At 45.7% G+C, this 72,089-nt stretch overlaps 1 protein-coding gene across 1 annotated transcript; it reads right to left on the reverse strand.

Annotated features, from left to right (window-relative positions):
- Window positions 1-8,673: 8,673 nt before the first annotated feature.
- Window positions 8,674-42,656, reverse strand: LOC147668258 (uncharacterized). Its single transcript, XM_086948660.1, has 2 exons — window positions 42,520-42,656; window positions 8,674-11,042 (listed from the first exon to the last, which is right to left on the reverse strand). The coding sequence occupies exon 2, from the start codon at window positions 10,156-10,158 to the stop codon at window positions 8,836-8,838; it is 1,323 nt and encodes a 440-aa protein (XP_086804786.1). The 5' UTR covers window positions 10,159-11,042; window positions 42,520-42,656; the 3' UTR covers window positions 8,674-8,835.
- Window positions 42,657-72,089: the final 29,433 nt, after the last annotated feature.

The following is a 72,089-nucleotide window of genomic DNA, read 5'->3' on the forward strand; positions in this document are numbered from 1 at the left end:
ATACGACATACCCTCTGCTCTGTGGAGCCAACCGAGCAGTAATTGTGAAAGTAGACATTCACTAGCGCTTCAAAAAAGCATCTCAATTATATAAATAGTTTTTTGAAAACCTGCCAAGTACTTTGATGCGACTATCTGTGTGTGCCTCCACAGCAAACTTCTTCAGCCCGGACTGAAGGCAGACACAGACAGACACACACACAGTAAGATAACACAGGGCAACGGAGACGGAAAGCAGAAGGGAGATAAAGATGGAGTCAAACGGCAGGAGGGAAAGAGATATTTGTATACTCGGTCTGCTACCTCAATGTATGAAGGCATGTACTGCACGAACCTGTATACAACCTCATAATCACAAATTTTATTTTATTTTACTCAGCCCCCTCCCCCTCTCACCCCACCCCCACCAGTGCAGCCCGCGGCGACAAACCACACTGTAATTCTGTCGTCTGACAGAAAGTTTATAAATACCTTAAACATTAGCACTTTTTGACGACGGTTTCACATGTGTACTACAGGAACCTGTGTACAACCTCATAGTCACAACTTTCCATCAACTTGTTGAACTCTGCTTTCAGGGTCGGAATGAAAGGCCAAATCGAGATATCAAGCCTCCCTACTCGCTGTGAAACAGTGACAATGTACAGAATTCCAGCCAACATCCTGCAGCAAGCTTCATTATTTAAAAGCAAATAGCTTCCGTTAGCTAATAGTGTGAATGTTGGTACGATAGCTGTCACAGGAATTCCATTCATAATGCAAGCTAAATTCGGAGTCTCCACATTACACGTGTCGTGCAATTAAACATTCTTGCATACGAGTGAATGATCAGGTGTGGAAGTGCACTCCTGCCTTTTTAAGTAAACCTCTTAGCCATCCCTCAGACATCTGTATGAGAAGGGCAGAGACCAAACTTCATGGAGAAAAGCGGTACCAAGTGGTTCATATCTACCCAGGGCATAGTGTTTCATACTTGAACTAAACTTAAACAGAGGAAAATGCAATGTTATTAAACCATGGATGACCCACACAGCTGAATTAGATTCGGCTACAGAAAATGGTAATGGTTCTAATATTTTTATATGCAATAGAGAATATGAGGCATCCTTCATGGACATGAACTGTTGTTTTTCAGTTAAATTAAACGGAAAAAACACTGACAATATAATAATGTAGTCCCAAGGCACTTTCCCAGATTTTAAAGTTTGTAAGGTCCATGCAAACTGCGTGATGGACTGCAATTGATTTTGACCAATTAACAAAACAGAAACATCATCTTGCAAGATATCCACAACAGATGAAACAATATTATTCAAGGTGTAAATCCCGGAAGAGAGTGTGTTAATGCTATTATCAATGACAGCAAACACTTTTTCCAAATTAGCTTGGTCGATTGCTCATAAATGGGAAGCAGCCTCAACCTGCGACAGTTTCCAAACTTCATTGTAAATAGCACATATATATATCTTTTAGATCTTCCACTCACAGGACCCTTAACAAAATCAGTTAAATCAACATTGTCGGTCAACAAAGATAAATGATGTTTAACAGACGAAAGGGTGGAATGTTTCAGCCAATTTTGACATAATTTCCCCACTGACTAGGTGGTAACTGAATGGGAAGTTTCAAAAAGGGATCAGTTCTGCCCTGTGTGAGGCCAGGGGCTAAACCCAGAAAGCCATGTTGACAAGAATCAGAACTTGTTGGCCACAACAGCCAACCCACAGGATCCAGTGACGAAATTCTAAAGGAGGAGTTAGAAATTAAAGATTGTAATTCATCAAGGGACCTATCGGTATGATTGTTTTAATTAGGGTAAGCATGCAGATTAGGAATTTTAGGGGTATTCATGTGTTTTGAAGTGGCCAAGCCAAGACAAGTTGTTTGTGAGATCGTACTATTTAAAAACAACATGTGGCCCGGAATAAGACATGCTTGGTGTAAAGCTTCAGTGCCCTGCACTTGCCAGGGTCTAGAACCCCAAACAGATTTAGGATCTATGGTATCTTTCCATAGCTCGTAGCCATCCACTGCTAACTGATCCATAAAGGATTTGGAATACAACAATTGTGTGTGAGTAAGTCTCACTTTCAAATTTGATTTGTAATTTAATTTAAAATAAAATGAGCTTGGGTTAGACCGATCAAAGTCAGTAAAATATGTGAATTTATTCAAAAGGGTATTTGAGCTGCCTTCTGTGGGAGTAGGACAATGTTCCCATTGGGTGTAATTAACCATATTTCCAAATTTATTAGCCTTATGCAGAAAGTGATGGCCATAGTGTTGGTAACAGAACAAGTCGGCGTAGTTTGTGGAGTCTAAATATAAATCCTCAGCATCAAAGGCAGCATAATATTTCAAATCAGAGAAGAGAGCTTCAATGGCTTGGACATCCCAATCATCAGAACGTATGTTTTGTTTCACAACATCCCCCATTGAAACACGAAGTACATTAGGAACATTAACCACCTCTGTGGGTCCATGAATTTGAAATTTTCCAGCATCTCATACAATAACATCTAGCACGGGCTAGGCTGTGATGTTGACAAAAGTATGGTCTCTTTTCATGATGTGTGATGAGGAGTGTGGGGCCAAAGTCCCATCAATTAATATGATTTTTGATTGTTCAGTTATATAGTGTCCATTTACCAGACGAAAAAATACCATCACAAATCCAACTGACATAAACAAAAAAATGGAGTTGAGAACCAACCAGATGTAAGTCCAAGGTGGAACCAAAACATGTCTTTTAAAACAAGTAACACAAATAGAAAACCTCAATGGTACACTTGATGTTATAGAGTCAGAGTCAAAGGAAAAACATGACTGGTCACCTGGACTTGTCTACACACCAGGCAAAGACACATCCGTGGGATATGTATACTCAGTATCTTCATTTGGATCACCAGCTGGCGGATTTAATAATGGATTAGTGACTGTGGACATCTCTATAGCAAGGTCAGGCCTGTTGGTGTCAGCCAAGGCCAAAACAGAATTTCTCAGCATTGCTGGACAAGAGACAGCAGGAGTCATACTAAGAAGAATCGGCCACTCATTGTAGTTTGAAATTGTCAATGGAGTCGTACCTGTTTCCCTGGAACGGGTACATGATGAGAGGGGCTGAACTCCTTCTTGTTCTAATCTCCACCCTCTCACGGATCAGGTCACCGACTCGGGATAGCCAGCTAACTACCGGAATCTGTAGATCAGCTTCAGCTCCAGATGTGGAGGGCAAGTGTTCCTTTTCAAGACTGTCTCAAGTCTCTTGTAGGTTCTGTAACACAGCAGAATGATTATCTACGTCAAAAGTTACGGCTGTCGCCGCCATGTCTAGACCATCAAGGTCCGGGAAAAACATTTTTATGCCAAAGAGCATTTCGTATGGGGTCTGCCCACCCAGAGATCTTCTAGGAAGATTATTTAGTGCACGTAGTACCTAAGACCCTAGCTGTCCAAGATTGCTTTAAGTCACAGTTCATTCGCTCCACAACAGAATTGCCCTCAGGCCAGTATGGAGACAAAAATTTCACCTGCACCCCCAAAGACCCCATGGCTTCCTTGTACGCCTTAGAGGTGAACGCTGAACCCTGATCAGAATGGAAGGTGCCACATGCAAAAATTCCCACAAAGACAAGCAAATCCCTGATGGCAGTTCGAGCATCAGCACTCCTTTGTGGCCAATTGCAGAGATAACGTGTGCATGAATCCACTGCAACTAAGATATACTTATACGCAGTATCAGCAGAAAAACGTCAGCAGTGTTCTAAATAAACACAACCAAGTGGTCTATTAGATATGTACAGCTGAGTTTGTGGCGGCCGTGCAGCAGTTGAAGGTTTAATCTGCTGACATACTTAACAAGAAAGGACATATTTACAAGTTTATTTATACAATCCATGCCACCAGTAACGCTGCTGTAAGATAGAGACATACGCTGAAACGTCGGCATGAACCGAGGCTATGCCTTTGTGAGAGACTGTTATCAAGGGTAGCCTGCGGTCCGCATCGGGAATCATCCTGTCACCAACGTTGTTAATTCTCACATACGGAACTTTATCAGGAATTAAATGACAAGAGTATTTAGAAGGGAAACCCTGAGGGTAATTATCACCAATCTCTGTAGCAACTATAGCTGCCAAGATGTCATCATCATTCTTACTGTTGGACCTTGTAACTGCTGCTACTACATATGTTGCTACTGCGGTCTTTGCTGCTTCATCAACAAGACTGTTGCCAACAGCGTATACTCCTACACGCTGGTGACCAAGAGTATGAATTACATTTACAAGAAGCAGACGTTCTTTATTTCTGCGACTCAAACCCATTTCATCTTGTGCTTAATTGTGCCCCCTTTGGAATCACGATAGTCATTCTGAGTCCAAAAGAATACATTTTTATTGAAGGACTGAACACAGTAATAAGAGTCACTCACAATTAAAGTAGTCACACGAGGGTCAGCAAACTTCAATGCAAACACTAGAGCACAGTTTGAGAAAGGTGTGTCAGGGCAAGCTTTGTTTTTTATAGTCTATTATGGAAAAATTCCAATCACACGATGGTTCATTTTTTTGTTTTAATGAAGGTGTTACTATATTCGTAATAGTACGTAGGAGAACAGCCAACACTTGTTTCACCCCTTACATGGCCATCTGGCCTGGGGCTTCCTCAGGGTGTTACGAATCAGGTTGAAGAAGTATATCTGGTCGTTTTTTTCTGTGGATAAATAGGGATTCCCTGATTTTGGTGTAATGCCGGAACGAGTCGTCTCGTGCAATTGGAATTTTTCCATAATAGACTATAAAAAACAAAGCTTGCCCTGACACACCTTTCTCAAACTTTGCTATAATAGGGGGTTAGGGGTTTCCCCATGCCGAGGGCAAGCTTGACAGAAAAGAGGGACCATTGCTCAATAAACAGCTAGTAAGGGGTTGGGACATTTTACCCCTCATTCTCACTGACCCAAGCACTAGAGCACATAGCTCTGCCAACTGGGCGGTACAGTCACCTAATGTCTGCAACATCGGACTTGAATTCTCCATTCACCATGGTACCAGCCACGATTGCGCAGGCCACTGAATAAGAATGCTTAGATCCTATTGCCGGTTGCACCGAACTGTCAGTGTTAATGTACAATGGTAATCCTCAAGCGTGCGCATGAACATAGGAGCAGGATTAACAAACTCATACTGTAAGAACTCCTGAGTTTGCAATGAAAGGGCAAAGATAAATGTGACATCTGGAGATGTCAACGAAGTTGCCCATTGTATCCAATTAGGATATAAAACTTTAGAATTTGGTACACTGGCTTTCATCACTGCTTCAAATGCAGTATGAGGTGTAATAACCAACATGTGTTTTCCTTGTGACTGCGCTCTCTCTTTTAGAATCGCCATCTGTACAGCTGTCAAGACTTTCTCGACAGAAGAAAATCGCTTTTCAGCCGAAGCGTACAAGTGTGACTTGTAAGCGATAAGCACTGTGTCTCCTTCATTAAACGTCAAGTACGTGAAACCCGTGGCACCAGGCACAATTCTTATTACCAGGTTAGTGTGGTTATCATGAGTCAATAAGTACTTAGATTCAAGAAGATCAGACTGCAAAAATTGTAGAATAGCTGAATGTCCCGGCAGCCAGCATGACCTGGTAAAAGTTGGTTGTATCAAAGCATATAGAGGTTTGATACGCTGGGCATAATCGGGAATATAAGTACGCCCGAAATTAAAAAATCCCAGCAAGGATTGTAGTTTTTTCAGAGTTTTAGGAGACCATAAACATGCACATTTCTCCAGGAAGTGAGGTGCAAGACCTCTACCTTCATTGTTGAGCCCAGGAACAACACTGGGCTCAACAGTGAACTCCGCAATGTCTGACTTTGCAAAGATAAATTTATAACTGAAGTCCGCAAACAAAACTATGATGCGGTCAATGCGACACAGATGCGGCCATAATTCGTTGTCCATTAGATAAATATCATCAATGTACGAGTACCCATTAGGATCAATGCCATCTAACAAAGAGACGACACGTGCGGCAAAGACACCTGGGCTGTTTTTATAGCCCATGGCCAATCTTTTAAATTGTTTTTGTTTGCCGCCACAAGTGAACGCTGTCCATTGACTACTAACGGAGGACAGGTTATGACTAAAAAAGCCATTTGAAATGTCTCGAGTGATCTTAAATCTTTTTCACATCAGACTGTTAATGAGAGCTGAACTGTGGGTGTTCTGTACCGCACATGTACGACAACATGAATTTAAATGTCGATAATCCAAAACCAGAAAAGACAAGAATATGTCTACACACAATTAATTTCCAAAAACGTATATCAGGTCATAGGAGAAACACAAACTTATTGAGTTTGACCCGGTATATTTATTTATACTTGTCTATTTCGAGAAAAAAATTCATTCTTCTTTTGAAAGTTTCTCAAAAAAGAAAAAAACTGTACATTCAATACATTTAAATTCCAGCATCTAACTATTTACAAACAAAATATGTACAATTCATATACACAATTATCATACATTCCACAAAAAATTCACTATACAAACACAAACAATTGAAATTTTCAAAAAAGTTAATCTGAATTAATAAAGAATGAAGACACAAAGTCAAAAGGAAGGAGAATGTCCTAAAATAAGGATGACTTTTACAACCAGCCAGAGCTAGTTCAAATGCTTAGTGATATTGATTGCTCCCTCAGATGTGCCGACGCATTTCTAGTCCGAGGAAACCAGTTCCCAGACTGTCATCAGGGCTTTGTCACTTTTCTGTGTAAAATGCAGAAACACAATAAAGTTTTAATTATCTACCTTGAAGCCTCTATTCTTTCTGGTATTGCACTAAACAATCTAAAATATGTACCTGTGTGTAAATATTCACAATAATAATAATAATAATAATTTTGATGTAATTCAAAATGTGAACCTTTTCATGAATTTCATGCTTGAATTAACCTATAACACATTTGTATAGGTAGGTTCATCCGTCATGCCTGTTAACGTGAAAAGGTGTTGAGGGTATTGTGGACAGATACGAGCACTAATCAAGACTTTGGGCGCCATGTTGCGGGAATTCTGCTCATGCACAGAACTATGCGTAGGAAACCAGGACCTCAGTGTATTGTGGTGTACCAAAAATCCACCTCAGTGCCCAGAACCCCTATCCGACTAGCAACAGTGTCTCATTCATTCTCCGTACTACAGCGAAGCTACCAATGAACAAGCGACTTTGGGACCGCTCAGGAATAGTGGGAATCAAGAACACTCTTTTGGTTTTACTCTCATAAATGTCACAATGTGAGTAATCAGAGTCAATTTATAGTTTAAAATGTTTATTTCAACTACGTGATCTAAGATGCAGTATCTTTGCTAACATAAGTAAAAAGATGCATAAAATCAATACAATCAACATTGTTACAATTCCATAAAATACAAAGGGAGAAATCATATTATAATGATAGTGGAACCAGGTCTATAGCGCCTTGTGTACCACCCTCCCCTTGCTAGGAGCTAGGTATTATAATAATAGAAGTGCTCTAGGTTAAAACCGGGAAACCCCATACCTCCAAAGTCAGGTGAAGTGAATCACATCCCAGATCAGCACAGCTCTTTGTCGATTGAAAGGTTTTTTCCAAGTGCTAGTCTCATGCATGCAGTGCAATATTAAAAGCACCTGAGTTTCAAAAATGAGCAGCTGTGTTTGTGTTGTGTCTAGAGCGTGGGCCGATCAACCTGCATCAACAGCATACATTGTTATTTTAACATTCAACACTTTGTGCAGACTTGAGGTCGCAGTGTGAGTCTAGAGATGTGAAAAACAGACCGTTCTCATGTGAAGGAAAAGCAAGCTGTTGGTCTTTATAAAAACAGAGACATGCAGTGTCATGTGCAAAAACAGCAAAATGGCGTTTGAGCAACTAACTCACTTATGCTAATATAGCAATGTGTGCAGGCAGAATCGTATTCATCCCTACACTTTTACAAGTAGCATGAACAGGAACTCTTGGATGTTTTTCTTTGTAACTCTTCACCGCCAAATAAAAACCGCCAGTGTTTCTTTTCTTTTATTCCACATTGTGCTAGTCTCCCAGTGGATTTCCTGTTATATCACATTGTTTTTTTCAATGTGTACCGAAGTGAACAATCACTGGGAACAGACACTTTTATTATTCTACAAATCTTTGGTTTTTTTCTTTTCTTCTAGTCGAGTCTTCATTCATCTGGTATTTGAATATCCCACATAATTATACATATTTTTCCTGTAATTCCTTCATCTCACAATAACTGCACTCTTCTGCTCCTGTCAATGCCTCAGATGAGTCAAAATTATTGCTATTGTTATTAAGTTCTTTCTGAATTCACTGCATCCCTAGGATTATTTATAATGAAGGTGTGTGTTCGCTGAGGCTCTGTAGGATCAGAAATTGACAAAAGCTCGTCACACTTTTAGTGCAATTGTACGGTTTACCCCAGGTGTGTTCACAATTGACAAAATCACTTCTGACATTCATTGCAATGCTCTTTTTTACTCTGTGTATGTTAGTTGATGTATTTGTAGGTTTTATAAGTGACATAAGATATTCACACATTCACTGCACCTGAAAGGATTTTTCTCTGTGTGCATTAACTGATGAATCCTTAATGCGAAAGATTTCCTAAAGGGGTACTTCTACACTCACTACAGTTGTATGGTATTTACAGAGTGAGAGCAAGCTGATGTCTACATAGGCTTGATAATTGACTACATTTCTTCACACATTCATTGCACTTGAAGGCTTTTCTTCTGCGTGTGTTTGCTGATGCCTGTTTAGGATTGATAATGGACTTCAGCTTTTCAAGCATTCATGGCATTTAAAAGATTTGTTTCCCCTTTGTGAGCTCGCTGATGATTTCTTAATGCTGAAGAGTAAGTAAAACTACTGCCACATTCACTGCAATTGTATGGTTTTTCCCCTGTGTGTATTCGCTGATGTGTCCGGAGGTTTGATTGTACGCTAAAATTACTCCCGCATTCATTGCAATGGTAGGGTTTTTCCCCTGTGTGTTTTCTCTGATGTGTATGGAGGTTTGATTGTGACCTAAAACTACTTCCACATTCACTGCAATTGTATGGTTTTTCCCCAGTGTGTATTCGTTGATGTCTCCGGAGGTCTGTTAAGTGACTGAAGCTCTTTACACATTCACTGCACTGGTATGGTTTTTCCCCTGTGTGTATTCTCTGATGTGTGTGGAGCTGTGAAATGTGATTGAAGCTCTTTACACATTCCTTGCAATGGTATGGTTTTTCCCCTGTGTGGGTTCGCTGATGTATTTGGAGTTCTTGTAACCGACAGAAGCTCTTCACACATTCACTGCAATGGTATGGTTTTTCCCCTGTGTGTGTTCGCTGATGTGTGTGGAGGTTTGATAATTGACTGAAGCTCTTCACACATTCACTGCAATGGTATGGTTTTTCCCCTGTGTGCATTCTCTGATGTGTGCGGAGGTGGGATAATTGACTGAAGCTCTTCACACATTCCTTGCAATGATATGTTTTTTCCCCTGTGTGTGTTCGCTGATGTGTTTGGAGTTTTGCTAACGTACTGAAACTCTTCACACATTCACTGCAATAGTATGGTTTTCCCCCTGTGTGTAATCGCTGATGTGTGTGGAGCTGTGAAATTTGATTGAAGCTCTTTACACATTCCTTACAATGGTATGGTTTTTCCCCTGTGTGTATTCTATGATGTCTATGGAGGCTTGATAGTTGACTGAAGCTCTTCACACATTCACTGCAATGGTATGGTTTTTCCCCTGTGTGTGTTCGCTGATGTGTTTGGAGGTCTGCTAACCGACAGAAGCTCTTCACACATTCACTGCAATGGTATGGTTTTTCCCCTGTGTGTATTCTCTGATGTGTGTGGAGGTTTGAAATTTGACTGAAGCTCTTTACACATTCCTTGCAATGGTATGGTTTTTCCCCTGTGTGTGTTCGCTGATGTGTTTGGAGGTCAGTTAACAGACTGAAGCTCTTTATACATTCATTGCAATGGTATGGTTTTTCCCCTGTTTGTATTCGCTGATGCTCTTTTATGGTTTCTAATTGGCTAAAGTTCTTGACATATTCAGTGGAATTGCACGATTTTTCTCCTGACCGTGTTTCCTGAAGGGTCAGCATAGTTAATAAACCACTTGCGTTATTTTCACATTCCCTGTATGTGTGTGATATTTCCGATTTAACAATAAAATACAAGACTCACTAAATACCTGCCACATTCATAATATCAGTAAGGCTTCCTTGTGGGTGATTGCATCTTTAGAATGGATAATGGCTTCACATGCTTGCGGGTAAAGCTTAATCTTTGTTCCGGTAGGTGTAAATTGGGACAATACTCTGTACTTCAGAGAGCAGATCTCCGCTTTCCTTTAGCCTTCAGTTGTTAGGCTCCACTTCGTTGTGCTTTTCCCTGGTGCCTGTGGTTTGGCTAGAAAGAGTTTGCAATACACCTAGAGCACTGAATGCTGGTCTGTTACTAGTTTTGATAGTGAAGCACTGCTCTAGCCATATCATGATGGTGAAGTGACTCGTAATGTGTACAGCTACTCCAAAGAGTGTCCCGGGGCAAAGCACAGGTCTGAAAAGAAAGTAAATCCGGTTGTTTCAAACATGGACAAAAAGCCAAGTTTCCAACATTTTTTAAACATTATCACGATACTAACAGCTCAAAGCTGAAGAGGGAGTTTGTTCCAAGCTATGGATCCCAAATAGACACTAGACCTTCCTCCAACTCTCATACCGGCCTCATGATCAAAGCTGATCTGCAGGTGGTTTATCAGTTTTGTTGTCTTGGTTTTGTTGAGGTCATTTCTTTGTCTTGGGGTGTCGAGGTGCAGAGCTCAGACTCGTATTCACTGAATTGCCTTTGACTGCTTCTTCCTGGATCTGTCCTCTGCCTCTGATTTCACTGATGTTTTTGGAGCTCCTTATTTTTGATAATTTTTGCAGGTTTGATGTGTTATCTTCATTATTCATAATCACTCCATGCATTTAAGACTTATTTTCTGTTGGATGTAAAGAAATGCAATATTACTAAATGCAAACGTAAAGAATGTGAATACACAATATTTAACCAGCTGTAGAAGACATCTCTTCTCTACCATATTTGAAATTTAGTAAGGAACATTTTACCATACATGGATATTTCATTAAAACTGTGGTTGAACATGTCACATTGTATTTACTTCTGAAAAGGCAGTGATTTACCATTATTCACCGAGTAACTTACTAAAGAAAGGGCAGTCACAGAGCACTCGTGCTACAGGTACAGTTTTAGGTAGATGTACATGGACAAGATTTCAATTAAACAGAACAGATTGTGGAAAAAGAGAGGAATCAGGAAGCGCTGCCGTTAATTCAGTTTCAGGAAGTATCTACCAAAGGTGGCTCTTTAGGAAGTGTATAACAAAGGTAACTCTGCAGGAAATATTTAACCAAGGTAACTCTTCAGGAAGTATATAACAAAGGTAACTCTTTAGGAAGTGTATAACAAAGGTAACTCTTCAGGAAGTATACATGACAAAGGTAGCTCTTTAGGAAGTATACATGACAAAGGTAACTCCAGACACCTTTTTCCACAATGCTTTCCTGTTCATACTGGATCAGCTCAAATGTCAACTCCTGCCTTTACCTGGCAGCTTATTAATTGTCTTTCTATAAGTGCGACGGTCCTCATGATCGCCGTACTCGCGGTTGTGGTCCAACTGCCACCATCCAGGCGGACTGTCCGCTGTATTATGAGTGTGGTGGTGAGAAACACCCCGAATATGTTGGCAGTGCCGATGCCGACATCGCCGATCATATTACGGTCTGCATATCCACCGTCCTTTTCCCTGGCGGGGACCCCGCCGTGAAAAGGATAAAGGACATGCAGGTAAGGGGGCCCTCACAGGGCCCCGGCCGATTCTGCTCCTGGGGTTGCATGCGGGGGGCACATGTTGTGCCACCCCATGGAATTGCGCCCTTGTTCCTGCACAGTGTGGCATGCATGACATGGTCCAGGAACGTGCTGCAGGCACTCTTAAGGTGGTTATATGCTGTTTAGGTTCTCCAATGAGCCTAATACAGCCGCCGCGATACCGCTGCTGCACCGCCCACCCACCCTGGATTGAGGTCATAATCCGGCGGCGGGCTCTCAATGGGCTTGGCAGTCTGCCTGGTACCTCCGCTGTGGTAGTCCCATTGGAAGACCGCCACACTCGTAATAAGCCCCTAAGTCCCCTTCAACACATTTACAGCCCTCCTGGCTCAAGCATTTCTGGATCCTAGTAACCTAGAAGATTGGAGCATTATCCTGAGTTGAGGTGGATTTTCTATCAGCGTAATATATATCCATCTCCCTTAAACTAGTGCCTGATTCTGAACTGAATGACAACTTACAAAAGTGAGGTGCAGATTTATGAGTTCTGGCGCATCTCTGCAAATCAGCAGGGATGCGCCAGAACTGATGTGTCACGCAATTCCCTCCTTGCTGCACCACTAAATGCGGCGCACCATGGTGCAAGGAAGGGCAGATGCGTGACGCATCTTGTGGTGTACGGGCGGCGCATTGCTGGAGTAGCGTCGCAAGTGCGACGCAACTCCTGCAATGTACAGAGGCCACCCATACATAACGTGGTGCGTCACTCCTTACGCCTGCTTCAAGCAGGCGTAAGGATTTGACGCAGCAGCCTCGTAAAACTGACTCAGTGAAATCTTGTAGATTTCACTGCGTCAGTTTTACGGGGCTTTCCTATGAGGGAACGCCCACCCTGCGACAGAACGCCCACATGAAACCTGACGCAGGTTCCATGTGTCGCAGGGCTTTACAAAGTGACGCATCTGCCTAGATGCGTCACGTTGTAAATAGGTCGTAGGGATGCGCCACGTTTCTGTGCCGTTGCGTGACACAACGGCGGTGTAAACGTGGTGCAAGTCTGACATAAATCTGCCCCTAAGACTTTAGTTCTTCCTAAACTAGTTTGTAATATCTTAATATGTATGTCCACATCTCTTCCTTGACTCCACCAGTGGAATACTGTAAATGTGATGTCATTTAGAATGTTATCATTGGATTCATCACAGTTGGTCTTGGGGTGAGCACCTAGCCAGGCGCTCCTGGTGGGGCTTTCATCCTCTCTGTAACTGCATGTAACTTATGCTAATAAATCTACCTGAAATCTACCTTCAGTCTGAACCCAAGTTACTACATTTATTCTGGCGACAAGTTGGTCTTAAGAACCTGCATCTACCTACTTCAATTGGATACATCTGGATCTACCTATCTGCACTGCTGTGAACCAACTGTCAAGTAATCAGCCCCACCAGTGACCTCAGCACCGGTCGCCCTCATCGTTCTTCAATTTGGTTCCTGTCAACAAGACACTCTACAACCATAACTACAGCAGTGAATTTGGCAAAGGTAAAATAAAAGTCCCTTTTCATTAATTTCGAACTTTCTGAAAGAAATTAATAGAAGCTTTCAAAGCCATGACTAACCCCAAAGCACTAGAAGAAATGTGTGCAGACTTCACCTGTTAAGGGTTAAGTTAAGATCCTGTTGTATTTCAATCAGCAGCTCCTTCCAGGGTTTTTTTAAAAATTGAATGAGGGGTATTAGAATGGGCCCGACTTTATGTTGCGCACACAGATTTGGCAAACAAACATTAAATCATGTAATTTATTATTCAACGATATAAGTCATTTAATCCTTATAGAGAATCTTTAACTGAAATATCAAGCATCAAACAGATGTGTGCATATTAATATTTGTTTTTGTTTTTCAACATTTACAAGATATTTGACTTATTGTTGTCTGTCTGTCTGAAGGCCAGGATGCTACTTTGTGACTCAACAGGGCCTTGGTAGAGCGGGAGGAGGTGTCTGATGTCCACAGGTGAAGTCTCAATTCTCCATTCCCATATTTCTTTTATCCAGGTTTACCTCATTCCATGTGCTTCAGCTCCCTAATCCCCTCGGTCTGTGTACTCACTCGACAGGGTTCATTGTTAGCTGTGGCAGGGTACACACTTGAAGCATGCACACAGCAGATGTATGATAATGGCCTGATAGTGAAGAGGCCATGGTTGGCAGTACGGAGCTCACAAGCTTCATTTCAGAAGCTCACCTGGGAGGTCCTAACTGAGGAGGTGAACACTTTTTTTGGGCTGTCTGTGTCCAGTTTATCAACGCTCAGGGTTTAGTTTCAAGTCAAGAGATAGTGCAGGATTAGAATAATTGTAATGTCATACATTCCAACAAATGCCTTTACCACGTATGCCTTTACCACGAAACACCTTTACCACACAAGTCTTTACCATGCATATGCCTTGACCACGTAACACCTTTACCATGCAAGTCTTTACCATGCATATGCCTTAACCACGCATAATGATTTACAACAATGGCCCCGCGATAAACTACCTCAAAACTACTTCATTCAAAGGACGATCATCCGCACTCTCACTCTGTGTCCCACGAAGACGACACACCATTGTCCAAGCACTCACTACTGTTTTATTAATTCTATAATGCAGCAACACTCAACACACAATGCCTACGCGCTTCGACTCACGCCTTCAACCGTGCAACCCAGTGTACGACAACCACAGTGTTTTTAAAACAAACATCACTACACATTTAAGGTCTCCAACGCGGCTGTCCTCTAATCATCTATAAACAGGTTACGACATTTGGAATGAGTGTCGTCTCTCTGAGCAAAACCAATTTGACGTGTGAACGTCTTGAAGAATATATTCAAACTTCAAAAAATCATGATTTCCATCGTAATTTATTCCATGTTTCTTCACAGGAAATTGTATGTATCATGTAGCTGATTGCTAGTTTAACATCCTTAAATTTCCCAAGATTTTCAAAAAGACCATTGAGAGTTCACCCAATGCATTTCGGACTTTTAAAGTCCTTCGTCAGGGGTAGTCTGAAAATAATGTAGAAAAAATATATGTAGGATCTTTTCAAGTGTCTGTTGCATTCATAAAAGTACTTAATTAGGTAAGTAGATCCAGTAGACGTTGGTATTCTTAAGTAGGTATTTATTGGTTAAAGTTGGTAATAAGGAAGGTAAGAAGGAGGCCCCACCGGGAGCAGCATCCAGCTGCTCAGCCCACTCAATCAAACTGACTACACATTCAAACCATGCACACAGGAACATTCTAATGACATCACACACACAGGCTGAGCAGCAGGGAAAGAGATGATCAGGATATAACACATCTCCCTCTTTTAAAACAATGAAAACAAAAAAGAGAAAGTGAAACTAAATACAGTATGTCCTGATGATGACAAAATCAGGATTTCAAATAAGTAGTCAATATAAGAAAATGAATGACTGTAAATAATATCATGAAATAGCAATATATCATAACATAACAATTGTTGCATAAAAGATGAAGAAAGGACTAATATCTTTTCGCACAAAACCAGAGAGGAATCACATAACAACCAACCATCCCCCATCTCAAACAAAAACCCAAAATATCACCAAACATGGCAGTTGGCCAGACTGTCACGAAAAGCAATAATAAGGGAATCAAACTAGACAAAATGGCGTCACAATAGAATAACAAATTTAGGACGTAGGAGTTACCACGCTATCCAAAACACACTTAAATAAGGTATAAAGAACAAAGCGCATAACACCTAGTGCATGGGGTACATGGCTACCTAACGATTCTCTATAACTGAACACCTCTAACTGAATAGAGCACTTGCGTGGTTCAGGAAAATAAAACATGAATAAACAGAAATGAGGACTCAACCTCATATAATTTGATCTCAAACAAATGGAGCACCTCAAACCATGAGCACTTATGTGGCTCCGCAACAAATCCAAAAATACACACTAGCATTGAACTCCTCAAAGTTCAACAAAATACATACTAGCATTGAACTCCTCAAAGTTCAAGAAAATACACACTAGCATTGAACTCCTCAAAGTTCAAGAAAATACACACCAACATTGAACTCCTCAAAGTTCAGCAATAAATGTAGACTCTGCACGACTAATCGCAGTAAAGTGTGAACTCCTCTATTTAAAATAGAGCACTATTAAATAAGTGGTTCATCAAAAATCAGCATCAATGAATATCAACAACTTAATGAACACCTCAAATTAATTGAGCACAAATGTGGTTCATTTCCATAAATAAATTCTAACATTGCCACAACTCAGCATAGTAAAACCTGACCATTAAAATCGACCTCATAAGCAAACAGTATAAATAAATTAATTCATCAATCTCAGCACATAACAGTTCCATGTAGTAAAAGTAGATAAGTAAATCACTCAGAACACAAATAAACTAATTCATCAATTTCAGCACATAACAGATCCATAAATCACTCAGAACACAACATGTACATCAATATATATATAAATAGCGACTGATGAAAAATAAGAAACTAAAATAATAAAAGTAGTCACCGTTGTCATGCTAGACGTTGTGAATTGTGAGACTTGAATAAATAAACAGTACCTTGTCTCTTGAAATATAAACGAAAAACATCCCAGAGAGTTGCAGGGTATAAAAACAACATAGCGTGCCAGTCGCTGTGACACGATGATCAACACGATGGCAGACACCCAGAAAGGAAAAGCTTTATGTCAGAAACGCTGTAGGAATGAAAACGCTCGATCCAGGACGACATCAGCGCATTAAGTGTCTTTCACATTGGAAAACGCCTGATAAATGACGACAGCACGCAGAAAACATCACGCTGTCATGTCTTCGCCTGAGGGCTCACGGCAAAAATGTGCTTGAAGAAAGCCGGTGACTCATAGGCTGACATCACGGAAGTGAAGGCGGTGACTCATAGGCTGACATCACGGAAGTAGAACGCGAGGAGAGCTCACTTCGCCAACTCCTCGAAACCCTCCGAAGACGTCATCAAACTGATTGAAGAAGGGAAAGGGCAAGGATCGCTGCAGACCAACTGACAACTCAACCGTCATCCCCAAACAGGACGGTGAGTGTCAGAGTTTTACATGAAAATGCTCCGTTAAGTTGAGCGCGCTGGCACCCAATTATCCCTTAAACACTGCTCGCAGCTTGTACACCATATTTGCAGGCAATGAGTTGACAAGACAGCTTTCTTTCCTTAAAAACGCCGCTCATTTGTTTCGCTACAATCCACTTGAAATAGGGCAGTTATCTGTTTATTTTATCTTCAAAGGTTTTAGACAAAATGAAAGCAGCCGCTTCAGACAAATTGCTGAAAGGTTCACATCTTTGCCCTTGAAATATAAATAGTCATTTTAAATTGCTGAAAGGTTCACATCTTTGCCCTTGAAATATAAATAGTCATTTTAAGTTGGGCTCTGAACATCGCAGCACGAAAGATAAATACATTTTCCACTGTTTCACTCTGACGCCAGTCATAACTTGAAATTTTGACGCTCTTGTAAATAAATCTGCCATTATAAAATTCAAATAAGCTACACAAAGTCCAACGCTTGAAACATACCTTTATATATGTTTCCTGTAGGCTGTCAGATGTGACATGACACCGGTGGGGCATCAAAAGCGTTGCTTGTCTTCTTTTAAAAGCTTTACTTCTCCTCTCTGTAGTTCCATGTTTCAAATGTAATTTCTGCACACGTAGTTCTTTCTCGCTCGTCGCCATTGTTGCATTCAAAAAAGTACTTAATTAGGTAAGTAGATCCAGTAGACGTTGGTATTCTTAAGTAGGTATTTATTGGTTAAAGTTGGTAATAAGGAAGGTAAGAAGGAGGCCCCACCGGGAGCAGCATCCAGCTGCTCAGCCCACTCAATAAAACTGACTACACATTCAAACCATGCACACAGGAACATTCCAATGACATCACACACCCAGGCTGAGCAGCAGGGAAAGAGATGATCAGGATATAACAGTGTCACATTGCACAAACACATTTACAGAATAAAATAAATCACATGCTGCAAAATCATTACTGATTCAACCATAATTGTATCAAAAACCATAAGTAAAATTACACAAAACGAGTAGCATAAAACCAAAATATCAAGCACTATGAAGAGGAAGATAAGTTGATAGTCCCTAGAAATCCTGATCAGATATAAACCATGAATGTATCACGTTTACCCGAGGTGTAAGAAATGAATATTAGAAAGTGCAAGTAGCTCGAGGTTGGAATGAAAAACGAAAACATGATAGGCAGTGTACGAAAATCGTAATTACCAAGTGAGATAATGTGTCAAAGTAAAGTGTGTCGAAAATAGTACCAAGTTAAAGAAAGAGCGTGAGCCCAGATAAATCAAGCCGGATATACCGTGTGGAGAAGTGCGGTCGGTTAAAAGAATGTGCTAGCGGCGAGTGGACCAAACTTACTTGGAGGTTCAGAAACGAACAGCGTGTCAACGCCGTTCAGCTATCTTTGCACCAAAGCGTGTGTTCGTGAAAAAGAAATAGTGAAGGGGGAAAGTGAACTAGAAATGTAAACATAGAAAGAGGACACATATGGTGGTGGCCATCTTGTAACAGTGTATTTGGAAGATGAAAGGCAAATAGTGAAACTGAATGGATTAATACTGCCCAGTAATGTACCAGTAAATGAAAAAAGTAGATAAAATGTAGACAGTATGTACGAAACAGATATCAAGAAATACAGATAATTCATGACTTCATAGGTAACACAAAAATTCCATCCGATCAAGGTTTTGACGATTGCAGAAATTTTATCCAGTAATTTTCCCTTTGCAAGATAAAGTTAGTATTGTCTCTGTCATCGCGCTTAGGCACCACTTCAACGGCAGAAAATCGTAATTGACTGATGTTGTGTCTAAGTTCTTTAAAGTGAGCTGCTACAGAAGATTTAAGGTTTTGAGTCCTGATGTTGCTTTTGTGTTCATTAATACGTGTCTTTAACTTGCGAGAAGTTTTCCCTGTGTATATCAATCCACAAGGTCATTTGATGATGTACACCAGATTTTCGGTATCACATGTGGCATTGAGTTTGAAAATGTAAATTGATACTTGTATAGCGCACTACTCACCCGCAAGGGTCTCAAGGCGCTTGTACGAATACCGCTGTGGAACCCATCCTGGCTTTCCCTGTGAGGCGTCCACTCCCGGGCACCCCAAGGTGGATGCCAGGCATCTTTGGCGTTGGGGGGGCCGTTGTGGAGATTAAGCAAGCTATTGCCCAGAGTTGCAGAGTGGGACTCCATGATTGGAATAGGCACCGAGGCGGGGATTATTAGGTCCGTGGAATTTTGAGCCCAAGACCCGCCGAGGCAGGGAATTGAACCCTGGTCCTGGGCTAGACCTCTGCATCAGGGTCTCCACACTAATCATTGAGCCACACTTCTCCACTTTCAGCTTGATGTCGGTGCCTTTCATGGGGTGTTTCAAGATTGACCCTCTGATAAGGTTGTTACAATTTTGACAGTTAAAACAAGGTTGATTGCCTTTGTAGATGGTGGAGGTTACTTGTTTCGGTTTGGTGATAATTTCTTTTAGGTTGTGACCTCTTTTGTAGGCAAATAATGATGGACCTTGAAAAATGTGCTTGAAATCAGGTTCAGTACCTAGGATTGACCAATGTTTGAGTATAGATGTCTTATATGATCTCGGATTGACTGAATATTTCGATACAACCACAGGTCTTTTGCTGGTGTCTCTGATTTTAAAAGTCAATGCCTCCTGTCGACTCAATTTATCACAACGTTCTTTGGCATTTTTAAGTGTGGTTTGCGGATAACCTCTTTGTTCAAACCGTCTGATCATAGTGGTTGCCTGTTCTTCAAACTTGGTAGTTTCAGATACTATTCGTTTGCTGTGGTAGGTGGTATTTCAAAGCCGTCTGGTGAAAAGATTTGTAATGCAGAGTGTTATTCTTATCAGTGGATTTTCTGTGTAGGTCAGTTTCCAGATGATAGTTTCTTGGTTGACCTCATGGGTGAATTGAATGCGATCATTAATATGATTCAGTTGTAGTAGTGCATTGTTCAAAGATTCATGGTCTCCTTGCCACAAGACAAAGATGTCATCAATGTACCTTCAGAAAATCCTGGCATGTGTCTTCCAAGAATTGAGGTTCAGTATATTGTTTTCTTCAAAATATTTTATGAAGGCATTGGCGTAGACCGGCGCGGCACAGCTGCCCATAGAAGTACCGGACAACTGTACAAAGTGCTGACCCTCCCATTGGAAATAGCTTTGCTCTAATCATCTATTACAGGTTTTGTGATATACTTCTCCAATTCCCCTTGTAATTCCTCATTTCGCCCACATTTTCACACAGAAATGTTGGCAGTTTTCAGTGTTAAAGTATATATATGCTCTGCATTTCCAGATTTCATATTTACGTGGGGAAGATAACTGCTTTTACCGGCCCCATCCGAACTAAAGAGATTATACATAATAAGGGTTACACGCTGGCTGACCTCCAGACTGCCCTTGGGCTTGTCTTTATGGCTGCTCCACCTTCAAGTCTCTGTGGTTCGCAAGTAACCTTCCCCAACGGACAGGGCTCTTAACGCCTTAACATCTCAGCGGGATGGTGTACTTGCTTGCAGCACCTACAGGAGATCACCATATCTAATTAATTTGGCCAAACTTTATGACAAGGCCCAGAACACAAGCAAAGGTAATGCGCTGGGCAGCTTCCCCTACTTAGCTGTGTTCACATTCGGTCCTGTTAAGCAGTGCCATGCTCCCCGATGGAACTTCCTGCCACTAACGGGCTGATAATCATTTCCAACTCGAAAGCAGATGTATTTCACGAATAGAACAATATCCAACGAGTCTTTACTCTTTCATACAGCATCCCTCTCGCAAATAACATTTGTTCTCCAGCAAGGCTAGGTGACAGCAGTAGCCAGTGTGTCAGGGGCTCTAGTCCAAGAAAGAAATTCCCTCTTTGACCCATGTTAAACTGTGAAATACAGCAATAATTAGGAGTTCAGTGGGCCCTGGTGCCACTGCACCTGCTGCGCAATTGGAAGCTATGCCTCTAGTTTGAAAGTAGGAATGGAGGAAAAACAATCCGTGTTTGGGATAAATGTGATTGTGAATACATCGAAAATTGCGGGTGTGCTAATGTCATTTAATGTGTTTTTTAATTTGTAAGGCAGGCTTGGGGAATACCTAATTAAAAGAGGCTTTCTATCTTCTACGGCCGAAAAGGGTGTACCTACCAGAAATACACATACAAAGGTTTGCACAGGTCCACAAACACACACACAAAATATGAACACACAGATAAGAGTGGGCGTAGTTGGCGGAGTACCACTACACCGAATTCTGTGGAATTGATAAAAAACTCAGTGAATTCTGCTCCGCAACTCCATTCCGTCTCACCACAATTAAGAAAACAGAATCCTCACATACCCTTGGGAAAACGACAAGTAACATTATTACATGCTAAAATATATATAATCATCTCACAAAAGTGAAAACGAAAATACAGCAAGCAGTGAGAGAAGTGATGATTTTGGGGTCCAAGCAGAATCCTTGAACACAAATAGCACACAATGCTGAAATGATTTGGTGGTGGTCCCATCCTCCTAGGACCACCCTAAGCACAGGTATAGGCAAAAATACAATCCCAACCAAAGGCCCTGAAAAGCATTATGGGACGAAATTCTAAAGTGCAGTGAATATTATAGTATCCAATATCAAAACCCTCCTCAGGGGGCAGGCTCTCAGGCTCAGTTGAGAGCTAATACAATAATATTCACTAAACTCTAGAATCCTGCCCCTTAATGCCCCGCTTTCAGCAAGCAAGAGCATTTTTTTTCTGTTCTTGCTTGCTAGAAGTGGAACACAGTTTGCTGTGGCTTGGCTGGAGCGGTATAGCTCCCGCCAAGCCACAACAAACAGCTATGTCCCAGGGGTGGGCACCCCGGGAAATAGCAGGAGTCTGGCCTGGGGTGCCCAGGGCCATTATTGGCTGCAGGTTCTTCATATTTCCCCCAGGGCTGCAGAGGGGGCATATGTCCCCTGCAATACATTTAACAAAAAAGAGGTGGCAGTCCCTGGGGTTGCAGAGGGGTCTGTGTGGCCCCCACACATCAATTAAAATTAGAGCCCTTGAGTGGTGGTCCCTGGGTCTCCGGGAAGACCACGCTGGCCCCCCCTTCCAAATTGACAAAAGGCTCAGGGAGGTGGCAGGGGTTCTGTGTGGCCCCCGCATTATTTAAAATTAAATTCCTGAGAAGGTGGCAGCCCCCAGGGTGGAGGAAGGGGGGTCCGCGCAACCCACGCTTTGTGTAAAGAGAAAGCCCCACGGAGGTGGTGGACACCGGGGCAGGTGGGGAGTCAAGGAGCCTCCGGGGAGGTGATGGTTCCTGGGCAGTGGGGGAGGCTGTACAGGGCTCGACAAATCCACTCGGCCGCTCGCATTTGAGAGGGAGAATTGATTAGGATGAGCTATTTTCAGGTCCTACTCGCCCTTTCTGACGAGTAGGAAGACAAACTAAACTTTGTACTCTGTCTTTGAAAACGGAGCAGAAGTGACAAGATAACAAGATTTAAAGGCATTTTTATTGCTCACAAAGGGAATGAGCAATAAAGATGCCTTTAAATCTTATTATCTTGTCACTTTTGCTCTGTTTTCAGAGACGGAGGTGAAGTAGGTTACAGTCAGGTCGATGGGATTTCCCAAGGTACTAGACCTGCAGGACTAGTACAATTTTTCGGATTTTTCAAGCCCTGCTGTGCGAGCCTCCCCCACTTTCATTTTTAAAGAAGCCCCGGGTAGGTGATGGCCCCTGGGGCAATATTCAGCTTCATGGAGGGGACCTGTGTTCCCCTCACTCTATTATTTTTAGAAATGCCCTCAGGACCTGGCCCACCTGGGGCCAACACAGGAGACCACGCTTTGTTTAACAACAAAAAATTTGGCAGGGTCCACGGATCCTGCTGAAATTATTTTTTTTAATGCTTTTTAGGTCATGCGAGGTCCTTGTGGGACTCCCTTGAAGAGACCATGGGGGTCAGGGTGTTTCTACCCGACACCATTTTCTTTTTTTTAATGTTTTTTTCTGTGACTTGCATCAAGCAGAGTCACAAGATGGCTTCCAACACTTCCTGGTTTGAAGTGTTGGTAGCCAATCAGATCACAGTACGAGATTGGGAGGTGTTGGGGGTCCTCTGTGTCCCTAAGGTATTTCTTTAAATAACTCTGGAACTACTGTACATATTCAAAGAAATCACTAAAAGGCACTTCCCAGAATCAATATCCATTTTCCTGCCAAATCTGGTGTCATTCTGTTAAGCAGGTCAGGGCTGTAGCCATGTCTAAATTTCCTATGGAAATTAACACAGGGAAAAAGCGTTTTGGGACCCCCCCCTTTTTTCTAAGCCCCCGCTTGACAGATCACCCCGAAAAAAGACAGCAGCTAAAGTGAGTTGCAAACTACTTTTAAAAATTTCACGAGGATAAATGACACCAAAGTTATTGGCAAATGAAAAAACGTTCTTCCTATGTAAACTACATCCTAACTAGAACTACCTATTGGCAGCCGCCTGTAGGTGATATATACACACACACCTGATATATATACTTGGCATTTTGTTGTAAAGGCATGCAGGGAAAAGGCATGCGTGGTAAATGGTGCATTGTAAATGCTATTTCCCTCTATGTCCAGTTTATCAAGGCCTGGGGTTTAGTATCACATCAAGAGATAGCGCAGGATTAGACTAATTAAGACCCCAATTGGACTCATAGCGTCATGGTACTCAAAGGGACATGAACCTAAACTGAGTCAATGCCGTCTACGGAGTCCACTTCAATGGGCCTTTGCTACCAGTATCGTGAAAGCTCAGTAGCACTTACACTTCTTTTAGTGCTGAGGCACTTTTGGTATTTGGTTCACCACAGAACGAAAGGCCTGACTAGTCCAGTTGAAACTTCATCACCTTTGTACATTGACAGGGGTTCTTTTAAGAGCATAATAATGTGGTGGACGCCCACATTCGATTTTGATGGCAATCCACCAAATGTTTACAAAGGTGGAGTTTATTTCTGAAAAACACACTGGGAGTTTTTTCACGGGTAGTGAGGATCATTATTTTCTTTTATGTCCATCGCTACCAGGTTTTACCTGGAGGTGACTAAAAAAAACAAGCATTTGCAATGCAATAGGTCTCGCATTTTCAAGAGTTAGAGCTATGGGCATTGCAAATAGCAAAGTATTTTACCTAACTATAAAATGTGAGGTTTGTTTTTATTATGTGTTTTTAAAAATATTACATGTAAACTTGAGCGTATTTAAGGTAAAATAAAAAGTAAATGTTAAATGAAAATAGAATCAAAAGGTATTTAACTATTAAGCACATGTAAGAAAAGGAAAACAGTCAAAAGTGAACATATTATAATATGTTATCAGATGATGCTGTGCCAGTTACTTTGTCTTTAACGACCGCTGTTCTTCCTGTAAGATAGCATTTGTGACCGGGTGGTAGGCTTGAAAAGCTCTTTGAGGCGAGCCCGGCAGGATGAAACAAAAGCATGGCTGCTAACTTCAATATTAAGTGGTGTGTGCAGAAAAGGAAGGCGTGGCCGCTACTACGAAATAATGTGAAAAAGTGAATGAGAGGTGTGGCACACACAAGTCACCACATGTTAAACATACATACAATTGGTATATGCATGTATACATACTCAAATGTACATAATAAAATTAAACGAAAGAAAACATGTATGCACTCTACTAATCTATTATAGCATACCGGGAGGGCAAGGGTGATAAAGCGGGCAGTCCTGTTCAGAAAACTGCTGGCCGGTGACTGCCTGCCTGCATTCTTCTGTGTACCTGCTTCTACCTGGGTGTGAGGTGCCTGTTCTGCAGCACTACACACACACATCTGTGTTGCACTGTTTATTCCGCGTTCAACATTACGTCGTTTGCGTTTTACTGGTATTATGACCTTCTCTCCTGCACAACACTTCTTTTAGCAAACAAAATCCTAGGTGAGAGAAAGGGAGCAGGAGAGCAAGCCCTCTCACAGGGGCAGGGGAAGTAAACAAAAGAAGACAAACATCTGCACCCAATACACTTGCTGCGTCCTCAGTAGGCACATAATATGGTGTTACTTTCACTATTAGATTAGTTTTATACCAGTTTTGAACTGCACAGTGTTCTTCCCTTTTAAGGCGCTGCCTCGCATCTAAATCAGTCCTAAATCAGTTTTTTTTAAAACTGCATCGTTTTGCACATATCTTATAAAAATGTTTGTTCTGCATATGTACTGTGTACCAGCAGTAGAGGGCAGGAGGGCAGGATACCAACATGTAGCTTTCGCGGTAAACTGGAAGCAACCGGCAGCGGCGTGAGGAAGGAGCTACAATCCTAACCATGCCACACCACAACACGCAGCGACAAATAGAATGCTGTCCGTTCACAAGCTGGTAAATGGAAGCAGCTGACGTATGCACATGTCCTGTCCGGGCGCGTGCACATCTCCTGTACCCCTTCCAAAAAGAAATTGACGACAATAGATCTCGCCAAGTGAGCAGCAAATGCGCTGCATCGCTAGGCGAGACCTAAAAAGGACAGTACATCACCCACCCTAAATAAGGTGGGCAGTGTAATGCCCCTCCTTTGATGACACCTACTCTGTTGGCTGTCAGAGGAAGCTTGAAACCCTTAAGGTCTGCCATCCAGGCAGTTTATTCGTTTGTGTTTGCAAAGGATTACCCTAACTCTAAATCAGGTCATAAAAGTCTAGGGGACTGTGCTCTTGTTTGGATAACACCCAGGATTCCAGCCCGGCCCCTGCACGGGCACAGTTCTTTTAGCCTTCCGGGAGGAGCTTCAAATGAGTCAAGATGATGACCTCCAGGCCGGCCTCAACCTTCTAGATCCGACGGCCACTTTAGAAACTGTTGAACAATTACTTCTCGTTTTGAATGTCCTTCGGTGGGAGGCACCAAGGGCAGCTCTACAATCGTTCTGCTTCTTCCGCGAGGGTGTTCCAACACTGTTGTTCTTCTGCCTGCTTGTTCTACTGCTACTGCTCTGGCAATATTTTATGGAGGAACCCAAAGGATATGATAGCTCATCCTTTCTCTTTAAACCAGATGTGGCACCACTGAGGGGTTAGTTCACTCCTTTGGTCTGAAAGTATTATCCTTTGCTGATGACACACAGCTGTTCCTTAGGCTAAACAGGAATTCTGACAATTCCATCAGCCGTCTGAGGGTGTGCTTGACAGTCATTTACTTCCTGATGACTATCAAATGTATAAATATGAATAGAGTTAACACAGAAGTTCTTCTTATTGCTAGAGGACTCTCAACAGGAAAGCCAGAGCTTTGTCCCACACCAGTTGAGCCTGAATAGGTTAAAAACATTGGAAGTACATTTAACAGCGATGTCTGATTTCTTCCTCAAATTCAAAAACGTTTGGTCTTCTTGAGTTTTACAACAGGATTACTGGAATGATTCAACAAAACTACTACCCAATCCTAAAAGAGCTGAGGGGGTAAGAGCTTCTTTTTCTCTCTTGGCAGGACTACCTACCTCAACTTGTGGAAGGCTGCACGGGGAAGACAGCTACATTTTCAGAATATGCTGGCAAGGATAGAGTTAGGGTGCAGAACTATCATCATGTCCTATCACTGCCTCCTTGATGAAAAACAGATCAACTTTAAACTCCTCTGTCTCAATCATCAGACGTCTTACAAAGTACAAAGGTGGTCCAACCTCCTGGCCTGACGTGTTAGCGCCCGCACACTACTCCTACACGACTTCTAAGACCCATCGCCTGGGTCCTAAATGATATTCCTCACTTCCAGAGGGCTGGCTGGGGGTGGAGGATCTTCAGTGATATGAGGTTTCAACTATTGTCCTCTCTTACAGAGGGTTGGATGAGGGTGAAGGACCTTCAGTGACCTGAGGCCTCACCTATTGTCCTCGCTTACCGAGGGCTGGATAGGGGTGAAGGACCTTCGGTGATATGAGGTTTCAACTATTGTCCTCTCTTACAGAGGGTTGGATGAGGGTGAAGGACCTTCAGTGACCTGAGGCCTCACCTATTGTCCTCGCTTACCGAGGGCTGGATAGGGGTGAAGGACCTTCAGTGACCTGAGGCCTCACCTATTGTCCTCGCTTACAGAGGGTTGGATGAGGGTGAAGGACCTTCAGTGATATGAGGTTTCAACTATTGTACTTGCTTCCAGAGGGCTGGATGAGGGTGGGGTGGAGGACCTTCAGTGACCTGAGGCCTCACCTATTGTCCTTGCTTACAGAGGGCTGGATGGGGTGGAGGACCTTCAGTGACCTGAGGCCTCACCTATTGTTCTCGCTTACAGAGGGCTGGATGGGGTGGAGGACCTTCAGTGATCTGAGGCCTCACCTATTGTCCTCGTTTACAGAGGGTTGGATGGGGGTGGAGGACCTTCAGTGATATGAAGTTTCACCTATTGTCCTCTCTTACAGAGGGTTGGATGAGGGTGAAGGACCTTCAGTGACCTGAGGCCTCACCTATTGTCCTCGCTTACAGAGGGTTGGATGAGGGTGAAGAACCTTCAGTGAGCTGGTGTATCACCTATTGCCCTCGCTTACAGAGGTCTGGATGAGGGTGGAGGACTGTCAGTGAACTGAGGCTTCACCTATTGTCCTCCCTTCCAAGAGGCTGGATGGGGATTGAGGACCTTGAGGCATCACCTATTGTCCTCGCTTCCAGAGGGCTGGATACAGGTGGAGGACCTTCAGTGACCTGAGGCCTCACCTATTGTCCTCGCTTACAGAGGCCTGGATGGGGTGGAGGACCTTCAGTGACCTGAGGCCTCACCTATTGTCCTTGCTTACAGTGGGCTGGATGGGGTGGAGGACCTTCAGTGACCTGAGGCCTCACCTATTGTCCTCGCTTACAGAGGGTTGGATGGGGGTGGAGGACCTTCAGTGATATGAGGTTTCACCTATTGTCCTCGCTTCCAGAGGGCTGGATGAGGGTGAAGGACCTTCAGTGACCTGAGGCCTCACCTATTGTCCTCGCTTACAGAGGGCTGGATAGGGGTGAAGGACCTTCAGTGATATGAGGTTGCAACTATTGTCCTCTCTTACAGAGGGTTGGATGAGGGTGAAGGACCTTCAGTGACCTGAGGCCTCACCTATTGTCCTCGCTTACAGAGGGTTGGATGAGGGTGAAGGACCTTCAGTGATATGAGGTTTCAACTATTGTCCTCGCTTCCAGAGGGTTGGATGAGGGTGAAGGACCTTCAGTGATATGAGGTTTCAACTATTGTCCTCGCTTCCAGAGGGCTGGATGAGGGTGGAGGACCTTCATTGACCTGAGGCATCACCTATTGTCCTCGCTTCCAGAGGGTTGGATGAGGGTGAAGGACCTTCAGTGATATGAGGTTTCAACTATTGTCCTCGCTTCCAGAGGGCTGGATGAGGGTGGAGGACCTTCATTGACCTGAGGCATCACCTATTGTCCTCGCTTCCAGAGGGCTGGATGAGGGTGGAGGACCTTCAGTGACCTGAGGCCTCACCTATTGTCCTCGCTTACAGAGGGTTGGATGGGGCTGGAGGACCTTCAGTGATATGAGGTTTCACCTATTGTCCTCGCTTCCAGAGGGTTGGATGAGGGTTGAGGACCTTCAGTGACCTGAGGCCTCACCTATTGTCCTTGCTTACAGAGGGTTGGATGGGGCTGGAGGACCTTCAGTGATATGAGGTTTCACCTATTGTCCTCGCTTCCAGAGGGCTGGACGAGAGTGAAGGACCTTCAGTGATATGAGGTTTCAACTATTGACCTCGCTTCCAGAGGGCTGGATGGGGGTGAAGGACCTTCAGTGATATGAGGTTTCAACTATTGTCCTCGCTTCCAGAGGGCTGGATGGGGGTGAAGGACCTTCAGTGATATGAGGTTTCAACTATTGTCCTCGCTTCCAGAGGGCTGGATGAGGGTGAAGGACCTTCAGTGAACTGAGGCATCACCTATTGTCCTTGCTTCCAGAAAGCTGGATGGGGGTGAAGGATCTTCAGTGATATGAGGTTTCAACTATTGTCCTCGCTTCCAGAGGGCTGGATGGGGGTGAAGGACCTTCAGTGATATGAGGTTTCAACTATTGTCCTCGCTTACAGAGGGTTGGATGAGGGTGAAGGACCTTCAGGTATCACAAACTGAATTTCTTCTTTTTGTCCCTCGACTCAACCCTTCCCTCAGTAAAGTCATAGTGGCTTCAGGAACGACTTGACAACATACTTATTCTGCTGATGTGATGTTCTGTTAGCTTGTACTTTGTCTGCCTGTTTTAATTCTATCAGTCTATTCCTGGTTCCCCCAGTGCTATGATCACTGTGTCAAACTTACGCTCTGCTGGTAACGTGTTACTACAGCTCCCGGGCCCTGGATCAAGTTGGTTGTTGCTTTGGTGACGGTGGCCAGCTGGGCTTGAAGGATCGTGTGGTTTGTGGGTCTCTCACTGCTTTGAGGCCACCGCCAGCAAGGACCTCTGTCAGCGGTGCCTTGTGCAGATCTTCCTTCCAGGCAGTTCAAAGGTCGGGTGAGGTACAACTGGCCTAGGTCAACTTCTTTATTGTAATTCTACTGGTCAAGCCACAGGGCTCAAGCTGTGAGATGAAGGACAATCTGGATTTTCTAAGCTCCGTGGAAAATTGAGACAGTTCTACCGCATCCACCACATACTGCAAGACTCCAAGAGCTGAAGCTAGAAATACAATTCCAAGGATGAATTCAACCACTCTTTCTGAACATCCTCTTGAAAATGGCAACTAGTGAACATACTGACTGTACCAGCACAGTGCAGAGAGCTTTTCAAGAACCTCGAGGTACATTTATTTTCTCTATCTGTTGTAACAGAAGATTTTGATCCTTGGTAACATCAAAGCTCTTTGGCCAAGGTCATACATTTTGCAACAAGAATCAAATTAATCCTGCCCAGACATACACCCTCAAGTCAATATTGCATGAAGCTTGGCAATCTTAGTCCTCAGCAAACCCTCTGCAAATTGCTGAAATTTTCTTAGACCTCCTGGATAGCTGTGCCAACACAAAGACCAACTAAACACCCTCCAGGAGCTACCAATCGATCTACCAGCACTTGGTAGTCCAATCGAGACTCCAATCTTTAAAGCCATCTACCAGCATCCAGACTCAAATCTTTCAACGTTCTCTGTTACCATCTTTGGAACTGCCTGACTCTGGGATTCGTGGAAGCTCCAGGCTCAAAGTTAGTTCGTAAAATCCCAATAGACTGGAAGACAAGAACAAATAATGACACACTGCACAGAACTCTGTATTATTCAACCATTTTTTCATAACATGTACCATTGTCTTACTTCTGTTTTTTCAACATGGACGTTTTGCTGTGTTTATCAAAAACAGCTCCGTTATTTAAAACCTCACTTACCAGTTTGTTTTGCATCATACCTACCTAGCTGTTACTATGTTGGACTTGGCTCTTTTCCACCAAAATGTTTCGCTTTTCGCCCCCCTAATTTAAGGATGTCTCCCCCATGGTAAAGGTGACTGTATAGGCCATGTGTGGTGTGAGACGCCATGTTAATGTGATAATGTGATACAATGGTATACACGTATTTTCCCCCCATTGTGTAAAAGGTACCCTGATGAAATGTCTCATTTAAGATGGATGCCATTGCTGTGCGTTGTGCCACCTGACCGCAGTAGGTTAGCAGGCTAGTTGTTAGGTACCCAGCCATCCCTGCTTTTGGAGGGAAAGCCTGGCACCCAGGGTGCTCTACTCCTCCCCCTGAGCCAATTTAAAGCAGTTTGCCTGAGAATTCTAGAAGGTTCTGCCATTGTCTGGTAGGTAGGGTGAGGGGGTTATAAATAAGGGGAATGTGCCACCCTGTGCAGAGACAGAGCTGGGACAGGAACGTGAGAGGACCTGCTGCCAGGGGAGACCGCCACTTGGGCCTGTGTGCTGGACCCTGCAACCACCTATCACCCCTCTACTGTCCCCAGTGCTAGTGGAAGCCCCACTTCAGGAGCTCAGGCTGCTGTTTAGGAGGAGGGCCACGCTGCAGTGGAGGATGGTGTCAGCCTACCGCCCTGTTTAGATGAAGCCCCCACTGACTGTTGACCTGGCCCAGTAAAATGTAAAATGTAAATTGATACTTGTATAGCGCACTACTTACTCGCAAGGGTCTCAAGGCGCTTGTACGAATACCGCTGTGGAACCCGTCCTGGCTTTCCCTGTGAGGCGTCCACTCCTGGGCACCCCCAGGGTGAAGGCCAGGCACCCTTAGCATTGTGGGGGCCGTTGTGGAGATTAAGCAAGCTATTGCCCAGAGTTGCAGAGTGGGACTCCATGATTAGAATAGGCACCGAGGCGAGAATTATCAGGTCCGTGTAATTTTGAGCCCAAGACCCGCCAAGGCGGGGAATTGAACCCTGGTCCCGGGCTAGACCTCTGCATCAGGGTCTGCCGCTCTAACCATTGAGCCACACTTCTCCACACAGTAGCCTACTGCTCTGTCCTCCAGCCCCCTGAAGAAGGAGGGCCCTCCTAGGTCCCTGAAGTGCCTTGACCCTGCACCACAAAAGCGCTGCGCCCAGAAGCGCCTAGAATGGAAGGAGGATCTTGGACCCCCCCAGGAGGTGAGGAGCTACAATCCTAAAGCGCCGTGCCTAGAAGAAGTGTTGTGGGCCGGGAGAGTTGCTGCCTGTGGTGCACCTGTCAAGCGCTATACTGCCTGGGACTGCAAGAAGCATTGAGCCTCCAAGTGCTGGGGCTGGAGTAGCTGTCTGCCCCCTAAGCGCCACAATCCTAAGTGGTGTGTGTGTGGAAGCGCTATTTCCCGGAGCGCCATGACCGGGACTGCCTTGCTGCTCTTCTAAGCGATGTTGCCCCCTTCATAGCGCTGTGCCCAAGTCGCGCTGCAGGCCCTACTCACCGCCGCAGCCCGGGGTCAGAAAGAACTGTGGGCTCAAAAGCGCAGCGGGTGACTACCCCGCGTGTGGCGCGATCAACTACCCCCGCTTCCTAAATAATTAATCAGCGGGTGCCTACCCCGCACTGGCGCCGAAGTTGAACTCACCACCGCGGGCCCTTGGGCCGTCTGAAGAAGCGCCGTGCCTGGGATCACCGCCGCGACCTCGGGCTCGCTAATCAAGGAAGTTCCGCTAGTGACTGGACCCTCGCGGCGGCCCCTGGAGCCAGGAGAGGGCCGCCGCAGCATTGAGGAAGCCGCGCTGGGCCTCGCAGAAGCTGGGACGGGCGGCATCACGTGGCTGGGGGCGCTGGTGATGTCACCGGCCATGCACCCCAGCCGCCGCACACAGATTGGCAGGTCCCCGTGATGGAGGGGGAATCCGAGTGAAGCCGGAAGGGAGCGGAGACGTTGCAGGGCTCCCGGAGTCTCGAGGGAGCCCGGTGGAAAGCGACCCGAGCGGGAGCCCACCCCGCCGGTCTGTGCCCCACAAGAGGAAACCGCTGGAAGACGCTGAAGTGCTGTTGGGGCCTCCGCGGTGGATAGAGAGCCCTGAGTGCTGCCGCGAGTCCAGCGCTGTGCTGCGGGGGCCTGAGTGAGGCCTCGCGGGCCCCGTGTAGCCCGCATAGATCCCAGGAGCTGCCCCGGGGCTCTCATGCCCTGAGGAGAGCCCAGCAAAACCCCGCAAGGACATCAGGAGCCCGGTGAGTGGGGGCTCCATTAGACTGTTGTGTGGGGGGGGGTCTGGGCACAGGGCCGGTGCCCGCCCCCGGGGACCATTGTGTATTCAGGGAGCCCCAGAAGAGGGACTCCCTCGTGCCACCCACATAGGACTGCCTTTGCACCACTGCCCCGCTGGACAGAGGGTAATGGCAGCGAATGGGGGCATTAATAATTTAAGTGCCACCCCATGTAGGATGCCTGACCTGTTAGGAAGGGGGCTATGTTGGAAATGCCTCAATGCTTTAAGCCCGGGATAGGGTTGGGCCTGCAGTAAAGAGTTTGCCTGATCCCATGCTGAAAGTGGAGGTCAGGCTATGAAGTTTATTTGCCGAAGGTCCTGCCTAAGGTTTTGATGCCTAGGGTTTACCTGTTACCACTGATGTACCTAATGTGCTTTTCTTGAGGGTGATGCCAGATGTTAAGTTGATGCCCCATGTTAAAGGTGATTCTGCCTGCCTAGGCCTGATGGTAGTATTGCGTGCCTGTTGTTCCCTTTTGCAGGAGGTGCTAATACAAGTCAAGCTGGGTTTATTCTCAATGTTTTATTTTATATTTACAGCCTACTGCTAAGGTGATGCCAAGGATTAATGCCTGTGTTTGCCCTGCAAGACTGACCCTATGTTTCATGCCAATTGATAACGTTCTTTTTATTTCAGCCTGAAAACTAATGGACTCACCCTTTTCTTGCTTTGCCCATTTTCCCTGTAAATAATCCCCCTGGTATCCATTGCCCTGGCGCCCGTTGGCGCCCTATTGTGATTACTGTGCATTACTGAGTTTTACCTTTGCAGGTTGGACCTAATACAAAAGTTATTCTTTTTCCAACCAGAAGCGGTGTCGTGTCTCTTTTGTGGTGTGCCTGGTGTGTCATCTGTGCATACTGTGTGGATGCTTCACACATGTCCTCAGGAGTTTGGCCTGCCCGCTCTGCTCCATGCTACCCCCCGTAGAATTGGTAACCCCATTTCTAACCTACTATTTCTGACCTAAAGAAATCTCCGGTAGACATGTTGTGCTTCCTGTTTCTACATACATAGTTAATGGACTACTGCTGCAGGAACTGTGCAGTATCCTTGCAGTAAGATGCACTTTATTGGGAGCGGGTCGAGCAGATTTGGCTCCCCCCTTTTTCCTCCTCCCCTCAGCTGGTCACCATCGGAGGTCCGCAGGGTTCCTCCCTTAGCTCGCTCCTCTTTAAAATGTATGTTACGCCACTGATATATCTGGCAGAGGAGCTTGGGGCTAAGGTGATGGCCTATGCGGATGATACGCAGCTGCTGTTTACCCGGGACAAAACATCAGACTCCGTTTCAGCGGCGCAACAGTGCCTAGTTTCCATCTTTAAATGGCTGGCCGATGCACAGCTTAAGTGCAACGAGCAAAAATCTGAGATCTTGCTTTATGGCAAGTTTCCTGCTGACTTCAGCGAGCAGCTGTGGCCACCTGACTCCCCGCTCCCCCTCTCATCGGGACAGCCAGCCAAAAATCTGGGAGTGTTGTTTGACGAGAGTCTTTCTTTTACAACTCACATCAAGAAACTGGCAGGATGTTGTTTCGGCCTCCTTAAGACTCTGAAGACTTTCTTTCCGCTTGTCCCTCAAGCGGCAAGAGAAACTGTTACATGTGCCCTGATTTTATCGCGCTTGGATTATGCCAATGCCCTCTCGGCTGGCACCCCTGGCTACCTGCTTAAAAAGCTCCAGGTGGTCCAAAATGCGGCTGCCAGACTACTATTGGGCATTTCGGTGAGGAACAGTGTGAATCTCCTATTACGATCTCTTCACTGGCTTCCTGTCGATGACAGGGTCAGGTTCAAATCTTTGGTTTTGGCCCACCGTGCTCTCAATGGCTTTGGCCCCCTCTATCTTCAGAGGCGCTTCTCCTTCTACTTTCCGTCGCGTGCGCTCCGATCTATGTCCCTGTGCCTGGCTCAGGTTCCATGCTTTAAGCTTCAGAGGGTGGGCGGTAGCTCTTTTGTGGTGAAGGCTAGCGCAGCCTGGAATGCCCTCCTCCTTGCTTTGCGGTCCATTCAGAACACAGCTGTGTTCAAAAGGAAACTTAAGACTCACTTCTTTGTTTGTTAGCCTCTCCTTATACCCCTCTGGCATCGCGCCGGGACACTCACGAGTATCCCTGCGTGCTACATGTGGATATATCATAACATAACATAACATAAAAGGTACTTTGTTAGAATAGCTGCAACTACTAGAATAATAACATAACAAATGCAGAGCATACAGTGCAACAACACAAACCAGGTACTAGGAGAATCTGATGCGATAATACAGGTCACACATTAGGAGAATCTGATGCAAACAAGGCAATAACACAGGCAAGGCACTGGGGAATGTGACACAAATAATGCAATACCATAGGCCAGGCACTAGGAGAATGTGACACAAACAATGCTATAATACAGGCTGTGTACTAGAAGAATCTGATGTATACCATGCAATAACACAGGCCAGGCACTAAGGGAATCTGATGCAAACAATGCAACAACAAGGACCAGGCACTAGGAGAATGTGATGCAAACAATGCAATAACAAGGGCCAGGCACTAGGAGAATGTGAAACAAACCATGCAATAACACAGGCTGTGTACTAGAAGAATCTGATGTATACCATGCAATAACACAGGACACAGGTCATGCACTAGGAGAATCTGATGCAAACAATGCAATAACAAGGGTCAGGCACTAGGAGAACGTTATGCAAACAGTGCAATAACACAGGCCAGGCACTAGGAGAATCTGATGGATACAATGCAATAACACAGACCAGGCACTAGGAAAACCTGATGCAAACAAAGCCATAACACATGCCAGGCATTAAGAGAATCTGATGCACACAATACAATAACAACCGCCAGGCACTAGGAGAATCTGATGCAAACAATGCAATAACAGAGGCCAGGCACTAGGAGAAACTGATACAAACAATGCAATAACACTGGTCAGGCACTAGGAGAATCTGCCGCAAACAAGGCAATAACACAGGCCAGGCACTAGGTGAATCTGACGCAAACAATGCAATAACACTGGTCAGGCACTAGGAGAATCTGACACAAACAATGCAATAACACAGACCAGGCACTAGGAGTAACTTATACAAGCAATGAAATAACACTGGTCAGGCACTAGGAGAATCTGATGCAAACAATGCAATAACACAGGCCAAGAACTAGGAGAATCTGACGCCAACAATGCAATACCACAGGCCAAGAACTAGGAGAATCTGATGCAAACAATGCAATAACACAGGCAGGCACTAGGAAAAACTGATACAAACAATGCAATAACACTGGTCAGGCACTAGGAGATTCTGACGCAAACAATGCAATAACGCAGACCAGGCACTAGGAGAAACTGATACAAACAATGCAATAACACTGGTCAGGCACTAGGAGAATCTGATGCAAACAATGCAATAACACAGGCCAAGAACTAGGAGAATCTGACGCAAACAATGCAATAACAAAGGCCAAGAACTAGGAGAATCTGGCGCAAACAATGCAATAACACAGGCAAACACTAGGAAAAACTGATACAAACAATGCAATAACACTGGTCAGGTACTAGGAGAATCTGACGCAAACAATGCAATAACGCAGACCAAGCACTAGGAGAAACTGATACAAACAATGCAATAACACTGGTCAGGCACTAGGAGAATCTGATGCAAACAATGCAATAACACAGCCAAGAACTAGGAGAATCTGACGCAAACAATGCAATAACACAGGCCAAGAACTAGGAGAATCTGATGCAAACAATGCAATAACACATGCCAGGCACTAGGAGAAACTGATAAAAAAACAATGCAATAACACTGGTCTGGCACTAGGAGAATCTGACGCAAACAATGCAATAGCAAAGGCCAAGAACTAGGAGAATCTGACGCAAACAATGCAATAACACAGGCCAAGAACTAGGAGTATCTGACGCAAACAATGCAATAACACAGGCCAGGCACTAGGAGAAACTAATACAAACAATGCAATAACACTGGTCAGGCACTAGAAGAATCTGACGCAAACAATGCAATAGCACAGGCCAAGAACCAGGAGAATCTGGCGCAAACAATTCAATATCACAGGCCAAGAACTAGGAGTATCTGACGCAAACAATGCAATAACACAGTCCAGGCACTAGGAGAAACTGATACAAACAATGCAATAACACATGCCAGGCAGTAGGAGAATCTGATACAAACAATCCTATAACACAGGCAAGGTACTAGGAGAAACTGATACAAGCAATCCTATAACACAGGCCAGGCACTAGAAGGATCTGACGCAAACAATGCAATAGCACAGGCCAAGAACTAGGAGAATCTGGCGCAAACAATTCAATATCACAGGCCAGGCACTAGGAGAAACTGATACAAACAATGCAATAACACATGCCAGGCAGTAGGAGAATCTGATACAAACAATCCTATAACGCAGGCAAGGTACTAGGAGAAACTGATACAAACAATCCTATAACACAGGCCAGGCCCTAAGAGGATCTGACGCAAACAATTTAATTTCAGGTGCAGAGGCTAGCTCTGTACACTATAGGTACAGATTTAAACCAAGTCATGGTCTCTTTACATTGTTTAAGCCAACACGTTTTCTGCCCCACAACTGTTGGTCTTACGGACTCTATTGTGACAGGCATTAGGTGGGACATGGCTCTAGTTCCCTGGGTCACAAAGGAGCCTCTGCTCAGGGCTCAAATGGGTTCTTCAGATACCAAGCACTGGAATTGCCGATCTGAGCTATTCTGTGAAATGACGTCCGTCACACCCTCTTCCATCGTCACGCGAGGTGCAACAGGCAGGATTCTACAATAAGCCAAACCAGAGGCCCTTTCTTGAATGTGCCTTTCAACCAGTCTCCAATCAGCAAGGGAGCTTTTTTATAATTTGCAGCAAGAAAAGAGGATCTTTTTGTTTCACCTCTGCCAGGCTTCCCGCTCTGACGTGGAGACAAATGGGTTGGAACAGGCTACAGGAGGCCGGATTTGTATTCCACCCTATGCCAGACATCCAGTGAACAACAAGGGGTTCCTCGGGGAAGCTACCAGGGGCTGCTTTCTGAAGCAGGCCATGTGCACAGAGACTGACCCTCATGTAGGGACTAATCAAGACTGGATATCAGAATGAATCTAGATCTAACCGAGATTATTCATGTCCTTATTTCCCTTCCACTGTCAGTAAAAAGCAGCGCCAGGTGCAGAGGTTACTTCTGCAAACGCCTCCTCAAAGTGAAGTAAAGTCAAAAGTAGCGCAGAGTAGCAATGCTGACCTCTGCAATCCTGACAGTGGCAGTAAAACGCAGTGCAATGTGCACAGATTCCCTTGTTTAATTGAAACCCATGGGTGTCGGTAATAAGTGGTGCAGTTTATAAATGTTCCCACATTAAATGCCCCTCATAGTGTGAGTAAAAAGCAGCACACATATATTCTGTACCTTAAACACTTCTCGAAGTGTACGTAAACATCCATGCACCTTACAGATCGATAGGTACCCCTTATAATATAGTGAAAAGCAGTGCTTTGGACACAGATTTCCTCTTTTGTAAACACCCCTCATTGTGTTTCCTCTCTAAATGTCCCTGGTATTGTAATACACAGCAGTGCACTGCACACAGCTTTCCTCCTGTTACTGCCCCTCATAGTATCGGTAAAAGCAGTGCAGTACTGACAGATTCTCTCTGTAAAAGTGCCTCAAAGTGTCAGTGAACAGCAGTGCAGAGTGGACAGATCTACTCTTTTGTAACCTCCCCTCACTCTGGTGTAAAATAGATTTCCTCCTGTGGTTCGAACACTGCTTCGAGTGCAGGGCTCAGACTTCCTCTTCTGTAAACGAGCCTCGTGATGTAGTAAAGGACAAAGCAACGTGCACAGGTCATCACTTCTGAAAATACCACACTTAGGGGCCGCCCTTGAGCCACACAATGCAGTGCAAGAGCGACGCAACTCTTAACTTATATTTATCAAGACACGCAAGGCCACCTTGCATGGCCCTGCGCGGTCCATGCAATGGAACGCAAGAGAGACGCAACTCTTAAGTTATATTCATCAAGCCACGCAAGGCCACCTTGCATGGCCCTGTGTGGCCCTCGCAATGGAACGCAAGAGAGACGCAACTCTTAAGTTAGATTTATCAAGCCACGCAAGGCCACCTTGCATGGCCCTGCGCGGCCCATGCAATGGACCGCAAGAGCGACGCAACTCTTAAGTTATATTCATCAAGCCATGCAAGGTGGCCTTGCATGGCCCTGTGTGGCCCATGCAATGGAACGCAAGAGAGACGCAACTCTTAAGTTATATTCATCAAGCCATGCAAGGCCACCTTGCATGGCCCTGCGCGGCCCATGCAATGGAACGCAAGAGAGACGCAACTCTTAAGTTATATTCATCAAGCCACGCAAGGCCACCTTGCATGGCCCTGTGTGGCCCTCGCAATGGAACGCAAGAGAGACGCACCTCCTAAGTTAGATTTATCAAGCCACGCAAGGCCACCTTGCATGGCCCTGCGCGGCCCATGCAATGGACCGCAAGAGCGACGCAACTCTTAAGTTATATTCATCAAGCCACGCAAGGCCACCTTGCATGGCCCTGTGTGGCCCTCGCAATGGAACGCAAGAGAGACGCAACTCTTAAGTTAGATTTATCAAGACACGCAAGCGCGCCTTGCGCGGCCCTGTGTGGCGTCATATGCAGCGCAAATTGCATTCCCAGATTCACCAACATTGGCAGACCTGGGAGTGCGTCAAAATGCTGCGCCTCCCATGTGAGCTGGAACGAGGATGAATATCTTTATTTCTCCTTGTTCCTTGCTTCCATGTGTCCTGGATTCTGCAGCACACATGAAAGAGGGAAATGCTTCAGGGGATTGCTTATGTGCAGGGAGGTGCCCCTTTTTGCACAAAAACAATCCGGTTTACAACACACGCACGCTTGCACCATGGTGCAGGGGTGCCTGCTTTGGCGTTAGGTAGAACATTGTGCGTCAGCGCAGGGAAAAAACAGGAATGTGCTGCATGATTTTTTTGATTAATATGCCCCCAAGTGTAGTAGAAGGAGGTGCAGTATGGACAGATTTATCACACTGAAGAGTAAAGAGCGGTGCAGCGTGCCCAGATTTTCTCTTCTTTAAACGACCCTCGGACTGTAGTAAAAAGTGATTCCGTTTGCAGACCACAGATGGGCTCTAAACACCCTGCACAGAATAGTCAAAGGCAGAGGAGTCTGCACAGATTTCCTCTTTTATTTTCAACCCCCCTCACAGTGTAATAAAAAGCAGTGCAGTGTGTGCACATTAGCTTTCCTGTCAACAGCCCTCATAGAGCAGGGAAAAGCAATGCAATGTACATATTCTCGGTTCACAGAGATTAGTAATATAGCAGAGCACACATTTTCACAAGGTACAAAAAGCAGTGCCGTTTTCACAGACACCCTCTTCTGTCAATCTCAAACAAAGTGTAGTAAAAAAATGACCAATGTGTGCAGATCCCATGGCAGGGTTCACAGATTTCTCATTATGCAGAACGATGCAGGGTAGTGTGAACAGATTCCACATAGTGCAGCAAGATGCAGCGCAGTGTGCAGATTTTTTACAGTCTTAAATACAAATGATGCCCACAAAGACCACCAGGGCCAGAAAGAAAGCCCCCCCTCCCCTCTCTCCAAGAGGTCCCAATATAGATGAGCCCAGCTCAGCCCCAGAGGCCCCCTGATAGAAGAGCCCAGCTCAGCCCCAGGGCCCCCCAGATAGAAGAGCCCAGCTCAGCCTCAGGGCCCCGGATAGAAGAGCCCAACTCAGCCCCAGGGCCCCCCAGATAGAAGAGCCCAGCAGAGCCCCAGGGGCCCCCAGATAGAAGAGCCCAGCTCAGCCCCAGGGGCCCCCAGATAGGAGAGCCCAGCTCAGCCCCAGGGCCCCCGGATAGAAGAGCCCAGCTCAGCCTCAGGGGCCCCGGATAGAAGAGCCCAACTCAGCCCCAGGGGCCCCCAGATAGAAGAGCCCAGCTCAGTCACAGAGGCCCAGGATGGAAGAGCCCAGCTCAGCCCCAGGGGCCCCCACATAGAAGAGCCCAGCTCAGTCACAGGTGCCCCGGATAGAAGAGCCCAGATCAGCCCCAGGGGCCCCCGGATAGAAGAGTCCAGCTCAACCCCAGGGCCCCCGGATAGAAGAGCCCAGTTCAGCCCCAAGGGCCCCTGATAGAAGAGCCCAGCTCAGCCCTAGGGCCCCCTGATAGAAGAGCCCAGCTTAGCCACAGGGGCCCCCATATAGAAGAGCCCAGCTCAGCCCCAGGGGCCCCCGAAGAGAAGAGCCCAGCTCAGCCCCAGGCCCCCCGGATAGAAGAACCCAGCTCAGCCCCAGGAGCCCCTGGATAGAAGAGCCCAGCTCAGCCCCCCAGGGCGCCCGGATAGAAGAGCTCAGCTCAGCCCCAGGTGGCCCTGGATAGAAGAGCCCAGCTCAGGGGCCCCTGGATAAAAGAGCCCAGCTCCGCCCCACGGACCCCCCGATAGAAGAGCCCAGCTCAGCCCCAAAGCCTCCGAATAGAAGAGCCCAGCTCAGCCCCAGGGCCCCCTGGATAGAAGAGCCCTGCTCAGCCCCAGTGGCCCACGGATAGAAGAGCCCAGACCAGCCCCAGGGGCCCCGGATAGAAGAGCCCTGCTCAGCCCCAGGGGCCCCAGATAGAAGAGCCCAGCTCAGCACCAGGGGCCCCCGGATAGAAGAGCCCTGCTCAGCCCCAAGAGCCCCGGATAGAAGAGCCCAGCTCAGTCCCAGGGGCCCTCGGATAGAAGAGCCCAGCCAAACCCCAGGGGCCCCGAATAGAAGAGCCCAGCTCAGCCCCAGGGGCCCCGGATAGAGGAACCCAGATCAGCCCTGGGGGCCCCAGATAGAAGAGCCCAGCTCAGCCCCAGGGGCCCCCGGATAGTAGAGCCCAGCTCAACCCCAGGAACCCAGATAGAAGAGCCCAGCTCAGCCCCACGGCCCCCAGATAGAAGAGCCCAGCTCAGCCCCAGGGCCCCCGGATAGAAGAGCCCAGCTCAACCCCAGGAACCCAGGATAGAAGAGCCCAGCTCAGCCCCAGGGCCCCCAAATGGAAGAGCCCAGCTCAGCCCCAGGGGCCCCCGGATAGAAGAGCCCACCTCAGCCCCAAGGCCCCCGAATGGAAGAGCCCAGCTCTGCCCCAGGGCCCCGCGGATAGAAGAGCCAAGCTCAGCCCCAGTGGCCCCCGGATAGAAGATCCCAGATCTGCCCCAGGGGCCCCCGGATAGAAGAGTCCAGCTCTGCCCCAGGGGCCCGGATAGAAGAGCCCAGCTCAGCCCCAGGGGTCCCCGGATAGAAGAGCCCAGCTCAGCCCCAGGGGCCCCCGGATAGAAGAGCCCAGCTCAGTCCCAGGGGCCCTCGGATAGAAGAGCCCAGCCCAGCCCCAGGGGCCCCGGATAGAAGAGCCCAGCTCAGCCCCAGGGGCCCCCGGATAGAAGAGCCCAGCTCAACCCCAGGAGCCCAGGATAGAAGAGCCCACCTCAGCCCCAAGGCCCCCGAATGGAAGAGCCCAGCTCAGCCCCAGGGTCCCGTGGATAGAAGAGCCAAGCTCAGCCCCAGTGGCCCCCGGATAGAAGAGCCCAGATCAGCCCCAGGGGCCCCGGATAGAAGAGCCAAGCTCAGCCCCAGTGGCCCCCGGATAGAAGAGCCCAGATCAGCACCAGGGGCCCCCGGATGGAAGAGCCCGGCTCAGCTCCATGGCCACTGGATAGAAGAGCCCAGCTCAGCCCCAGGGCCCCGGATAGAAGAGCCCAGCTCTGCCCGGCTCCTGCAGAGATTCCTTCCAGGATTATTCAGTCTATTTCTACAAACACTGCAGAAGGTGCTGACAATCTCCTACCTGAGCAGAGACCTGAGCAGACGTGTCCAGGCTCTCTCCTCCCCCTGGGGACCTCGGGGGGTGGGCAGATCTGGGGTCTGTGAGGGTCTGAAGATCAAGGTAGCTGCCCACCAGACAGGGCTACTTCCTCCTCTGCAGAGGCCGGAAGTGATGTCACCGTAGCTGCTGGTGCTGTCTCTGCCGCTGCTGACCCGGAAGAGGAAACCCTTCTCCCTTTCATCCAATGTGCAGCTCAGTGTTTCATCAGCAGGTGAGGAGCGCCCTCTGGTGGACAAAGATGGAACCGCCGCCTTCAGTCTCTAGGACTGAATTTGAAATGACAGCCTGAATTTCATTAAATAGATGAAAATGTGTATGCAACTCACTGCTAGAATAAATCCAGACAGCGTTTTTCTAATTTCCCTGTTTCTGAGGGTAAATCTTTATATTTGTTAGGGCTGTGTATACTCAAACAGCATTTCAACGGTTTGCCCCAAATTAAGTTTTGCATTTGTCTGCATTGTTTACCATCTCACTCCCTTCAAAGTTTCACTTATAAAATAAAGAAAGATTAAGAAGATTGTAGTCACAATAACTTCATAATACAGAACAATCAGGTTTGACTCTCACAGATTTCTCCCTCAGTGGATGGTCCCTTGGCAATGAGTGACCGGTGCCGGGTCTGAGGATGAGAGGGTATTCCAGCACTAACTAATGCCAGACTCCTTCATACAGGCTCTTATTAGAGTTACCACCTCTTGGTCATGTTTTAAGAGTTTGCAAAGACTCGGATATTATTCCTCAATAAGACTTTGTGTAAAATTGTTTGTATTATTTATTAACATGGCTCTGCTGTCTTTGTTTACTTTAACTATCAGTCATGATTCATTAAGACAGTTCTAGAACACATTGAACAAGTGATTCTTACTTATATTTGATATTTTAACTTTGCACTTATTGAAGAAAACAATACCAGCGTTAGGTTATTTTCCTACTTATTGTACTGGCCGGAACATTAAAATACTGGCCATGTCACGCCTATAATATACCAGCCAGGTGGTAACCCTCTCTCCTGGCATAAGTCACTCCTCGACCACGCACCATCAATGTGCGGTTGCAGGAGGGCTTCGTAGCACTGTCAGGCAAGTTGCATTTGTTGCCTTCGCAGTGACATCAGATCCGACAGGCACACATCAGAGCATTCAAGTCTCACTCATCATGAGTGACACTCACACATTTAGAGGTTGTGCTGAAGTCTCACTCACACCTTGCTGAATCTTATCACTGGGAGACGGGCCTAGTACTCCATATGTTACTTTGCTGGTACTTCCACTGTGTGCGGAGTAGCCGTTTAGAACTAAAGAGGGAGACACTATTCACTTCAGCAAACACACTGTCCTACATTTTGATATCACTACTTTTTCAATATTTCACCTTGACGGCTGCACAGATTATACATTCTGTGTAATGTTAATTTTGATGTCTGATTAATGATTAGGATTTTACCTGTGTACTCATCATTCCTATAATTTCACTAATATCTCTTCCTCTGACTTTATCATAGTCAAATGTTATGTGACATCAATTCATGTGAGGTCATCAGTAGGATAGTTTATTTTGGCTCCTAAGATTGTAAAAGATTCGAGCTCTGTGAAGCACATACATGAGCGCTCATTTGGAGTAAGGGGAGGCACACAACGCCCATAGGGCTCAAAGGGCTTCAGCCTCCCTCTCTCCCTCTCCCTCTCTCCCCCCCTCCCCCTGTTGTGGGTGTCAGCCCAGGCTGAGACAGCTTCCCGTGCACTCACACAGACAGTTTTTAAGCTGCTGTAGCCCAGCAGGTCTAGCGTCCGTCTTATTGCCGCCGCACATGAGTACTTCACAGGTCTTTAAAAGGCCATTTATTTGTTAGTGAGGCTTTGTTGCTTTTTCACCCCATGTTAGAGCTCCTGCAACTCCACTCTGCCTATTGCTGGAAGAATTAGTCTCCCCCCCCCCGAAAATATTTGTAGCCCCCCCCCCCTCGAAATTTGGCTCTAGTTGCGCCTTTGAGTAAGGGGGAGGAGCATGGTCTTTGCTGACAGATGAAACCATCTGGAAGCAGTACAGGCGCTCCCCTGACATGTTCCTGCCAAGCTATGCTACCAGCATTCAGACCAGAAGGGTGCTGATCTCTGCAAAAGGATATGAAATGTTTTTTTCAGTTTCATTACACTTCATGTCAGTGTTGTTGAACTTTACAATGGTCACAAAGTGGTTCCTCACTTGCGTTCCTCCGAGTACCTTCAGTCTCTTAACTTTCATGCTGTGCTGTTTCTCCAACTAAATTGCCCACGAAAACGCATACAGTCTTTTCTGAGAGAGAAGTAACATTTATGTTTCCTGGAGAAAGTGGTTACAGGCGCTGTCTATGTTTCTGCTGATTCTTGGATGTGACTGAAGTAAGTCAAATTCTGTGCGGAGGTGGGTTCACTAAGAGAAGCCCTTCCAAATGTACATTGACGCTGCACGAATCTGGCTTTGTATATGGTATGCCCGTGGTCATTCCATGCACAGAGATCAGGGGTTCCCCAAAAGTGTACGGGGCTCAATGTAAAACCCAAAGTGCTCTATTAGTGGGAGTGTGGGTGAGCAGCCTTAGGCCTCACACAGAGGAGTGGAAGACATTTATTGCACAACATTGACCAATAATGGGCACACGGCTCGATAAGAAGATCCACACCACTTTTGGAAAAATATGTGACCAAGATCTTCGCAAAAAGGTAAGTACGTTTTTAAATAAAAATACTTTTCGCTTTTAAAAGTTGCCATTCACAATATGTTTGAAGCAGTTCAATGTTCCCTATGGTGAAAACAATAATGCAGTTTAACAGGTAAGTTCCCCACTTACAAATCCAGTATTCAGGCCCAAAGGTCAGCAAGGAGCACAGGTAAGGTGAGTACCAACACTGCACCACTAGCAGCAAGGGGGCGGCCAAGTGCAGAGGTCAGAGTCAGAGTTCGGCCCAATGCTTTTCAATAGAGACTGGGGGTGCCTGGAGCCAAACTGCTTGCAGGTAAGTGGATCAGTTGCAGAGGCTAAGCTTTGGGGGTTAGCACAAGCACAGGGGGGCCCCAAGCAGCCCCAAGCATACACCACCAGGGGCAGAGGGGCAGCTGGATGCTACATCAGCGCTGGGTGCCCAATGCTTTTGAATGCAGTTTGGAGCTTTTGACAAACAGGCTGCAGGCATCTCACTGGAGGTTGCAAGAGGGAGACCAACTACAGAGAGGTAAGTAGAGAGGCAGAGTGTCATAGGGGCACAATTGGTTCAGCTCACCAGGGCCCAGGGGCTCCGGGTGCAGGGGTGCCTTTCAACTTCCAAGTCTTCTTACCTGAGCCAGTCACGGTCAAGCAGAGCCTCTGGATTCAGTCTAGAGGCATCGTCTTGGAGGTTTGGAGGGAGCGGTCAGCGAACACTGGATTCGAGGTCTGAATCACTGGGGAGACTTCACTGGGCAGGTGGGCCACTCAGACTCGGGCCATGGGCGTCGGGTGCAGGGATCACGGTTCCAGCTGGATCCGGATCCCTTGGGGTTGTTTTCTTCTGGACAGGTCCACTCTCAGCTGGCGATTGGAGTCTTTTTCAAAGGCAGCAGTCCTCCCAGGGTTTTCAGAGGTCACCGGCTGCAAGACAGGTTGCAGGTTCACAGAATCTGGAGACAGGCTAGTAGGGACGGGGCCAAGGCAGTCGTCGTATTCAGCCTTCTCTGCAGGGACCTCTTCTTTCTTCTTAAGTCATCGCAGATCCAATTTTCAGGACTGGTAGAGCCACCTAAATACTAAATCTAGGGGCATTTTAGGGGAGTAGCAGGTAGGGCCAATTGGCACCTTGCCTGGGGTGACTACACCATCTATTATGCCACCCTCCTGTGGGAGTGTGCACAGACCTAGCCCTGATTGGCGGGTCTACCCATCTTCAAGAAGTTAAGGACCGAAAGATGTGCTCCACTCCGCCTCCCCCACCTGAGAGGTGGATTGTCAGAGGTGGGCACATCTCTTCTTCTCCTAAGTTTTTCCACTGGTTTTCCCACATGAAGTGAAGGTGTAAACCGGAGGCTGCCATCTTCTGTTAGTAGCAGAGGTACGGGATTGAATATTACAAAGGTGGCAGGCCTTTGAAGCTTCCCCTTTAAGCATTGGCCCATCCTGGGGGAGGACGTGTGACACCTTCACCCAGTATGTGCATTGTTTCTGGTCCAAGAGAGAAGGGGCTCTCCACCCAGGGGTCCAGAAACATGTCTGGTGGAGGCTGAATGCCTACAGCCGGTCAGAAACCACACCAGGATTGGTAGGTTTTCAGGGGGCACCTCTGAGGTGCCCTCTGAGTACATGGTATAATAAATCTCACAGTGGCATTGGTGTGGATATATCGAAAGGAGTAGTTTGGTACCAAACACCCCTGTGTTCAGGGAAGCAATCATGGTGCTGTGGAAATCGAGCTGTCGAGTTTCCAGCCCATGTGCTCTGTTTGGCTTCACTGGCGCTTACAATATTAAAGAATGGACCCTAATAGTGTCGGGGCGTCTCTGCTCATGCAGATATGTCCTCACCTGTGGTATGGGTCACCCTGCCCTGGGGCTGTGAGATCGGCTAGAGCGGTGACTGACCTATACCTTCAGGCAGTGTTGTCTGGCACGGCACCCAGGTAGAATGCCATGTCAACCTTGTTGTTTTCACTCTCACAGTGGCATGCAAGCTGCAAGGGCAGTGGAATGGTCCCATTGAGGAGGGTACGAGGGGACCCTCTTCAGCTCCCAGGCCCTGGGTACCCAGGGTACCATTTACTAGGGACTTACAGGGGGTAGACATAGCAATTGTGGATTTGTTTTGGGAAAAAGCACTGGCACAGGTGACCCTGTGCACTGCAATTGGAACCACATCAAAACCAGGCAGCAAAAAACAGGGGATAACCATGTCACAGTTGCTCTAAGTGTTACAAATGGGCGTGAAGGATAGGACCTCTGCTCCACTGTGCTGGGTCAAGATATTTCCTTTGAAATGTTTTCAGCTGACGCATCCGGGCGATTGAAAGGGCGTCTGATGAAATATCTTCATCCCGCAAAGTACACTACGAAAACCGACCGACGCGGCATCAAAGAATCTAGCACACCTTAAGTCATTGGGGGTAGAGGTTACTCCTGCTGCAGACCGTCTTCACCATACCTGGGATTGGGGGAAATAACACGCATGTGGCAACAGAGACCATTATGAAAGGACTGACTTCATGTTCAGCTTTTCTGCACAATACAAAGCCCCTGAAAGAGAAAAGAAAAGGGACTCTACATTCAAAGTGCATCACTCCTTTTGCTTGTTTCTTTTTTCACTTTTTGCCATTGAGTTTCACATGTGATTATTACATATGATTTGGGGTGACTAATGCTTCTGGGATAGAAATATAGGGTGGGAGTGTTAGGGAGATGGATTTTAGGTTAGATTCTTTAAAGTTTCATTTTGTTCATGTTACCAGGCACATGCCCCCTCAAGTTGTACAGGATCGCTTTGATTCTAATGACTAACAAATTGTTGTCAGACTTAGATGGGATATAGTATAAAGTCATGGAATGATAATGGTTTAAAAACTAAAATTGAGATGGGGCCTTTATGTTGTTTGTTGATCATCATACCCCTGATATCCTGTTACTTCAGGAGACTCATTTACTAGGTACAAAGTGTGTGTTCTTGGGTAGGATGTATACACACATGTCAATCATCCAGGATTTACTCAGTGGTCCACAAGGGGTCGCCATTCTCCATTTGCCTCTGTAGGTCCTTCCCATTTTCAGTACAGACAGTTCACGTAGACGACAAAGGTAAACATGTCATTCTCTCCAGTGGGGTCTCCGATCATTCACCAGTCCTATAAACCTCCTGACATCAACAATGGGAGTTTAAGGGTAAATGGTGTTTGAATGTTAGATGATACTCTTTTGAAACATCTGCGGAATAAGATCATAGATTATTTTTACATTATTGCGGGTTCAGTCTCCTCAGCAGTTACAGCTTGGGAAGCATTCAAGGTAGTGACTAGAGGAAATACCATGGCTCAGGTTAGGCGTAAGCTAAAAAATTCGAAGAGGGAGAATACTGACCTAGAAGACCAAATTATTCAGGTAGAAAAGAAGGAGGTGAACGCAGACCATACCAAAGCAGTTCAACTCCTTTAACATCCGAGAACCACACTAAAGATTGATATTACTGGATGGACAGGTTAGTTATATTCACAAAGTATGAAGTGGATGACCAGGCTGGGAATTTTTGTACTGGCTTCCAAACAAAGGCCATATGTCAAGAATTGTCCCTTCGATTTTATCCACTGAGGGTCAAGTACAGATATTACAGAGACATTCACCCATTACTACGAAATGTTATATTTTTGTGTACATCCCCCTCCTGCTAAACTTCAAAATCCCATCATAAGAGATCTTTCAGTGTGGGCACTGTCAAGGGAGGATCCAGGTCCCAAGGGGTGTACTATTAAATTCTTCAAGAAATGTGCCTTTCTGGTTATTCTGCATTTAAAGTTGATGTTTAAAGGGCATTGTGAATTGCACGCTTTCTGGCTTCTTGTGAGGGGCGGTTATTTCAGTTACTCTGAAGCCGCATAAATCCCCACAACTCAGTGCCTTCTATAATTCGATTTCAGTAATTAATAATATCGAAACTAAAGCCTGTACAAACGTAATAGCCTTGAGATTACATAATGTCGTTCGAACACTACTGGATGATGATCAAAATGGCTTCATGCCTAATAAGAGCGCTCATAATTGTCTCCGGAACCTCCACATTATACCCTCACATGTGCACGATTTCCACAGCCCAACTGCCCTACTTTTGCTATATATATAGAAATGGATCTATAACTGCAAGACAATTGAAAAAGGACTGAACACTCTTGATGAGTGGAATACCTGTATTTAATACCATGCCACCAAGGTACCTTGAACCAGTTGTCCTCCTCATAGGTCTAACCTGATGAGCCTTTTGTCACCCACTATGCTAACCTTGTACAGAAATTACTAATGTTACTTTTTGTGTTAACCATATCTACATATCAAGATATCTCATAACCTACAAAGCGATGATGTTTATGTTTTTGAGATTTTTATTGCGCACAACTACCCGAAGGTGTCTCGGCGCATATTAGACTGCCTGGGGCGGAGAGCTACCAGATAGATCATTGGTTAAATAACCAGGTTTTCTGGAGTTTACGGAAGATGATAAGAGTTGGACTGGTTTTGATAAACAAAGGAAGAGAGTTCCACAGTTTGGGGGTTGCCACTAAAAAGCGTCTGTCTCCCCAGCTGGTGGTTCTGGTACGTGGAACGGGGAGGAGGTGAGTATTCGCCGAACGAAGGGATCTTTGAGGAGCATAGATCCGAAAGGTCTCTTTGAGGAACCTAGGTCCTGAGTCATGGATGGCTTTATATTTATTTATAGGCAATACATAGTGCCTTGAACTTAATTCGGCTCCTGACTCTAAGCCAATGTAGGTGACGTATGGCCAGAGAAGTGGGGCGGCGGCTGGGAATGTCTAACAGAATTCTGGCCGCTGCGTTTTGCACCGTTTGTAGTTTAGTTAGGGTCTGTTCTTGCGTGCCTAGGAAGAGGGCGTTGCCGTAGTCCAATTTAAAGAATACGAGAGTGATGATCAAAGTTTTCCCCGCCCTTGAGGGGAGATATGGCAGCAATTTGTTGATCTTTTTTAAAGTGTCGAAGGACGATGAGACCACCGAATTCACGTGGTGTTTGAACAGCAACTTCTCGTCGAACAAGATACCGAGGTTTCTGACCTTGGCAACCGGAGTGGGAGGTGGGCCCATTTTACTGGGCCACCAGGTGGAAGACCATTCCGATGAGAGGTTGCTAAAGGTCATCACCTCCGTCTTGTCCGAGTTTAACTTTAAGAAGTTGCTTGACATCCATGAGCCGATGGCCAACATCCCCTCCTGAAATCTTGCGGCCACGGCTGGTCCATCCTTATGGACCGCCAGCACCAATTGGGTATCATCCGCGTAGGTGGTTAAGCGGAGTCCGTGTGCTTTAATAACTCTCGCCAGATCCACCACATATATGTTGAATAATGTGGGGCTTAACGAGGAGCCCTGGGGTACCCCGCACGGAAGGGTGAAGATGGGCGAATAAAAGGTGCCCAGTTTTACCGCCTGAGTGCAGTTAGCCAGAAATGAAGCAATGAGATCCCTGGCAAGGTGGGTCACCCCCAGGGATGTGACACGGTCGATCAGAATGGAGTGATCGACCGTGTCAAAGGCAGCGGACAGATCCAGAAGTATAAGGACTGCTGCACCACCCTGGTCCATTATAGTTCTGATCTCGTCTGAGGCCTTTATTAGAGCCGTCTCAGTGCCGTGGCCCTTCCTGAAGCCGAACTGGGTATCGTCTAGAAGCTGATGGCAATCGATGAAATCCGAAAGCTGTGTTTGTTCATAATAGCTTCAAATATTTTTGCCGGGAATGGAAGGTAGGCGATAGGTCTATAACTGGCAGAGTCAGCGGGGTCCAGGGAAGGCTTTTTTAACAAGGGCTTAATGACCGCCTTTTTCCAAATTTCGGGATAAGTACCTGTTTGGAAGATGGTATTGCATAGGTCCGTGAGTGGAGAGGTGATGACCTCTCTTAGAGCATTCAGTATAGAAGGGCGACAGGGATCTAGTGGGGACCCAGATTTAATGGACGTGATTAGCTTGCTAATCTGATCCTTCATGACCATGTGAAAGTTGGAGAAGGTAGGAGTGAGGGAAGAGGGACAGGGGAAAGGGTCTATGTGGTCCAAGCAGGTAGGGGGAGAGAAAGATGAATAGATGTTCATGACCTTGGTATAGAAGAACGTTGCCACGGCATTACACAGATCTTGTGTAGGTTCAATAGGAGGCGCTGTCGGGGGATTGGAGAGGGAATCGACTACTTGGAAAAGTTTTCTGACCGAGTTCTGTGCGCACTCGATCTGAGCGAGAAAGAAAGCACTTTTGTGCTTAATTATAGCTTTCTTATATAGCGCTAGTGCATCTTTATAAGTTTGCTTATCCGAGGGCCTATAGTGCTTGCGCCAATGCCTTTCTAAATTCCTGCAATACTGTCTATGTAGCCGAAGGTCCTCTGAGAACCATTGAGCAGAGGGGGTGGCCCGGTTAGAAATAATGGTTTTAGGTGGGGCTGCTTGATTAATGGCATCCTGAATCCATTCCTGGTAACTGCTGGACAGTAACGCGGGGTGCGGTGAAGCCTCATAGGAGGATTTAGTCAGAATGTTAGTCAGAAGAGGATAGTCCAAGTTTTTCCAGGCGCTAGTAACAATAGGGGTGCGGGCAGTGGATTGCGGAGGGTTGGGGTTATGAGCCAGTATGGTAAAAATTATTGCAGAATGATCTGACCATACTACAGGGAGAACTGTAGACAGTAAGATGTTAGAGTTATTGGTGAACAAACCATCAAGCGTATGGCCTGCTTGATGGGTGGGGGATGCCACCAAGTGCTTTAGTCCTACAGCGAGTAGGTCAGAGATCAGCTGGGAGGTATCTTTGTCCCCTAAGGCTTCTAGATGAAAATTGAAGTCCCCCAGAATGGTGTAATCAGCGTGGCTCAAGGAAAGTTCAGTAAGTTCAACCAGAGTCGACAGGAAGTGGGTATGCTGGCCTGGGGGGCGGTATATAAGAATTCCCCTGAAGACTTGATTATCGTTAAGTGTGATGGAAAAAATACAGGCTTCGCAATTCAGTCGATGAATGGGTTCAATTTTGGATTGCAGAACCCCTTTATAAATGATGGCTAGACCACCACCTCTCCCGGTAACTCTATCCTGTCTTGCCACACAGAATCCCTCCGGTGTGGCTGAACAGAAATCCGGGCCAGAGGCAGCGTCTCCCCAGGACTCAGTTATAAACAGGATGTCCAGATCCTGGTGTACAATGATATCCCTGATTTCTAAGCTGTGTTTCGGGAGAGAGCGAGCGTTGATAAGGGCTGCGCGAAAGTAGCGCTTAGGGGTGGAGCAGATTCTGAGAGCAGAAGGAGTAGGGCATGGGAGGGTGTAGTTACAACCGGGGCATGGGGCAGGGGCGGACACAAGGCAACTGGGGGGTGACAGGTTACGGCAGCGCGGGTTGTAATGGGTATATTGAGATCCCGCAGCTGAGTGGAGGAATAACGAATGAGAGCACTGGGAGTATCAGTATCAATGAGCCCAGGGCCAGGGGGGGTGGCCCTGGTTCCGGTCCAGGCCCGGACGGGCCCAGACGGGCTTGCCTCTGGCACGCCATCGGCGCGCCCACTGCGCGGACGAGAAGAGGGATCTATTTTATAGTGTCTGGGCCCCCAATCGGCCGAACACTAGAGCGCTGTCCTCGTCCCTAACCAAAATGGCGGCCACTAAAAGTGCCGAAAGAGATCAAGGGCGGAGGTCCAGAGAAGCCCCAAATCGGCTCCTTAAGCCCCGGTGGTCCCTGTCATGATACTCCAGCAGGTGAGGACAATGTGGTGAGAGGGGGAAGGGAATTAAAAGCGGGGAATACAAACGGCAAAGCGCTTGAAATAGGCAAAGTGCAAAATACAATAAGGTTAAAAAACAGTGCTCGCAATAATTTAGCAAGTTTAAAAAAAAAAAATGATCTATTCCCTAACCTTCCGGCTTCCGCCTCAGGAGTCTAAATGATTGTGAATGATGGAATTCGCTACCGCATCCCTTATGTGTTTGTACTTTTCCTAGGCTGAATACGCACTGTAATCAATATATCCTTACAGCTAGGAGGCTAGTTCTGTATATCTAAACTTGCCTTACCTATGGAACCCTTAGGGTCATCATGCGCATTGTAAATATCAGCACATACATTGGACTAAGCACAACTGAGCGTTAAAGGGCTACTCTCAAGCCTTGTAGTTGAAAATATGAACATTATAATTATTAGCACATATACCTGTTGTAACTTGTAATTTTTAATAACCAACAAGGGGTTGCAGGAAATACTAGCTAGCTATTACCTACTGATCCCAAAAGATGTATTGCCAGATTAAATACTTTCTTGAATAGGGGCTCATTTTAAGTCCGCAATTGAATTTAAATGTCAACACTAAAGTAGAATTACGGCACATAATAAGGGCTATTCCCAAGCCCTAAATTTAAGTATGTATACTGTTCCCATAGTGATAGGGGCTTGTAAATAGGACCCTTACATCCTTTGTAATGTGAGTATTTGTTTTGTGTGAACACTTGTGTTACCTTTTTCCGAATTACTGTTTTAACGTTTGAAAGTTAAATCCTACAAATTGCTCGGGGGTCCCCGGCTTCCAGTGGTGACTCAATGGGGGTCCTCAGGAGTCAAGAGTTTGGGAACCACTGATGTAACCTGTAACTATAATCTGATGCTCATGTAAAGCGCTCTGATACCTCCGGGTCTAGCCAGCGCTATATAAAACTTTTTAAACAATAAACAATAAACAACTCATAGCATTAATGATTAAACATGTCATCCTGGAAACGAGGGAACCATTAGCCATGCGCAAATGGGTAGTGTCTCTCCTGCATCTTACGCATGCGGCTCCAACACGCAGGCGCGTGTTAGCAGTCACTAGAGCGACTTGTGCATGACTTCTTGTGTGGGCGCGTAGGATCAAACATGCCTGGAAGCCATTATTACCTTGGCCCCCTCCCCCCGCCCCCTGATGCAGCAACAGCATTCAGCGCGACCGCCGCGTGGAGCAGGAAAGCTATCCCGGCCCAGAACACGGCGATTTAGTAAGTGTCCCTGCCTGCCCCTCGGACCCTGCTGCTTGTACATGACCTCCCGTTTCAACCTTGTAATTCCTGCCACTTTAATTACAGATCCAGATCTCAGACGTGAATCAGAGACTGTATTGGTAAATATGCTTATGCCCTATTTGAGCCCACGCTTTCACTAATGGTCAGCCCCCCAAGGCGGATAGTGTATTATGTAACCCCAAAAATTTTAGTGGACCTAAATAAGGGTGTACCAACGAGGATATCTTAATTGAAAATATCTATACCTTGTTTTTAGGACTCGACTTGAACAATATTCTAAAAACCCTCTTTAAATATGATATCCTCCACAAAGTATACTCAAGTAAGCATGGCTCAAGATTTTAACTGTAATTTACACCCTTTCATAAATTAGTACCGTGTTCCATATTGTGTGATTAATCTCTTGTAGACTATGACCTCTAAATACTCACTTGAAGTCATTAATTGATGTAGAGGACCCTCTACTCCAACTGAGTTGCAAGTAAGAAGCCACTATGTACCGCTAAGACCCAGACTAGAATCCCTATTGATGGACAATTGGGTTTGATTTTTGATTTTGTGCCTTACTCGCCCCAGATCCTTCCATACTCGAGTGTTACATTAACCAGGCTTCGAAGAGACTGAACCTACATAGAGTGCCCCAGACACTTCTCCTCTTCATTTACCTGCTCCCTTAATTAGTAAGTGTAGGTATGCGACACAGAGCGTTGTGTAAAGGTCACCCTGGTATCATTACCCCAATTACTTAAGCACGCATTAGCTCTAATCCCTTCACGCACTTGGGATGTTTTATGCAAAAAACTGTGAACTAAACTAAAAGCATGCCAACTGTTATTACTGGGAGCACAAAGGCGCTGTATTAATGAAATGTCCAGTAGGGCACAGTGCGAACATAAACAATTTTTTTCTCCAGTTTCGGACTGCTCGCCCTGTCCTGATGATGATCTTGACTAAGTAAAGAGTGAAACTCCGTCGACCCCCCCAATGAAAATCCCCCCATTGTATATATCGTTGTGGATTTCTTGTTGTTGTCTTTGTGATATTTCGTGTATCTTCTCTTTCACTTAGTCACGTTACGCATTTTTTTCACTCATGTGAGCACCTGAACGAGCCTGTGTAATGCCAACTGGCAACCATACCGATTAAAAGTACACATGTTGCCCTACATACTGTGCTCCCTAATTTATTCAATATCTAGATAAAATAACTTTTTCTTTGTATCTTTGGACCTAATTAGGCCATCCCTGAACCATTGTTCCTTTTATATACATCACAACCCCAGGTTCGCTTAACAGGGTACCCTTGTTTTGCATAACAAATTCAAGGCATTAATCTTCGCCTACAGAGCCCTGGAGCAGACAGGTCCGCAGTATCTGAGACGAAGACAAAGGCAGCGGACAGATCCAGAAGTATAAGGACTGCTGCACCACCCTGGTCCATTATAGTTCTGATCTCGTCTGAGGCCTTTATTAGAGCCGTCTCAGTGCCGTGGCCCTTCCTGAAGCCGAACTGGGTATCGTCTAGAAGCTGATGGCAATCGATGAAATCCGAAAGCTGTGTTTGTTCATAATAGCTTCAAATATTTTTGCCGGGAATGGAAGGTAGGCGATAGGTCTATAACTGGCAGAGTCAGCGGGGTCCAGGGAAGGCTTTTTTAACAAGGGCTTAATGACCGCCTTTTTCCAAATTTCGGGATAAGTACCTGTTTGGAAGATGGTATTGCATAAGTCCGTGAGTGGAGAGGTGATGACCTCTCTTAGAGCATTCAGTATAGAAGGGCGACAGGGATCTAGTGGGGACCCAGATTTAATGGACGTGATTAGCTTGCTAATCTGATCCTTCATGACCATGTGAAAGTTGGAGAAGGTAGGAGTGAGGGAAGAGGGACAGGGGAAAGGGTCTATGTGGTCCAAGCAGGTAGGGGGAGAGAAAGATGAATAGATGTTCATGACCTTGGTATAGAAGAACGTTGCCACGGCATTACACAGATCTTGTGTAGGTTCAATAGGAGGCGCTGTCGGGGGATTGGAGAGGGAATCGACTACTTGGAAAAGTTTTCTGACCGAGTTCTGTGCGCACTCGATCTGAGCGAGAAAGAAAGCACTTTTGTGCTTAATTATAGCTTTCTTATATAGCGCTAGTGCATCTTTATAAGTTTGCTTATCCGAGGGCCTATAGTGCTTGCGCCAATGCCTTTCTAAATTCCTGCAATACTGTCTATGTAGCCGAAGGTCCTCTGAGAACCATTGAGCAGATGGGGTGGCCCAGTTAGAAATAATGGTTTTAGGTGGGGCTGCTTGATTAATGGCATCCTGAATCCATTCCTGGTAACTGCTGGACAGTAACGCGGGGTGCGGTGAAGCCTCATAGGAGGATTTAGTCAGAATGTTAGTCAGAAGAGGATAGTCCAAGTTTTTCCAGGCGCTAGTAACAATAGGGGTGCGGGCAGTGGATTGCGGAGGGTTGGGGTTATGAGCCAGTATGGTAAAAATTATTGCAGAATGATCTGACCATACTACAGGGAGAACTGTAGACAGTAAGATGTTAGAGTTATTGGTGAACAAACCATCAAGCGTATGGCCTGCTTGATGGGTGGGGGATGCCACCAACTGCTTTAGTCCTACAGCGAGTAGGTCAGAGATCAGCTGGGAGGTATCTTTGTCCCCTAAGGCTTCTAGATGAAAATTGAAGTCCCCCAGAATGGTGTAATCAGCGTGGCTCAAGGAAAGTTCAGTAAGTTCAACCAGAGTCGACAGGAAGTGGGTATGATGGCCTGGGGGGCGGTATATAAGAATTCCCCTGAAGACTTGATTATCGTTAAGTGTGATGGAAAAAATACAGGCTTCGCAATTCAGTCGGTGAATGGGTTCAATTTTGGATTGCAGAACCCCTTTATAAATGATGGCTAGACCACCACCTCTCCCGGTAACTCTATCCTGTCTTGCCACACAGAATCCCTCCGGTGTGGCTGAACAGAAATCCGGGCCAGAGGCAGCGTCTCCCCAGGACTCAGTTATAAACAGGATGTCCAGATCCTGGTGTACAATGAGATCCCTGATTTCTAAGCTGTGTTTCGGGAGAGAGCGAGCGTTGATAAGGGCTGCGCGAAAGTAGCGCTTAGGGGTGGAGCAGATTCTGAGAGCAGAAGGAGTAGGGCATGGGAGGGTGTAGTTACAACCGGGGCATGGGGCAGGGGCGGACACAAGGCAACTGGGGGGTGACAGGTTACGGCAGCGCGGGTTGTAATGGGTATATTGAGATCCCGCAGCTGAGTGGAGGAATAACGAATGAGAGCACTGGGAGTATCAGTATCAATGAGCCCAGGGCCAGGGGGGGTGGCCCTGGTTCCGGTCCAGGCCCGGACGGGCCCAGACGGGCTTGCCTCTGGCACGCCATCGGCGCGCCCACTGCGCGGACGAGAAGAGGGATCTATTTTATAGTGTCTGGGCCCCCAATCGGCCGAACACTAGAGCGCTGTCCTCGTCCCTAACCAAAATGGCGGCCACTAAAAGTGCCGAAAGAGATCAAGGGCGGAGGTCCAGAGAAGCCCCAAATCGGCTCCTTAAGCCCCGGTGGTCCCTGTCATGATACTCCAGCAGGTGAGGACAATGTGGTGAGAGGGGGAAGGGAATTAAAAGCGGGGAATACAAACGGCAAAGCGCTTGAAATAGGCAAAGTGCAAAATACAATAAGGTTAAAAAACAGTGCTCGCAATAATTTAGCAAGTTTAAAAAAAAAAAATGATCTATTCCCTAACCTTCCGGCTTCCGCCTCAGGAGTCTAAATGATTGTGAATGATGGAATTCGCTACCGCATCCCTTATGTGTTTGTACTTTTCCTAGGCTGAATACGCACTGTAATCAATATATCCTTACAGCTAGGAGGCTAGTTCTGTATATCTAAACTTGCCTTACCTATGGAACCCTTAGGGTCATCATGCGCATTGTAAATATCAGCACATACATTGGACTAAGCACAACTGAGCGTTAAAGGGCTACTCTCAAGCCTTGTAGTTGAAAATATGAACATTATAATTATTAGCACATATACCTGTTGTAACTTGTAATTTTTAATAACCAACAAGGGGTTGCAGGAAATACTAGCTAGCTATTACCTACTGATCCCAAAAGATGTATTGCCAGATTAAATACTTTCTTGAATAGGGGCTCATTTTAAGTCCGCAATTGAATTTAAATGTCAACACTAAAGTAGAATTACGGCACATAATAAGGGCTATTCCCAAGCCCTAAATTTAAGTATGTATACTGTTCCCATAGTGATAGGGGCTTGTAAATAGGACCCTTACATCCTTTGTAATGTGAGTATTTGTTTTGTGTGAACACTTGTGTTACCTTTTTCCGAATTACTGTTTTAACGTTTGAAAGTTAAATCCTACAAATTGCTCGGGGGTCCCCGGCTTCCAGTGGTGACTCAATGGGGGTCCTCAGGAGTCAAGAGTTTGGGAACCACTGATGTAACCTGTAACTATAATCTGATGCTCATGTAAAGCGCTCTGATACCTCCGGGTCTAGCCAGCGCTATATAAAACTTTTTAAACAATAAACAATAAACAACTCATAGCATTAATGATTAAACATGTCATCCTGGAAACGAGGGAACCATTAGCCATGCGCAAATGGGTAGTGTCTCTCCTGCATCTTACGCATGCGGCTCCAACACGCAGGCGCGTGTTAGCAGTCACTAGAGCGACTTGTGCATGACTTCTTGTGTGGGCGCGTAGGATCAAACATGCCTGGAAGCCATTATTACCTTGGCCCCCTCCCCCCGCCCCCTGATGCAGCAACAGCATTCAGCGCGACCGCCGCGTGGAGCAGGAAAGCTATCCCGGCCCAGAACACGGCGATTTAGTAAGTGTCCCTGCCTGCCCCTCGGACCCTGCTGCTTGTACATGACCTCCCGTTTCAACCTTGTAATTCCTGCCACTTTAATTACAGATCCAGATCTCAGACGTGAATCAGAGACTGTATTGGTAAATATGCTTATGCCCTATTTGAGCCCACGCTTTCACTAATGGTCAGCCCCCCAAGGCGGATAGTGTATTATGTAACCCCAAAAATTTTAGTGGACCTAAATAAGGGTGTACCAACGAGGATATCTTAATTGAAAATATCTATACCTTGTTTTTAGGACTCGACTTGAACAATATTCTAAAAACCCTCTTTAAATATGATATCCTCCACAAAGTATACTCAAGTAAGCATGGCTCAAGATTTTAACTGTAATTTACACCCTTTCATAAATTAGTACCGTGTTCCATATTGTGTGATTAATCTCTTGTAGACTATGACCTCTAAATACTCACTTGAAGTCATTAATTGATGTAGAGGACCCTCTACTCCAACTGAGTTGCAAGTAAGAAGCCACTATGTACCGCTAAGACCCAGACTAGAATCCCTATTGATGGACAATTGGGTTTGATTTTTGATTTTGTGCCTTACTCGCCCCAGATCCTTCCATACTCGAGTGTTACATTAACCAGGCTTCGAAGAGACTGAACCTACATAGAGTGCCCCAGACACTTCTCCTCTTCATTTACCTGCTCCCTTAATTAGTAAGTGTAGGTATGCGACACAGAGCGTTGTGTAAAGGTCACCCTGGTATCATTACCCCAATTACTTAAGCACGCATTAGCTCTAATCCCTTCACGCACTTGGGATGTTTTATGCAAAAAACTGTGAACTAAACTAAAAGCATGCCAACTGTTATTACTGGGAGCACAAAGGCGCTGTATTAATGAAATGTCCAGTAGGGCACAGTGCGAACATAAACAATTTTTTTCTCCAGTTTCGGACTGCTCGCCCTGTCCTGATGATGATCTTGACTAAGTAAAGAGTGAAACTCCGTCGACCCCCCCAATGAAAATCCCCCCATTGTATATATCGTTGTGGATTTCTTGTTGTTGTCTTTGTGATATTTCGTGTATCTTCTCTTTCACTTAGTCACGTTACGCATTTTTTTCACTCATGTGAGCACCTGAACGAGCCTGTGTAATGCCAACTGGCAACCATACCGATTAAAAGTACACATGTTGCCCTACATACTGTGCTCCCTAATTTATTCAATATCTAGATAAAATAACTTTTTCTTTGTATCTTTGGACCTAATTAGGCCATCCCTGAACCATTGTTCCTTTTATATACATCACAACCCCAGGTTCGCTTAACAGGGTACCCTTGTTTTGCATAACAAATTCAAGGCATTAATCTTCGCCTACAGAGCCCTGGAGCAGAAAGGTCCGCAGTATCTGAGACGAAGACTCAGGATCTATTGTCAGGGCAGATCCTGAGGTCCAATTCACTAAAGCCCTTGAATACCCTCAGCGTTGAAACTTTTCAGAAACTCACCCCCAGTCACAGATCTGGGTTGAATCCATCATCGTTCTTTAGCTCATTTCGCCACCATAGTTCAGGCCCAGCCATATGCAAACCAGTCTTGACCATGTGCCTCATGGGAACAGTCCAGACCGAACTGCCAAGTCAGGTCTCAACTGGACCGGAAACAAGCATCCTGGCTGATATGGGGTGTTACCGCGAAACCGGTCCCAGTTGCTTGTTTCCGGTCCAGGGAACACCAGGCTTGGCGAGCGTTGGATCAATGCAAGGACGAGGTAGCTTTCACTGGCATTTTTATGAAAAGTGCAGGCTTGTTATAAAACTAGCGATTTTTTTCGCACATAGCTAAATCCTGGAGGGTCTGAGTGACAATGCTCCCAAATATAATCATGCCCTGCGGGAAACAGTGGCCCAAACTCTGTCGGCGAACACAAGCTATTCAGGATAGATGTGTTGCAGCAGTCAGTACTATGTTGTGACTTGGACATAGCCTATTGCTTTGGTCAGGCGATTGGCATGAGTGTGAAACTTTGGTGCATTGCCTGGATTAGGTCTATATGCTTTATTTATTTATTTTATTTATTTGTTGGGTTTATAGAGCGCGAAAGCTACCCGATAAGGGTTTCCCGGCGCTAAGAGAATACTAAACCACAAAAGCAGGAGCGAGAGACTCAGGGGAGAGGCATGAGCAAATTACTGGTTGAAAAGCCAGGTCTTGATGGCTTTGCGGAAGTGGGTATAGTGGGTCTCCAGGCGTAGGTGTTGAGGAAGGGAATTCCAGAGCTTGGGGCCCAGAAGGGAGAAAGATCTACCCCCCATCCTCACTAGGCGTATTCTGGGAACTGAAAAAAGGCCTTGAGATGAGGATTGCAGGCAGCGAGCCAGCGTGTAGGCTTGAACGAGGGCTTGCAGGTATCTAGGTGCATTGCCCCATTTGATTCTGTGCATTAGGCTAAGGGTTTGGAATTTAACCCTATTTTCAATTCGTAGCCAGTGGAGCGTTTTAAGGTGACCGGACATATATTCCCTCCTGTGGCACTTGCAAAGCAGTCTAGCTGCGGCGTTCTGCACCAGTTGAAGGCATCGCATGACTGCTTTAGAAGCCTCTAGGTAGAGGACGTTACCGTAGTCCAAGCGGGAGGTGATTAATGCGTTGACCACTGATTGTTGAGTGTCATCTGGTAACATCCATATAATTTTCCTGAGCCACCTCAGGATAGTGAAGCAGGTGGATGTCAGATTGGTGACTTGGGGTTCCATAGTAAGGCCGTTGTCGATGATGATGCCTAGGTTTCGTACTTTTTGTGACGGGATGGGTAGGGAGCCCATTTCAGTTGGCCAATGTCTTGGGTTCCAGAGGTTTTGATTAGGGCCCAGTATTAAGACCTCCGTTTTGCTGCCGTTAAGTTTGAGCATGTTTTCTCTCATCCAGGTGGCAATGCTCCTAAGGCCAGACTGCAGGAGGGAGGAGGAGTCGTGGTCTCCGTTGGAGAGTGAAAATACGATTTGAGAATCGTCGGCGTAAGTGAACATGTTGAGGCCTGCTGCTTCGGCGATCTGAGCTAGCAGGGTAACGTATAAGTTAAAAAGCAGGGGGCTCAGTACCGATCCCTGAGGGACACCATAGGGGGATTGGTGGACATTTGAGGCCGCGGTACTAGAGGTGACTTGAAACGTCCTGAGCGTCAGAAAAGATGATATCCAGTCCAGTGCTTTGCCCCTAATTCCCATGGTGGAGAGCAATTTTAACAAAATGTGGTGAGAGATGGTGTCGAACGCTGCTCTGAGGTCGAGTACAATCAGCGCAGCGGAATCACCTCTATCGACTAGAAGGCGAAGATTTTCCATGACCCCGAGCAGTGTCGTCTCAGTGGAAAAGCGGGGGCGGAAACCCGATTGGGAGGGGTGAAGTATGTTGTTTACCTCCGTGAAAGTGGCAAGGTGTCCGTGGACGTGTTTCTCCAAGATTTTGGAGAATGCAGGTAGGAGGGATATAGGACGGAAATTGGCTAGCACTTTCGGATCCGCCGATGGTTTCTTGAGAAGTGGTGACACCTTGGCATGTTTCCACATGGCTGGGACCTTTGCTGTGGTGAGGGACAAATTCAAAGTTTGGCAGATGACAGAGAGTTGTGGGGGGTCCAGGAGTCTCAGTACAGAGATTGGGAGGGGGTCGATAGGAGAGCCAGATTTGACTTTACCTAAGATGACTCGAAGACCCATAACATTTATCTCGGGCCAGAATGTTAATGGCACGTAGGGCGGGTTTTGCGCAGGGGAAATGGCCTCCCCCTTTGGATCGAGGTCCAGGACAGTTTCTGCTTGTATCTGGTGCTGTTTTACAATGTCCTGGTAGATGGTCTCAATCTTTTTAGTAAAGAACTGCACCAATTCTTCACATTGGACATTATTCAATGGAGGGGTTTTGGCTGATGTATTTGAGCCCGCTAATTCTTTTACGAGATTAAAAAGAGTTTTGGATTTGTTTGTGGCTTCTGAGATTGCTTTCGCCACGTAGTTGGTTCTTGCCGTGGAGCAAGCTTTATGATAGAGCTTGAGTTCGTTTCGGTAGGTCAGGCATGCTGTAGGAGAGTAGTCTGTCCTCCAGAGTCGTTCCAGGCGTTTACACTTGGATTTCGCTGCCTTCAGTTCCACGTTGTACCATAATGCAGGAGGGTTATGGTTTGTGATTTTTTTACGAGTCAAGGGAAGGCAGGTGTCTAAGGCTCCTAATAGCCATTTGTTAATTTTAGTAGCTACAATGTCTATGTCCTCGGTGTCAAATAAATTATCCAGGGGTGCCGAGTCTAGGACGGACATAAGGTGGTTTATGTCCAGTTTCTTCCAGTTTCTGTTGCCGCACTGTCCTGTCCTGCCGGAGGGACAGGAGTTTATGTGGTCAGACACGCTGAAATTTATAAGGAAATGATCAGACCAGTGTAGGGGCAAGGCTGGGTGGCAGAGTGACAGTGTAAGACTGGAAAAAATAGGGTCCAGAAGGTGTCCTCTTTTGTGTGTGGCCCCCGAGTTCCACAAAGTGAGATTCATGGCAGCAAGATCATGGATTAGGTTTGACTCTGGTTTATTTAGCTGGTCGTCAAAATGTATATTTAGGTCGCCTAAGATGGACATATTGCTGTAGTTTATCCGGACCGAAGCAACCCAGTCCACTAGTTGGGTTGCCCAGGGTTGAGGAGGGCCGGGTGGTCGGTAAATCAGGAGACCCGTGAAGGTAAAGTTCGGGTGGAGTTGAAGTTTAAATAGGGCCATCTCACAGGCATTCAAGGAGACTGGTTCCAGGGTACATTTCACCGATTTTTTGAAGATAACAGCTATGCCACCCCCAACACCAATGGTTCGGTCTATTCTGGCTTTGGCATAAGTAGACGGGAGGGCTTCCGCTATGTCTGGGCCTGAGCTGACGTGTAGCCACGTCTCCGTGAGAAATAGGGCGTCCAGAGAGTTGTCGGACAAGAGGTCGAATATGTTTCTTTTATTTTTGCTGAGGGATCTACAGTTCAGGCTTCCTAGAAGCCACGTGTGTGCCGGCATACGGTTTACGACAGTGGGCCGACAGAGCTGAGGAACATCAAGTTTGAATTTGCAGGACGTACACGAGATGGAATTGTGCCTATCATTTGGTAGGAGCTGACATTTTTGTTTGATAGGGTGTCGCATGGAGAGTAGTAGTTCAGGCGCATAAACCCTAGGTATTGTGGTGTAGCCTCCAGGGGTTTCGGGCCCTGGGCCCGGCCTGGTGCGGACGGGCGCAGACAGGCTTTCCTTTGGCCGCCTTCGGCGCGCTGATGGCGCGCCCACTGCGCTCGTTCGCTGCACGTCCGGTAAATGCACATTGATATAGGGAGGAGAGAGGCGTGGCCTCAGGAAGTGGGCGTGGCCCGGCGGTTGAGCGCGCGATTGCGGCGATGTTGTTCCCTACCTGCAACAGCGCTAAGATCCGCTGTGCGAGGGACTTTGTATCAGCTTTCTGGGGGAAAGTGCTCAAGGGTGAGTGAAACGTGGTTTTAAAAACACAGAAAATTCAAATATAATTTTAAACACAAACAGCAAGCAGACTCTCCCGGCTTCCGCCTCAGGAGTAGTTCGGTAATTTTGGCGCGCTAGTGGGTCAGCGCGACTTATGAAGGCTAGGATTGAGTGGGCGTGGCCTCAGGTAGTGGGTGTGGCCCGGGGGTTGAGCGCGCGATTGCGGCGATGTTGTTCCTTACCTGCAACAGCACTAAGATCCGCTGTGCGAGGGACTTTGTATCAGCTTTCTGGGGGAAAGTGCTCAATGGTGTGTGAAACGTGGTTTTAAAAACACAGAAAATTCAAATATAATTTTAAACACAAAAAGCGAGCAGACTCTCCCGGCTTCCGCCTCAGGAGTGGTTCGGTAATTTTGGCGCGATAGGGAGTCAGCGCGGCTTACGAAGGCTAGGATTGAGTGGGCGTGGCCTCAGGAAGTGGGCGTGGCCCGGGGGTTGAGCGCGCGATTGCGGCGATGTTCTTCCCTACCTGCAACAGCGCTAAGATCCGCTGTGCGAGGGACTTTGTATCAGCTTTCTGGGGGAAAGTGCTCAAGGGTGAGTAAAACGTGGTTTTAAAAACACAGAAAATGCAAATATAATTTTAAACACAAACAGCGAGCAGACTCTCCCGGCTTCCGCCTCAGGAGTGGTTCGGTAATTTATGCTTCTCTAAAGATACCCAAGCATCGTTAATGGACAAGCTATTCGATGGCTCTCGTCTTTTAAGCAAGAAAGCAGACTAGTCCCCAGACAGATTCCTTGGGTCTGTCTGCCTCCGCCACGCAATTTCATCACAAATCTCATCCCCTTTTGGCTACTGTAGGGTTTTTCAACACTGCCAGCGCCAGACCCTGCTGCAAACCCAACAGGTCTGCCAGTTCTTTCATGGCCATGGCACACAAAGGCAAAGTCCAGGACATCATGCCACTGCGTGACCTGCTGCTACAGCTGGCACAGCCTCAAAACCTCTTTGTGTCCTGCCAGTCACTGACTCACCCTATTATAGGCAGTATCCAACATATTCTCCAGTGAATTAGATTATGCCAGTGGCAGACCCCTCTCCCTATTCCACCCAGACTTAACAGTGGCGACGGATGTATCACTTCTGGGATGGGAAGGCCATATGGGAGACAGATTAGGGAACCCTCATCCCCAGCAGAGACTCAACTCCACATCAAGCTGTTTGAGTTGCAAGCATTTCACTTGGCGGTGAAGGTCTTCCTGCCCACCATCACAGGAGGGTGGGTGCAGCTTCTCACAGACAGGGCAGTCAAGGACAGTGGTCTCATCAGGAAATGTCACACAAACGTGTTTGACATCGAGCCGAGGATTCACTGGCTCCCAGGTACGCTGGCCCGAGATACAGAACAATCCTTACTGGGTTGTATTGAATATAGTGTGAGAAGCATATGGGAGAGACGGTGATCTACCGTCCTGATGAGTCCACGGTAATTAACTGGAATGGTTGAAACATTGACTAAACAGGGACTATTTCATATAAATTATGTCTTCTAAGAATAGCCTTTGCTTAACTTGTATTGTACATAAGCAATTTACAGCCCTGTTTTTGTGAACAAAATGTGGATCTGACTATTTTATCATCATATCACTTTCATCTTGAGCACTGCGCAGTCATCACTCAACGATTTATATATACACTTGCTGCTGAGAACACAATTATAATTTTTGGAAATGAAAAGGCCTCATCTGAATTCTAATCATGATAAAAATGGTGAATTAATATCTGCCCAGGGCTTGCATATGGGATAATGAACTCATAGACCCCTGTAGTTGTTCACAGTGCACATGGGAAGTGCTTCTATGCATCTACGCTTGCCAAGTTCAAGTTCAAGTTCAAATGCTTTATTTGGTTAATTGACAGTAACCATAAAAGCATACAACATGAAATTTCATTTACAAAGAAGTAATATGCATAATTTACCATATAAAACAATATTCAACAAAAAGAGACAGTTAAAATTCATCCATGCCAATTGAATTCTGCAATATAAAAACATGTTTTAAAAATTCTGAGACGGTTGCAACCGTTAAAACTGTATCTAATCTCTGTAGTTCTAAAAACGCTGGGCGGCATCGATTTAAATTCATTTCCTTAAGCATAGGGATGATAAGTTTCCTGCGAGGCAATGTATAAAATGTACAGAAAAATAATACGTGGATATCAGACTGGGCTGAAGAATCATCACTTGGGCACAGAATTAAATCATGAGACCAAGAATTTGTAACAGGGAAAGTCAAGAGTCTAAAAACAATGTTTAATATAAAACGCGTCAGGATAAACCTCATAATTAATCATATATAAGGTTAAATATGGCTGTAGTTTGTCCCTAGACGATATCACTTGATGTAGAGAAACAGTCTTTTTCTTTACTTCCTCTTTTATTCTTTTCTCCTGAAGATGTTCCATACAGAGTTTTTTCAATGCTTTTCTGGGTATGTTAACCATTGTGAGAGGATCATCGTAGTATTGGTTGCAATCAATTTCAGCTAGGTAAGATTTAACATAATCGAGCCACTTGATCCTACTCACTTTTTCTAATTTTAAGACATCCCAAAGAATAGCGCGATTTAGGACACACTCATTAGTAGTCCATGCCCTATGCCAGAGGAGGATAGGCTGTATTCTAATTGTGTCTGTGATCTGCGGCCGAGCTCTGCATGACAAATATAAGCGAGACACTCTCAGGAACAGGTAAAATGTGTCTCAAAAACATATTTTCGGCGAATTGAATTGTTTTTATACTGGCATATCCCCAGAGGCCTGATCCATAAAGAACAACTGATATACAAGTAGCATTATAAATAGTTAAAATTTCCCTAATTGTTTTTTTCCCCCATTTTTTTAATAACACTTTTTAAAGCCATTATTGTTTTTGAGAACAAGAGTGTTCTCGCTTTTACCGCACTTGCCCATGTGCCAGTCTCATGGAACAGGATACCTAAATAAGGAACGGTAGGGGTAGATTCCAAGGGAGTATTATTTATGTAAATATTTTTCCTTCTTTGCTTACCTCCTGTACCACAGTTCATGGAAAACGTTTTTGTACAATTAATTTTTAGATCCAGGTTTGACATAAATTTATTAAATGGTGTTGTGAGGTTCTGTAACGCCAGGGGCGTCTGAGCCATTAAAACCGCGTCGTCTGCGAACAGGAGTGCAGGGACAGATCTCTTACAAACCATGGGCATATCCCTGCACTCCTGCAGCAGACGCTGCTCGAGACCATTTATATAGATCAAGAACAGAAACGGGGCCAGGACGCACCCTTGGCTTACCCCATGGCCCATCCCAAAGGATCTTGTACATTCTCCACCCTTCCCATAACGGACAGATGCTGTGGCCCCTGAGTATAGTTCCCTTTAGAAGCAAATAATTGTTTTTTCCACCCCTCACCTTTCTAATAATGCCCAAAGTTTACTATGGGACACGCAGCCAAATGCCGATGTAAGATCGACAAACATAAAATATAAGCGTTCCCCCTTAACCCTGGTATATTTTTGATGCACAATAAATAAATGTAATCCTTGTTCAACTGTACCTATTCCCTTCTGAAAACCGTATTGCAGGTCACTTATTATCCCGTTTTCTTCTGCCCAGTTTTGAAGTTTCGCTAAAATAATTCTGCCAAGGATCTTCATGGACGAGTCCAAAAGGGAAATGGGTCGGTAGGATGCACAATTTCGCCTATCTCCGTTCTTAAATATTGGCACAATTACCGAGGTGAACCAGGAGGCATTTAGTCCCCTCTCCAGAGCGGCATTAAAAAGCTGTGCCAGCATAGGCCCCCAAATCTCGCTATTTTCTTTAAACAAGTCTGCTGGTATCCCATCTGGGCCTGGGGCTTTTCTGCTCTTGGTTGTTTTCAGACTCGCCATGACTTCTTCCATGGTTACGACCAATTTCGAATCCGGTGCCCTTTTTTCCCTAATTATGGGGAGCAGTAATTGGTGCGTACCATGTGGGTCACTATAGAGTTTGGAAAAATGGTCGACCCAAACATCCTCAGATATCGCTATTTCTATGCGAGCTTTAGTGTTATCATAAAGAAAGGGGGCATTTACCGCCTTCCAGAACGCAGATGGGTCTTTAGATAGCGACGCTTCACAGAGGGCATCCCAGGCCTCCCGTTTTATAATATTTTTCCTGTTTTTCAATGCATCGTTATATTTTTTCCCTAAGCCTCTCACCAATGACAGGTCTCGAGGGTTCCCATGTAGTGTGTTTTTAAGGTCGGGGAGGGCCTTAGTGCATGAAGTATCAAACCGTCTCCTATTACCTTTTACCCCTTTTTTGGACTCAACCCAATAGCTATCCCTGATAGCAGACGCTATAAAGTTAAACTGTTCAATAATACGCTCACTGACTGTGTGCTCATCCAGACAGATCATAAAACTTTCTAGACATTTAATCACCAGATTCCTTGTAAATTTTTCTTGGGTCACCTTACTCCATTTAAGTGTGTAGCCATTTTGCCTCCCAAGCATCACATCAGGGACTATCTGGCTAGAGGACCCTTCACCATCTAGCTCCTGAAATGGATTTTCAATCTCTAATGTTAGTGGCCGGTGGTCACTCATTGGCAAATCAAGAGTCTTGAATCTTTTAATTTGCCGACCATACCTATTTACGGATATAATGAAGTCAATAACAGACAATGCTCCCCTGCCAATAAATGTCGGGACAAAGGGGGATGAAGTTTGAGCAATTTCATTAGCATATCCCAGATCATAGGTAAACAGTATTTCATTTAAGAGGTCCCCACACACAGAGTGTTCAAAATGGGTAAGACTAATGTCTTGTTCAAGCATAAGACCACAAATGCCTTGTTGACCCCTTTTTCAAAGAGCATAATTAAAATCCCCCCCAAATAATTATTACTTCTTTCTTATTGGTGTCAATTTCATGTTTTAGGTCATCCCTCAGAGTTTTATAGTAATAACAATATCGCTATTCGGGATGTTATTATACAAATTTATAATAATCAAACTAACCGCCTTCTTAACATCTATCCTTACCAGCTGATAGAAGCTGTTTTTTTAGAGTAACTGTACTCTCTCATACTTAAGCTGGTTAGAAAGATGCATGCTCAGGCCACCCTTTGCCCTCCCATATCTTCCCCCCAAAGCCAGTGTAAACAGGGTTTTATATCCATTTATATGAACTGGCTCTGGTAACCAGGTTTCATGTAATGCCAAGATATCATATTTATTTACTACATTTTCCCAGATAGGGTTTTTAATTTTCGATCTAAGTCCTGCCACGTTCCGAAACATAATGTTGCAATGTTCCTTTTTTTCGATGGTACTATTGGGTCTTGTGGAAGAAATAGCCCCATCTGTTGGCTCAGCCCTTAACAGATTACCCATTTTACTCCTTTCGTGCCCTCCAGGATCTCCCTGAGGGTTACTTTAACATCTCTATTATTCATTTTACATTCCCCTTAGTTAATACTAAAACTCTCTGGGGACATGGGGACTACACAGTTAGTAGCTGTCTTTCCTTCACACAGTACAATTTCTTCATTATTCGACTTAATTAAATCACTGTCCTGTGGTGTAGGGTGCATAAAAATAACAGCATTGTCCCTAGGAAGTCAGTTCAAGGCCTGAAAGTAAGTCAAACCGATTATATATTGGTATATTATAACTACCTGGTACAAGACCTGTGCTGCCACCGAAATGGTTGTTTTCTAATCGAGGATTTACAGATCGCAGGTATGGTGCTCTGGGGTAGAAATCACCTAATTCCCAGGTTACTATAGAGCTATCTCCTATTTGGGGTTGCCAGCTTCGGAGGTAAGGGATAACATGTTTGTCCCTAAAATTTAGTATGATCAAGTCACCTGCTATATCTTTTGCCATGTGTCCTAGCCATCCCACCCTTCTGGCACTCAAAATGTTCCCATCAATATTAGGTGGGAGAGGTCTGTTTTTACTTAACCAAAAGGCTACTTTATTTTTTAATTCCTGTTGTCCTTCAGTTTTCCAATTTATGAGCTTTGGAACCCCCGAGTGGATACTCACATAAGGTGCCGCCTCCGGAGGTAAATCAATACGGTTTATTCTTCTGTTTACCCTGCCCGGTTACCACCCGTCCTATCTAGGTTGATACTTTTTTTAATCTGCCCTACCATAGGTGCAACATTCTTGGTTATTGTAGGTTTTTGGATTGATTTTGAATCCTGGTTGTTTAGGGAAGATGTTTCCAGGGCTACCGGTTGATTTGAAGCAATATTCCCTGGCCCAATGCTTTTGGCCACAATGGTTTCAATTGGCTTCTTAGTTTGCTTGTTTCCTGTCATTTTCTTAATGAGTATGGCGTTTGCCTTTGTGATTTCCTCTATACTCCCCACCTTTTCCCCTATTCTCTTCACCCGTTCTACCAATGGAAGTAATAAAGATTTAACCAAATGTTCAATCTGGGCGAGTAGGTCTGATGGTGGGGTAGATATGGGGACTCGTGGTATTGGACAAACCTTTGGTGATGTAAGGGGGCTGTTTGTTGCCGTTGGGGGACTTGAATACAATTTTTGTTGTTTCGCTAATCTCCCCCTATGTTTGGCACCTTTACGCTTCCTTTTAGCTAAAGGAACCTGAGCATGTGTAGGAGATTTCGTATTGTCTTTAATAGGTGAGTTGAGAGCAGTACTCGGAAGACTTAAGTCTGATATAAATTGTACATTGGGCTCAGCCCCTGTCTTTCCCGTGGTTAACTCACAACTTAGATCCCTGGTTGGCCCATAGTCTCGTTCTAGTGGGGTACATGAAATATTGCTAATCTCAGTTCCATCCCCTAATGCAGATGGAGGTTGTGAAGATTCGATTAACACCAGGGAAGATCGTTTATTAGATGTACTTTCTACAGATAGGCGTTGTTCGGCTCTCACTATTTCACGTTCAATAGCAGATGTTGCCTTGTTAAGTAGTGGTCTATTGTCCCCTTGAGCGATCCCCCCTTGGAGATGATAGTTTTATGGACCCCTTTAGTAGTCATAATACGAGTGATGTTTCTATATATGGCCAAGTAACAGAACAGGACACACAGGAAACCCACCTAGCCGGTGCGTAGTCCAGTAAGCAAGAACCACACAATAAGCTATCGTGTCCATATATAATTAACTTACTCAGTTTTTCTCAATGTCCACAGTCAAATGGGGTGGCCCAGCCAGGCCTCTTTTGGCCTCTGAGGGCCACATAGGGCCCACCCTTTGCCCGGGCTTATCCCGGCTAGTCCCGCGCGCGTCCCGCGAGGCGGGAGGCGTTCCTCAGCTTTCAAGCGCTCCGGGCGCTGCAATGACGTCAGGCGTGCGCCGGGGCCGCCGGAGCACCTGGGGATTGTAGTCCCTGCCCTCGCAGTGTTCGTCTGGCCGGTT

This window comes from Lissotriton vulgaris, unplaced genomic scaffold (genome assembly GCF_964263255.1).
Source record: "Lissotriton vulgaris unplaced genomic scaffold, aLisVul1.2 SCAFFOLD_1748, whole genome shotgun sequence".
NCBI classification, from domain to species: domain Eukaryota; kingdom Metazoa; phylum Chordata; class Amphibia; order Caudata; family Salamandridae; genus Lissotriton; species Lissotriton vulgaris.

Bases quoted from the DNA above. Each gene is read 5' to 3' on its own strand.
- LOC147668258 (XM_086948660.1), bottom strand. From the start codon at position 10,158: ATGCTGACCCTTCAGGAAACACGGTCAGGAGAAAAATCGTGCAATTCC.